Below are 68,638 nucleotides of genomic sequence, written 5' to 3' on the forward strand. Positions count from 1 at the left end.
TGCTGGATGATTGAACAGTTTCTAAGTCATATATTCATTAGTCCATCCAACATCCCCAGTAATGTTGCGCTTGATGAATGTAGGGCTCTCAGTCGCGTTGTCGACAATCTTTTTTAAGAGCTTTCTCGTCGTCTTTCTTTTTACAAAAGTTTCAGGTATTTTAGTAAGAGTCTAGCATTGACATGTTCCATACCCAAAACTTCTATCAATCTATGTTAAACCGATCCATATGAGATGTGGAGTTCCTCTGCTATCTCTCTGTTGCCAACAACACTAATTTCTGCACTGTTTCTTTGATTTTTTCGACCTTTGCTGACCGCTGTGTGCCACTCAAATACTTTTGTTCTTGATAAAGCAGACCCAGCAAGACACACTTCCAACATTTTAATTCTCGTAGCCATGATTTTGTTGGAAATACGAAATTTTAAGCGAACTTGTTCCTAAATTTTTTTCTTTTGTGAAAATCGTTTTTTGCTTCATAAAGAAATAGCTATCAAACACACACTAACTCACATATGGAGAAGAAATTTCAAACCAACATATACCACGAAAGGTAGTACCTATCTAGAGAAAAAGCACAAAATTTCACTAAAGACTTGTCAACAGCTTTTCGGTTTAAATTCCCAGCTCAGGGATTACCCCAGCACCTAACCTAGCCTAACCTCCAATGTATATGTACATATGTTTAATAATATTTGATTTACGCTATTTCATTACCAATTACACATATGTACGTAAATTGAATACAACAACAAAAACAATAAAATGTTCAACGAGCTAACGTAATACTTTTCCAAAAAGAGAGATTGATCCGCTTATCATATTCATTTGTGCTTATTGGTAATAATGCTCCAAAATCGGCTTAAAATTGAATCGATACGAAATAAAGGTAAACACATTCGGTATTCACCGCAAGGCACACGGGTTGAGCCCACACACTGCACACTAATAAGCCTCCCCCGGGCGGGAATGCGAGACATTCATTTTCGGCTTCTTGCTCATTCTGCGAACACATTAGCACGCGACGACTTAGCGACTTAACGACTTACACTTAGCCAGCCACTCGTTCACACTCTGCGCGGCCGCAAGTGCAGTACAACAAAAGCAAGCGCTCGGCGGACTAAAATTAAGTTGATATAAAACCAAAAACCACAAAAGCGCCAGCGCCAATCAGTTGTCGTATTAAACGCGAGCACATTGTCGTTGTTTACCGCAAGCAACGGACTAACGAAACAAAAATTAACCCAACGCTAATCAGACACAGAGTGTGCTAGTACCTCCCCCTCCCGAAAAGAGAAAGAAAAAAGGATTCATTAGCCATGGCTCGTGGTAATTGTGCGCACACCGCCACGCAGGTGGCAACGCTCGGTTTAGTGGTTGCCTGCCTGTTGCACGCTTCGTCGGCGCAATTGTCCTACCACACGGATGCCAATTCGAATTCATTCACCCTGAAGACACCGGCGCTGCAGCAGAGCTTCTCGCGCGTGTTTGGTGGCCAACAGCAGCAGCAACAACAACGTCAGCAGGCATCGCCTGTTGCCCAACAGCTACAGCAATTCGCCCAGCCATTGTCACAGCCACAGCTGCAACAACAGCAACAGTATGTGCAACCACAACAACAACAATTTGCGCAACCGCAACAACAGCAATACGCGCAGCCCCAGCAATATTCCCCAGCACAGGTGAGTGTTAGTGTGTTTGGTCTTTGTGCCGTCTAATCCGATTTGTAACGGTTGTTCACATCTCGCTTACGATGGCTAAAGTAATGGATTGGAAGTTTTGTAATCAGCAGCAAATAAGCTGTTTGTACAAGTGTTGTGATAATAACGGTGGTTTTGTGTGAAGTGGTGTTCTTTCAAAGTGGATTAGACTCCGACTTCGATTTAGATCTAGGCGATCTTTAGTATCTAGAAAAGCTTTCCGGACCACATTCACTGCATGAGTGCCATACTTGTTCCAAAATTCGTAACCTGTCAGTGAAGGGCTCTCGGTATCTGGAATTTCAATCCAAGCATGCATTACACCCCGATTTTGATCTAGGCCGTCCGCTCTTTAGTATTTAGTAAAGCTTCCCTGACCACAATCATTACATTAGTGCTATAGTCGTTTCAAAGCTCGCTGAAGGGCTCTTGGTATCTGAGTTTCAATCCAGAAATGTATTACACCCCATTTTTGGTAAGACTCGAAAGTATTTTGAACTCAAATACACTACATTCCAAAACATTTAAAAGATCTGAAAGGAGTTACTGGAACTGTTTTGTTTGACAATATTTCCTAACTGCTTACATTAAAATAATCAACAACAAAACATTCGCCGACAAAAACTACTAAAACAACTCTGCGTACCAGAAATAAAAACAATTGTCTCACAAAAAAAAAAAAAGATTTTATTGAAAAATTCGCGCTTAAGTTCATTTACTCTACCTTAACAACCTTTAACGGTCATCAGATTCACTCGACGAAGAGGAAGACGAGGACGATGAATCTGACGAAGAGTACGATGAACTACTCTGCGAAGAACTGCGTGGAGCAGGGGCTCGCTTCTTACGTTCCTCATTTTCGAGATATGCACCACCGTCCGGAAACACAAGTTCGAACGGTACACATTCAATGTATTCAGTGATGAGTGCATTATCCGCTTCATTGCCTAAGGAGTTATCTGCACCCTCTGCTTCTGGGTCGACTTCACGTTTGCGCCTACGTCCCGGCATTTTCAGCCCATCGCCAAAGCCGAGGGCCATGTCATTGCTCACCTTGGCGCCCATAAATTCGAATTCCTTTTGATCGTGCATGGCTGCGCCGTTATCCAGCACCTCCTTCATTTGACCGGCCAACAAGAGCGCGCCGGTTTGGAAGTCCTGAAAGGGGTGGAAGTAAAATAGTTATATAAATTTTTTTTGAGGTTAGTAGTGAGAAGTTAAGTGTAAACCACCTGTGGTTCCGCCAATGGCAAAGCATGCACGCAGCAAAATGCAACACTGTGCAGTAAAAATATGAGCTTTTGCATCCTCCGTCCGTCTGTTTTCATTTAGCAAAAGCGACTGTGTGGCATGTAATAATTTATATGCGCAGGTAAGCTCTCTTCGTGTGCAGTTGGCAGGCAATTCGTGTAATTGCTGATTAGTGATGATTTGTGGCTATTGAATGAATATTGATGATATCTCACATTTAATTGTTTGCGGTGGAAAACCCCTACATGCTGATAATTATTGTTTTAGGTTAGGTTTAGGACAGTTAGGAACGAAACAATGGAAAAGGAAGGGAATCAATTGTGTTTAGGGAATATAGAAAAGGATAGAGCAGGGGCCATATGTTGCAAGTACTTTTTAGAATTGACTATCTGAATAAGATTTTGAAAATGATGATTTTATGATTTCTGAAACGACTTTGTTTTACCCTCATAATTGAGCTGGACTCCAGAAAAAGTTTGATATGGTGTATGTAGTTTGGTGCATAATTTAGAATGAATGAAGCGATCGATTTGGAGAAACTTAAATTAAAACTGAAATCTCTTATGGAAAGTTTATTTATTCAGGCAGAATTTTGAAAATTTTTCTTTCTTTGGCTTTTTTTATATCGTTGATAATTATTTATAAACAAATATTTTGAAGAATAATTAGTTGTAATTAATTATAATAAATTAAAGCTTAAAATTAAAATATTATATAAATTTTTTTTCCAAAAAAATAGTGATAATTATTTAGAAAATATCGTTTTTGAAATTTCTGTTTCTTTTTTTTAATTAGTCATAAAAACTCAAGTTTTAAAAATTATTGATAATTAGTCATAAAAACTCAAGTTTTGAAAAAAAATTATTTTTAAATAATTTTCGAAATAATATGAATATTTTAAAGAAAAATGTTATTTGTGAAAATTTTTATTCGATTTCTTTAAATAATATTGATTTTGAAATTTTTGTTTCTGTTTTATTCGAAAAATTATTGAAAGTAAATTATAAAAAACTCAAGTTTTGAAACAAAACATTATTTTAATTTCTTTCCGAAAAAAGATTGATATTTTATGAAATATAATTATTTAAAAAGTATGGTTTTTGAAATTTTTTTTCTGTCATACTCGAAAAATTATTGATATTTATCAATATTTGAAATATATCGCTTTCGAAAATTTGTATATCCGTTTTTTTTTACTTATTGGCAATTAATTATAAAAAAATCAAGTTTTTAAAAGACAAATTATTTTCAATTTTTTCGAAAACCTTATAATTATTAAAAAAAAAAATTTTTAGAAAAAAAAATTAAGAAAAAAAAATTAAGAAAAAAAAATTTTAGCATAAATTTAGAAATTTTAGGAAAAATTTAGAAATTTTAGAATTTTTTTTTTAATTTTTAATAATAATAAAAATAAATTTAAAATTTTCATTATATTTTTCTTAATTTTTTTTTAATATTTTTGATAATTAGTTATAAAAATTGAATTTTTAAACGAAACAGTATTTTGATATTCTTTTTTTCAAAAATGTAATGAAAATTGCTTATTAAAAAATCAAGTTGAAACAATATATCCCAATTTTTTCGAAAAAATATTGATAAATATTTTGGAAAGAATTAAGCTTTGGATCAAAAAATTACCTTGAATTATAAAAAAATCAAGTTTTTAAAATACAAATGATTTTATTTTTTTTCGAAAGCCTTATAATTAATAAAAAAAAAATTTTAGAATTTTGAAATTTTAGAAATTTTTTTTTTTTTATTTTTAATAATAATAAAAATAAATTTAAAATTTTCATTATTAGTTTCTAAATTTTTTTTTTTTAATATTTTTGATAATTAGTTATAAAAAATTTAGTTTTTAAGCGAAACAGTATTGTGATATTTTATTTTTCGAAAAAGTAATGAAAATTGCTTATTAAAAAATCAAGTTGAAACAATATATCCCAATTTTTTTCGAAAAATTATTTGTACTCGTAAATATTTTGGAAAGAATTAAGTTTTGGATCAAAATATTACCTTGATTAATACGAAAAATATTGAAAATTGTCTACAAAAAATTCTTTTGAAAAAAATGTTTGCTTTTTTTTGACAAAAATATTAAAAAATTATTACAAAAAAATATCTTTTTTCAATTTTATTTTCATTTTATTTATTTCATTCTATTTTTTTAATTTTTGTGATTAAAATTTATTTATTTAAAAAACAAAAAGATTTTTAAATATTTACAAAAAATTTCTTCGATTTTTGTGCAAAATATTGATGAAAAAAATTCGTTTTGAAAAGGGTTTAATTTGATTTTTCAAAAAATTAAAAATTAATTAAAATAAAAGTTTAATGAAAAAAACATAATTAAAATAAAATAATTTAAACAAAAATAATACTTAATCAAAAAAAATGTTTATTTATTAATATTCAGATATATATTTCTTCCTTATATAAATTAAATACTTCACAACTCTCTGTATGAAAAAACAGTGAATAGAAAATTAAATTTTCATAGTTAAAATTAAATAATTATCCTTAATTTCAGAAATATAAATAGTTTTATAGATATATACTACTATACATAATTAATTTGCAATTTTAATACAAAAAAACTAATTAACATTTTTGCACTCCATTTAGTTAAATTAAGCAGTCAATTAAGCCTCTGCTCTGAGTTAACTTATTGCATTTGTAGTTTATTGTGGCAGTGTATTTAATTTGCGGATGCGATTAAAATTTTTATAAAAAAAAACGAAAATCAAATTTATATTTCAGCCATGCCCCAAGCGAAGCTGCTAGTATAGGGTGATTTTTTAAGAGCTTGATAACTTTTTTTAAAAAAAAAAACGCATAAATTTGCAAAATCTCATCGGTTCTTTATTTGAAACGTTAGATTGGTTCATGACATTTACTTTTTGAAGATAATTTCATTTAAATGTTGACCGCGGCTGCGTCTTAGGTGGGTCCATTCGGAAAGTCCAATTTTGGGCAACTTTTTTCGAGCATTTCGGGCCGGAATAGCCCGAATTTCTTCGGAAATGTTGTCTTCCAAAGCTGGAATAGTTGCTGGCTTATTTCTGTAGACTTTAGACTTGACGTAGCCCCACAAAAATAGTCTAAAGGCGTTAAATCGCATGATCTTGGTGGCCAACTTACGGGTCCATTTCTTGAGATGAATTGTTGTCCGAAGTTTTCCCTCAAAATGGCCATAGAATCGCGAGCTGTGTGGCATGTAGCGCCATCTTGTTGAAACCACATGTCAACCAAGTTCAGTTCTTCCATATATGGCAAAAAAAAGTTAGATAGCATCGAACGATAGCGATCGCCATTCACCGTAACGTTGAGTCCAACAGCATCTTTGAAAAATACGGTCCAATGATTCCACCAGCGTACAAACCACACCAAACAGTGCATTTTTCGGGATGCATGGGCAGTTCTTGAACGGCTTCTGGTTGCTCTTCACCCCAAATGCGGCAATTTTGCTTATTTACGTAGCCATTCAACCAGAAATGAGCCTCATCGCTGAACAAAATTTGTCGATAAAAAAGCGGATTTTCACATTTCGAATCGAACACTGATTTTGGTAATAAAATTCAATGATTTGCAAGCGTTGCTCGTTAGTAAGTCTATTCATGATGAAATGTCAAAGCATACTGAGCATCTTTCTCTTTGACACCATGTCTGAAATCCCACGTGATCTGTCAAATACTAATGCATGAAAATCCTAACCTCAAAAAAATCACCCGTTATAACGCAAACAAAACCAATCAGACATTATCTCTTTGTATTTAAATCGTATATAATAATAATCAATTTCATCAGAAGACCATAATCTAATTAAATGCTTATGGCTATTTAATTACTGGCATTGTTATTTCCGCTTCATTTTGATATTGCGTGTTCGATTATCGGCACTCTGGCCTTATGCAAATTTGAATAGAGCACGAAATGTATAGTATATATAGTACATACGTAGTTATGTGTACAAATGCTTCCGTTATTCATGCGGATATTTAATTTAGAGACTTTATAAAAATGATGTGTTGCCATTATTATATACTATATTTTATTTATTAATGCGAACTTTATGGTTTATTATTAAATATTCGCACATAGTTACGCAAAGCATATAATCAGTAAATCTAAGACTTCCGGGATCCCGAAACAGTAACTTTTAATTTCCAAATTATGTTTGCATGATATTCAAAAAATATTCAATAAAGTCTTGGTCGTAATATAAATGTCTCAAAATATTCGGTGTCTCAAAATTTTTTTTTTTTTAAATCCCGAAATTTCGGGATTAAAATTTTTTTATTTTAAAAATTACTTTCTGCTAAAATAACTTCTTTTTAACTAAAAACTAACTCAAACAAACAAACAAAGTATATATAATAATTTCGGGATCCAGAAATAGCAATTGACAAATGCCGATTAGGGTTTATTGGAGAGTTAAAGGGCGGTAATCAAAAATCTTCCAACATGTAATATATTTATGTATGTACATACATGTATGTCTGAAAACTCCGAAATGTTACTTTCAAAATCCCGAAATCTCGGGATTAAAATACTTTTTATATTTTAATATTTCAATATTAAATATTTTAAGCTTTACCTTTTGTTGAAAGCATTTAATGTTTTTGTTATTTAAAATTAATTCATTATAAGTAAGCCTAATTCGGGATCCCGTCACATCATTTGACAAACACTGATTTGGGTGTTTATAATATTTATAGAAAAGCGTTCAAAAATTTGTAAACAAGTCAAGAGAGTAATATATGTATAACCCTAAAATTTTTCGGGATCCCGAAACAAATATTTTCAAAATCCCGAAAATTAGAAGTTTAAATTTTTGTTTAATTTGCGAAATACTTCCCGCTAAAAGTGCTCATTTGTTTCTTATTTAAAAAAAGCACTAATTTCGGGATCCCGAACAGTAATTTTCATGCTTGGATTTAGATTGTTTGATATTTTGAGAAAAATACTTTCATTTCGGGATCCCGAAAAGTAAATTTCAAACTCCGATTTAGATTGGTTAGATATTTCGAGAAAAGTATTCTAAACTGTCGAGCACAAAATAGATAACTCTGAAAATTTTCGGGATCCCGAAACCAATAAATTCAAAATCCCGAAATTTCGGGATTCAATAATTTTTAAGTGGTGAAAAGTTCAATAACACCACTGTAAAATCCTGCAACTATCGCCAAATCAACCTTTCAAATAATGGAATTTTTTATGGACTTCGAATACACCAAATATAAAAGTTGAATGAAATTTACAATATTTTGCAAAATAATTAAACAAGTATTATTTAAATTTAAGTACCATCACGTTAAAGCACAAACATATTTGCAAATTAAATGAAATAGTCAATTATATGTCATCTTCCTTTCTTGCGAAACTCCTACTCGCACGTATGATCCGCTTACTACTTCTCCTCATCACCTGCTTTTGTTGCGAAAAGCTTCAGGAAAGCGTCAATGCTAGTCACCAAAAACTGAATTATCGCTTGAAATATATCGCCAAAACCCATGCCACCATCATCAGCTGCGCGCGCCAAACGCTTGCGGCTACCCGCTTTGCTAGCTGTCAGCGCCAAATGCCCGCCATGGCGTAGTGGTGAATCGGCCAACTGTCCAACCGAAGTTAATAAGGCGTTAAAAGGCTGCGAGCTTCGCGCGCCGTGTTGGTGACCACCCTGCGGTTGTTGTTGGCGCACATTACGCGCCATAAGCTGAAATGAAATACTCTTAGTTGAGTTCTTTCACTAATTTAAACTATTTAATGTATTTTTTTAGAGCGCAAGTCTCTATTTCGCCTTGGTAATGTACCACCCACCGGCTGCGGTTGCGTTTCTTGCCTCAGCTCCGCGCCACCGAGCGTTAAAGCCGTCGCGCTCGCTTTAAAGCACAGAAGGAAACCCAACACGACGAAGGAAATGCGTAGTGAATTTAATTGCCTGCGTCTCATTTTCGCTTCCAATAATTTTATTTTGCAAATATTTATATATTTGCTGGCTTGTTTCTATGTCGCAACGCCCACAACGGCGATACCGTCCTCGTTAAGAAGTTGCTATGTGCTCGTCTGCTCGTGCTAAATGACGCGCTGCCTGCTGTGCCGGCTCAATTTCAATTAAATATTCCACGGCATGGAATTCTAATGAAGGCATTTTAAAGCACACGATAAATACGCGGTTTGATTGTCGTTGCCGTTTAACACGAAGCGTTGTGTTGTTTTTTGAAGAATTTTAATTGGCGCAAATTAGTGTCGAACATATAAATTGAATGTAACAGATCCAAAGCGATAATGCGCATAACAATTGTAGTAATTAAGGTTAAATAGAGGAGAGTGACACATCCAGCGGTTTGATAGTCACGTCACATAGTTTCTGCCGAGTGCCACTTGACATGTGAATTAGTTGTTTCAGGATACGAGCGAGTTGGCAGGAAGTGGAACGACTTTAATTTGACGATGAGTTAGTTTACACTCATTTCATCGCGGAGAGTGAAAGTTTAGTTGCATGGTTTAGTAGCTGGGTGGACCTGAGTTCGCTCTTTAAGTATTTTCTTTTTTTTGCGGGTGTGGGGGTGGAAAATTACTTTCGCATCACAGCAACGGTATGTGCTACTTGCAGATAACTGTAAAACTCTCCCTTTAAGGAACCCTTGTTGTTGTTGTAGCGCCAGAATTCTGCCGAATTTACAGTCCTTAGCCGGAAAAAAATCCGGGTTCGTTCCGATAACGTAGACCCAACTGTCGTGGGAACAGTCTAAGAAACCGTCGTCCACCCTGATATTCCTCGTCTTAGCCATCATTATTTTGCTGTTCTTTCCGTTGCGATTTTTGCTATGGTGTACTCATTTTTATTCTAATGGGTCTCCGCTTCAACCCGCTATTTTCGCACGTTGTCACATTTGCCCTTTAAGAATCCCGTGCTTGTCTATGCAAGCAGGGAGCCCACTTGAGGGTTGACACAATTCCTTATGGGAGCTTATGTTCAGATCAAGGTTCGGCCACGCATCAGGAGCTCGTCTCAACTGAACCTACTTGAAGACCTTCCAGGGTTTTAACGAGACGGAGGAGAGAACAATATTAGCCTGCTGGCTATTTCGGTAAGATATCACTTTTACTTACTGAGGGGATAGATTACTGCCCTCAGCAGCCCATTGTCAAACTAATCCGTTTTGGGTTTCCAGTACTCCATAACCCAGGATTGCCCAGGCTTTTCGTCGACGGCTGTGCTCTTTACATATAAGACAACATGAAAGAATATACAATGCCTAAATAATTCTAAGTGGTCTTTGTACTCCGAGTTTACTATGGTAAAGAAATAAAAATCGGTCATGTCTGAAGAAATCCATACAAAAAATTAGATGCCTAAGCAAATTCGTCAAAATGTGGTTTAAGTTTAGTGTGGTAGAGTTATATACTTGATCTAAGCCGCTTATTTCTAAGATTTTTTATGATATACTATACACTTCCTAGTGTACCCCTACAAACCTTATTTGAATCATATATGCAATCTTGAAATGATCTGTAATCAATTTTTATCGACATAAGAATCTTTTACCTCGGAAACGACCCCTTAAAGGTACTTCCTAAACAAAATTTACTATATTGCAGACCCTACAAGGTCTTCTAATTAAAGCAGCTGCTTTGTTTCTGGTTCTCACTATGGAATCGTAGGAAAGCTCAAGAAGTAACCTTCATTGTTATTTCCTCTTTTAACAATATGCCCTCTTTTCCATTGCCAAACTTCTCTCAATAACATATGTAAACCTAATGGCACTTCCGCTAGAGATATAGACAAACCTCTCTTCCGGTTTGCCGAGTGTTTCTTTCGAAAAATTAACCCTCATTTCAATGTTTATAAGATCCTCTCTTAGCAAAAAAGTTTCATATAGTGATACATTGTTTAACTAAACAAAACGGCAGCCTATAGCATATTTAACATAGAACAATACTTTTCCAGATGTTTTGGTAAAAATTTAAGGTTATAAGCGGCTAGCATATACGAAATTTATTCCTTAAACTTGCTCAGAATTCCAACTCCATGAGTTAGGAACTAAGAAATCATTTTAAAAAACCAAAATTAACATACATTTCTCACTCTTAGATTCACATAATCGGCCATTAAGCTCACTAAAACTAAAAATTTGGCGGAATATCCTCAAAGTAAAGGAAGTTTGGATAGAAATAGAAAAAAAGTGTTTTAAAGACATTCTCCACGGCTACATTAGAACAATAAACTTTATACATACATTTATTTATATAATATTTGAATAATTTTCTAAAAACAGAACAGCTTAAACCCACCGACAACCAAAACAGTATTTCCACTAAAACAACTTAAGATCATTTATTACCTTCAGCATAGAAGTTTTCCTCCATACGCTTCATCATTTCCATCACTGACGCAGCAATATGCTCATACGCATGATTCATCTTCTCGGCGAATTGCTGCATGTGCGCACGAAATTCCGCCTGAAGTGCCGCTTGCTCACTCTCACCCAAACCTTCGAGATCGGCAGCTTCCACCTGTCGCCGGCGTCGTCCACTTTTCTTCTTCGATTTGCTGGTAGTGCTCTTCTTGCCACCGGCTGCTTTACGCGCCTTCATACGCGCGATACGCCGACGTGCCTCATCCACAATATCCTCGCCATCACCGCCATCTCCAGCGCCACCCGTACCACCGCCCGTGCCGCCACCAATGCAGGGCGCATTGATATTACGCATGAGTTTGGTGAATGTTGTGTGTGGACCTTTTCCCGCTCCACCGTCGGGCAGTTCGTCGCTGGTGAGCGAACGTTTGCGCCGCTCATCCGAATCCTCTTCGCTGCTATCGCTGCGTTGTATCATAGCTTCGCCCATACCGACTGCGGTCTTCGAATGCATGCTCATACCGGGCAGTTGAAAGCCAAATTCTTTCCGTGCGGCGCCGCCATTCTGCAAGATCTCGCCCATTTTCATGGCCATGTCCATTGCGCCCGCGGCTGCCTGCTCTAAGTAGTTCTAAACGGTTGGGAAAAAAGATTTTTTCAGTTGTTTGAGTAGTGATATAAGGTGCTTACCTGTGGCGCTGCTACCACAATCATTAGTTGGGACACGCAGCAGCACATCGCGAGCGCTGCGAGGCTTCTAGTTAGACAGGGCGATCGCTTGATCTTCATTTTGTGATATTTCCTATGTTAGCGGTCCGTTTCCAGATCACTTCCTTGTGCACGCTTCGGCTGACTCAACCCGCATGAGATTTTGAAATATTTATTTATGGGTTTTTGAATTCTGAAATTTTGCAAAATTATTTTCCATTATGTTTTTCATCTGATTTTTTGTGCGCTTATAGCGGTATGCGCAGTACCGTTATCGCTCCATCGCTTTGACAGCATTTAATTGCTATCGGGAAGCCTTTGTCTGCCAGCGCAAGTGTCATGCAACAGTTCGGCTTGTATACCGAAGTGCAGGCGTCCTAAGCACATTTGCACAGTGTAAACTACACGCACACATACAAACACATTTGTATGCATGCATGTGCCTGCCTCGGAGATAAGCAATTTGTTAATGTTGTTTGCTGTTTTTGCTGTTCATTCGCAAATGTAAACATTCCCGTTTATCTTTGATCTCAATTCAATTGCCATGAAATTGTTTAATTTTAGTGAGAATTAATTTTATTCATTTATATAACATCGAGGCGTTGTGCGCATCAGTATTCATTGCATAATCGGCTTGCTTTGACAAGGAATTATGCAATACTTTGTTGGAAATGTGTTAATATGCAAGAGCTTGACAGATTGTCGTTATAAATGTTGGCATGTTTAATTAAATTTAAATAATTGAAAAATAGAAAAATTAAAAAATTAAAAAATAAGCAATAATAGGAAAATTATTTTTGTTTGTTTGTTATAAATTGTACAAAAAGTATTTTTAATTAAAAAATTTGTTAAATTATAAAAAATTAAATTTTTTAGTTAGTTTTTAATTAGATTTCAATTTTTTAAATTATATTTAATTAAATTTTTAAAAATTTTTTATAATAAATTTAATTTTTTATTATTTTTTAAAAAATTTAATTAAATTTTTAATTTTTTTTAAATTAATTAATTTTAAATTTTTAAAATTCTATTTTTTAAAAATATAATTAAATTTTTATTTTTTTATTTAATTAATTTAATTTAACTAATTAATTTTAAAATATTAAAAATTTAATTATAAATTTAAATTATTAATTAAATTTTAAATAATAATAAATTTAATTTTTTATTATTTTTTAAAAAATATATTAAATTTCTAATTTTTTTTTTAATTTTGAACAATTAAAAATTCATAATTAAAAAATTAAAATTAAAAAAATTAAACATTTAATATATTTTTTAAAAAATAATAGAAAATTAAATTTATTATTATTTATTAAATTAATTTATTATTATTAAAATCTAATTAAAAAATGTAAATATTTAAATTAAATTTTCAACTTCAAAAAATTGCCACAGAATGTTGTTGTAAATAAAAAAAAAATTAAATATTTAATTATATTTTTTAAAAAATAATAATCCTGAAACAACATTCTGTGGCAATTTTTTGAAGTTGGCCGCGGCTATGACTCAGATGGTCGATCCGTTGAAATGAATGGTCCATCGAATGGCCCATCCATCTTTTGAAAATTAAAATCAAATCAAATACTGGAGTGCAGTTTTCTTGGCTTCACAAAGAATAGTAGTCCAATTGGTACCTCTCGATTTCATCCTAACCTATATTATCTGAACCCATACAATTTTTCAAAGATTTATTAAACCACTCATGCCGCGTTCTTTGAAGTGAATATTTCGGTTTCGATGTATAAGAAAAGACAAATTTTTTATAGTCTCATGACCATATTGACGATTCAATGAATACCTTCTTATACTCCAATATATGTATCATAACATCGCGTTGTAGAAATAATTAATCCTTCACAATAACTTTGAAATCTCCCTCAAACTGTATTCAATTGTCCACAATGTTATCAACGAATGCAAAAAAAAAAGTATCGAGTCCACTTTAATTGAATCTTTCCGTCATCGTAGTATTTTCAAAGATTTATACACCACTACGTTAACAGAATTTAGGACTCTCTTGATGGAATGACAGTGAAAATACTTGACCACATTTTTTTCGTTTTCTATTGCGAATTGTGTTCACCACTTCCATCGGAGTTTTATATGCCGCCTTCAATCAGAATATTGGAAATGTCTACAAGCTCCTTCTCACGGTGGCAGCCATAGATCCAATATTCCTATGGATCTGACGAATCTCTTTACTTATGGAATGTTGGAAGATTATAGATCAATATTTTGTATTAACCGAATTTTTAGCTTGAACAGCACACATTAAATTTGCCACGAAATTTGTAAATCCCAGAAGGAAACGTTAGACATCCTAAAAAATAAATTAGTTTCTCAGTTTTTTAGATATCGATCTGATTGCAACCCCAGATATAGAACCACTATATGACATAACTGTCATACAAAATTATCGATCAAATTCAAATTCTTGTATGAAAAACTTTATAATTTTACCAATTATCTTCATTAAATTTGGCCACCATTGAAATAAAACTAAAATGAAATTCATCGGAGCCTCCGATATTCTAAAGAAGGGTTTCTTCTTCCCAGTTCAAACGTTTCTTGGCATGAAATAAAATGAACTTTCTAACATTTTTAAAGTTAAGGAACAAGTATTAAGCAATAATTTTTGTAAAATTTTCGCTAAATTAAGATACAAAGCCAAAATAAGAAATCTCCTTTCTCTGTCGAGCGTTTTAAATTATTATTTTTAGTGTGGGTATGTGCTTTCTCTAATATCGTCCCGTCGAAGATCGGTTTTTATAGGCGAAGGCATTTGAAACTTCAAACAAGCTTCTTACCTTGAAAGGATTGTCTCTTTAGATTGAGTATATGGAGCAGGCTCTCTCTTTTATAGATATAACTTTTTCTCATTGTCCAGAGAGAGCCAAACACTTGGTAAACTACAATAGTGGAATCCGAGTTCGAGTGGACGGAGGAAAAGACAGAAATGGTCACACACTGAGAAATACTATGAAAGTATTCTAAGTTGATTAATGATAGATTTGAGTAGTAAACATAGATCTTCAATTTCTCTACGAGATTTTTAAATTTTACTAAACGAAAGTAATACCTGGAGCAACTTGAATCATTAACAGACATGTACCAAGATTCCTTGGCACTACACTTGCAATACGTTAAAATATCTGCACAAAACTAGCAAAGATACTAAAATTTAAAAACTAAGCAGACAATGATTCGACAACCTTGAGGCAAAATAAAAGTAATGATAATAATCTGATAAGAGATCACCAAGCTCAAACTCGATCCAAAGAAGACAAAATTTAGCTCAAGTCGGTACTTTAGTAACACAATAATAATCAAATATCCAGGTTCCTCTTTGTCTTATTAAATTATCAACTAACTAACACCCTTAAACTAGCGAACGGTTGATAAACACTGTCAAAACTGCAGAACTGAACTGAAAAACCTGAGAAAAATTTAAATGTCACAGCGATAAAAGTGAAAACTTAACTTTGCTTTTTCATTCTATATCTGTTTTGTTCAATAAATGTTAAATAAAAATAAAAGTCCCTTAAAAAAATCTGTGTAAAAAATCTTACGTTTCCAAGAAAATAGTAAAAACGCTCCGCAGTCCTAATAATTCAGTGTCTCCAATACCAAACCCAGAGATGCATACATCTGAAGTGGACAATTACGTAACAACAAATCTCGCACGCGTAAATAAATTTGCTCCCTCAAACTAATTGTTCGCCATCACTCTCTCTTTTCAGTACTCCCAGGCGGCTGAGGCCCAATCGCCCTACCAACAACAAGCGCTGCAATATGCCCAGCAATCCTATCCCTACGCTCAGCAGTACGCCACACAGGCCACGCCCACCTACGCCGGTCAACAGGTCGCACAGAATCATTACGCCCAGACGCTGCAACAAATCCAACAGCAACAACAACTGCAAGAGCAACTGTTGCAGGCACAGCAATATTCGACGGCGTCGCCAAAGACCGCGCAGCCGCAGCAAGTCGATCAGTTGCAGGCTGCCTATCTTGCCTACCAACAACAACAGCAGCAGCAGCAATTGCAGCAGCAACAACAATTACAACAGCAGCAGCAAGAACAGCAACAGCAGTATGTGAGCCAACAGGATTACCAACAGCAGCTGCTGCGTCAGCTCTACAATGAACACCGGCCCACCGCAGCCGCCTTCAGAGCGGGCGCCAGCCATCAAACCAGCCCGATCTACACGAGCACCGACTATGCCAACTACATGCAGCGCCAACAGCAATTGGCTGAACGTCAATACGCCACCGCGCCCACCGCCGCCACTTATGCCGCCAATAACGGGCTGAGCACCTCGCCCATTCCACCGACTGTGGGTAGCGGCAGCGTTACCAGCACCACCGAGAAGCTCTTGGGCGTGCAGTACTCGCCATCGGACAAAGTGTCGCACGTCAAGTTCTCCAGCGGTAATCTGCAGTACAACTTCTAAGTGCGCCTGCGCCTCGTGGTCTGAGTTGTAAAGATAGCTAGATGAGATGAGATGAAATGGCGGCTTTTCGGCAAATATGTTCCTCGAAATTTTTGGTTTTTAGTGGAAAATTAAATCTCAGCAAGCGCACGAAGGCTACAGTGTAGTTCAAGTGCTCTTGGTACACTTGCGAGCTAAGAAATATATGAAATTGAGTGCCTTTTCGAATCAAATAATTTGTATTTATAGCAACAGTCATCTAAATTTAAGTTCTCTTCTTTATTTAATTTATGCAGGTAGTGAAATTTCTTTCAAATTGTTCGATTAGATACACACTGACTGTTGTACAAAATCCTCTAATAAAAAAAACATATGAATATGTACTTGAAATCGTTTTTATCCTTCTTTGGAAATCAGGTAAGGAATGGGTTTACTGGAAAATATTTAAAAGAAGACCTTAAACACAAGGAAAAAATAAATTATTAACACAATTAATCTAGCAGTGGAACTTCCATGACTATCTCAAACAGTACCTATACTTTTCACTTAAGATTCTTATGAGAGTTCTTCAGTTTCACTATTTTATCTTTATATTTTATGTACAGACAATAGTTTGCCAAATATTCGATGTTTTCTGAAACCATAGAACTAGATTTCAAAGATTTGTGTTTTTTTCACATATTAGTATTTGGTGCGACTAGCTAAGACTATTGCTTCGTCAAACTTTCTGAAATAAACTTTAACTTCCGAACCATCAATAAAATGTCAAGAGCATACACGATGACAGAGCACTCTTTCTATAATATTCTCAACTTTTTTGAAGCATACGTCTTGATATTAATCCACATTTCATTGATGAAGATCTTTTGATGGAAAAAATGTTCAGGCAAAAAAAATAATTTTTCTGCTCTCTGACTCTTTCTCCGGTCGAGTTGACAACAGTGATAACCTATCTTAACATAAAAAATCAATGGATAAGTATATAGACAATATGTTTGCTCTGAGAGAAAGCAGTATTCCACACAAAAAAAACATAAAACCGCCGAGCTGTGTTCCAAAAAAAAATATTTACTTTTGATTCATCGGATTTTTAAATATACTCTTAAATATTATTCACCGGATCTAATCTTTCTATGCTCCACAATACTAGATCAGTAAGAAAACCTCCTATTTTTTTAATGCATAAGAATTATGTATCTCCAATATATTATAATTTTTTTTCATAGTTATATATACTAACGTGTTTCACATTATCAAAAAGCTCCACATCCCTTAATACCCAGAGCAAAGCTAGGCTTGTCAGCTGTTTTCAAAAAGTATACACCTTTTGCATGCAACGGTACTGGATCTCCCATAAGTATCCGCTCACCATTGCAATTTTTTGCTTTCACGTCTTCGTAGGAATTACAGGCACTGGCATGGAACCCCTTTTCACTATTAATAGATTCGGCGAAGTATTCATGAGAACGACCGTGGCTGCAGCCAGCTGGAAAGAGAAGTTGAGAAAAAAAGAAATTTTAGCACAATTTCAACATTAAATCTAATATTTTTGAAACAGAACCAGACCATTCCGAATCCTCTGATAGAAATCATATAATATCAGGTATTTAAGACAAATATAATAATCTCTTAAAGTAGCGTCTTTCAGATATTTCGGTGTAAAACTAAATCTTCACTCAAAATCACGAGAGATTGTCAATTTTTGTGAAACCAAGGACATCCTAACCAAAAAAAAATAATTTCGCCAAAATCTTTTGTCTGCAGGGGACTCCGCTATATCCAACGAAGATGTTTCCTTGAAATTTTTGAAATTGTTGGTGAGAAGTTTCGTTAACGTGTCTAATATGCTCTCAGAACCTCTGAGTACACCGGATATAGAGGTGATAGCGCATGGACGGTAAGACTACTTTGAAGGACACTGGAGTCTAAAATAGGATCAATTTCCCTGTTTTCCCATGAATACCTTTTGATATGTGCTAGAAATCAAAAGAGAGGAGTTTTTAGATTTCAAGAAAAAGCTTTCACGATAGGAATGCGGTCGAAGATTTGTCATTGCCTGCAAAAGGGAAGACTTTGGTGGATGGAATAAGATAATATTGATATTGCTTGGAACCAAGATTGCACCTAGCTAGAACCTACGACCTTGCTCATTCGGAGAGTCTGCCTAATTTGTAGTTTTTATCACTCCTGGAAGTTCGTTCGACAAACGAATTATAACTTGAATACATTTTCAAGTCTGGTTCCTAATGTTCAAATATCCTTCACGGCACTTACTAAAAATCTTTGCCAACTCACTGCAACCCGGTTGTGGTGCACGTCCGCCATTCGGATAGAAATCAACAGAACCAATTGGTTTCTGGAAACCCAAAACACCAGCACAGCTATGAATTACATCAACGAACTCCGCATCGGTGGCATCCAAATGATTCTCAGGACCAATACAGTTCTCAAAAGCGGGGCGTGCCGGATCAAGTCCTGCAATATGAACACATTTTTATAAAAGAACCGCGAATACAACATATTCAAAACTCACCCGTAATACGTCCGACACGATGTCGGGCAAACGAACCGGCATAGCCCATAATGTGCGCGCCCAAGCTGTGTCCAATCAAATGTATGCGCTGCGGATCGGCATGGCGCTCCTCCACCAGCGAATCAATCAGACGCGACACAGCGCGTCCTACATGTATGGCATAACGCGCCGGCTTCAAATAATAAATGCTATCCGCCTGATCGCGCCAATTTATGGCAAACACATTGAGCTTACCGCGCTTCGAGTAGGCCTCGCGTATCGACTGTATCGAACGGCTCTGTGTGCTCGACTTCCAACCATGCACCAACATTTTTGTATCCAACTCGGGCTTAAACTCGGCCAACAGCTCGCCCCACTCATCGATTTCGTGACGTACTTCCGCTTCGTCGTAGTGTTCGATGGAGATATTGCTGATGAAAGGAGTTGGGTGGCTATGCGTGTGTGGTGGAGGGAATAATTTTCGATTTTAAACACAAAATTGCGCGCTTACCTGTCATAGTATTCGAATTGTATGAACATCGGCATATTGCGCTCGACCTCTGGCGGCGGTTCGAGTAGATAAGCCAATTCCGCATCGCCATCGCCATTCGCCATGTACATCCACGTGGTATTGTAGTCCTCATCCCGTAACGGTATGTGCGTGCGTATGCCAACTGTCGGAGTTGAATTAATTAATAAAACGCCTATAACTGTAAACGCGCTTACGTACATAGTGCCCAGACGGGGCGTACCACCTTAACAATCGCTGCGATGCCCGTCACAAGCCATTGGAGCAGCACGAAAGTGCCGGAAATTTCATTGCGACACGGATGTATGATGTTGCAGATGCAAGCCACCGCATTGGCCATCACTCGTTATTGACTTTTCGAAAAAAAATTGGTGAAACCTTTGAGCCCTGTGTGCGGCTTTACAGTAGCAATCAAGGAAATGCGTGCGCCTGTGGCAGCGCCTCGACTGAAGTTTCTGAACTGATTTCAAGTCTTTGCGAATATGAGAGGTGATTGAGTAGTTGCCCTCAGCATTTAGTGATCATGTCTCATATATATTTGGGCTATAAAGTGCATATGTAACAATTTGCAAGTAAATGGTCTTTAGGGCCCTATATACGAGGGCGGTATGTTAAGGAAGTGAGTTTTTGAATTTTTTACACTGACAACCTGTTTTTTAAGTGCTGTGGGAAAACATTGAATATTGATGGTCACTGTTACAATCATTCATCTGTCTTACTCTTTTTGACACACTCTTTCTCTCTCTTCGAAGATACGAAGAATATGTTCTGCCCGTTACTTACAGAATTGTCCGTATATAACTTTTTTATTACTCTATTACTCTCTTCTCTTCCTCTATTTCTCACTCTAAGACACTTTCATTCGCTCTCTAATGGATACTTGAAAAGTTGTCCTTCATTTTGTATTGTGCCGAAACTTACTAGTTTATAACCAACTCTGATCATTTAGTAATATTTTTCGAGAAGTTATTACACATTAATACTCCTGGAACTTCAGTATCAGAAAAAAATGTTTGTTATTGATCAAAAAAAGCATCGTACTGGAGTATTAGTACAATCAGGAAATCAGGACACGAATGCCAGAAATCATACGACCAAAAATTGCTCAGAATCCAACATTCGAAGGACGCTTGTGACCGATTATTTGATCAAAAATCGCATTTTAATCATTAACCACTCCCCGTATTCATCTCATATGGCACCGTGCGACTTCTTCCTTTTCGGACAAATGCATTTGCCCATGAAAGGAAAGCGTTATGCAGACGTTGAGGCCATTCAGAAAGCTTGCACCGGCATACTGGCGCCCACACCAGTCAACGAGCTAAAACACTCATTCGACATGATTTTGGACCGTGTAAAAAGCTGAATTGAAGCAGAAGAAGAATTTCCTATATTTATTTATTTTATATTTATTTTGAATAAAATAAATTGATTTTGCCGAAAAAAGTCACCTTGTATACCATACTAATCATGAAAGCATATATGAAGTAGACGGCATTTAAAGGGGGATCCACTTTGGGGTTCCGAGGTTGAGGTTTTCAATGATTCGTTCGGGCAATTCGACTTTTAACTGGCGAATGAGAGGCGCGATATTTTGCTCCAAGGCCGAAGCGGGATTATCTGAAAAGACTTAAGACTTTATACATTCCCATAGGAAAAAGTCTATCTACTCACCGAAGTGTTCTCTCAGTAAATACATTGATTGAAATGATCTATGGGAAGTGGCGCTATCTTGTTGAAACCAAATGTCGTCAAGATCACCAGCTTTTCAGGCATCAAATAGTCGTCTATTATGGTGCAAGAACGGTCGCCATTGACGGTTATGACATGACAACTTGAATTGACGATTCACGCGTGATCTGTAAAGAAAAGGCTATTGGAAAGCTCCTCTACTTGGTTCACCTGTTATATATCACACTACAAAGTTATGACTTAAATTATTAAAGATCCTCAGTTTTTTCGAGAATTTTAAAAATCAGGCCAAGTTAAGCCCTGGAGAATTGGATAGATCCCACAGAAATTTGGTGCGAATATACCAAATGCTTTTCCAATATATGGTAAAGATCCACAGTTTGAAGCCACTTTTCCTCAAAAGCTGAGCCTCTCGTCAGAGATTTAAGCCTTTGATGAATATTTCATGACTATCGGCATTCTTCCAAAATCTTGAACCCTAAGTGAACTACACTTTAACTCTCTAACTAATCGATTCACCCTCGTATTTCAGTTTGTTTACACACATATTTGGTGGGTGTGTTCCTGTTTGTCAACATGTCGAACAACGTCAATGTCATTGCTTTTCGTTGTAAGCAAGAGCACTTATCAGTTTGTGAGTAACATGCGTATCTCTACTTACATAAGAGATAAAGTCATGGGTATTGAAATATGGTTAATGTTTTAACTAAGGCAAAAAGGTTTTAATATGACGGATTTTTCTTACATAATCATCGATGTAAACTATATTCGATCAAGTTTAATACACTTTATATGCCTCAAGAGATTTTAAAAAAGTTGAAAGGTTCTCCACTTACGGTATGGTCTAAGCACTAAGATCGGATACACAATGCAAAAATGTGAAATTCGAAAGTGTTTTTTCCAGGAATATTTTGAGAGTAAAATTGAAACTTGTGATGGTGTTTCAAATACTTTGTGGAACCTTGAAAATGAATAAAATAGCATACACTTAATTCTGATTGGCTTAAAAAAAACTGGGAACAGGATCGCGATGTTTTCTGGCGCTACTGTATCTTGTGATTTTTCTGACGGAAGTGTATTATACTTATTGGTACGATTATATCTCTCTGTAAGCCCAAAGACTGTTCAATATTCAGCTCATGCAGCTCATGTAATAATATAAACTTTAAACATACTGATCTCATTTCAATGCACAACAGCTGTATGTGCGAATCTAGAAGCGCATCTTTACACGTGTTTTTATCGGCGAAACTGCAAAGTTTTCAGTTCTGCGGTCTTTTTGTCTCCAAAAATACTTCCTTGTTGTCGTGTGACTAAGAAGATCTTCAATTCAAGCTGCGAGTTGTGAATCGAAACAGGTTTGCCTCATCTTCAATTCTTATAAAAAATATGGTCATGCTTTTGCGCGCTTTCATGTGGACTATATAAGGGCATGATGTAATTGACGCGAATCTGCAATTAAAATGCGTTTAGTCATAAAAGGAAATCGACGCAAAGCCGCAAAAAAACTAAGAGCTTAAACTGATTTTGATTAAAGTCAGAAGCGAAACAACGACCAGTTTAAAGAACAACTTTAATTTTTAAGTGAACATTTAAAAATATTACAAACCTACAGGAAGGAACATATTAGTCATATATGTATGTATATACAGGGTTTTCCAATCAGAGGTCATTTAATGCCACAAATTTCTTGAAATAATCGAATCTCCAAACTTTTCTCGCAATAATTCTGTCGCTGCAAGTGTTGTGCGCCTCTCAGCCCTGACTTATTGCAAGAAGATGTTCTCCAGTTCGACTTTTTCTTCAAAAGAAGTACGCACCGATGATTTCACCAGATCAAAGATCACACCAAACTGTCAATTTAGGCGAATGTAAAGGTTGTTTATGAATAATTTGAGGATATTCTTTGCACCAGAATCGACAGTTTTATTTCTTTACCGCACCACACTGATGAATGTGAGCTTCATCAGAGAAGTTGATTTTATTGAAAAAAATCGCTATCGTTTTCAAGTTGTTCCAAAGCAGAACCAGCAAATTCACGACGTCGACGGCGATCCAATGGCTTCAGTTCTTCAGTGCGAATAATTTTATATGGATGCAAGCCCAAATACTTTCTCTCAATATCCCGCAGGTTGTGGTTTGAGACAGCCTCAATTGCCCCAAAAAATTCAGATCATGACATTTCAAATCATTCATCCCTCTTGGAAATCCCTTATAACGGGTGATTTTTTTGAGGTGATATTTCATGCATTAGTATTTGACAGATCACGTGGGATTTCAGACATGGTGTCAAAGAGAAAGATGCTCAGTATGCTTTGACATTTCATCATGAATAGACTTACTAACGAGCAACGCTTGCAAATCATTGAATTTTATTACCAAAATCAGTGTTCGGTTCGAAATGTGTTTCGCGCTTTACGTCCGATGAGCGATGAGGCTCATTTCTGGTATAATGGCTACGTAAATAAGCAAAATTGCCGCATTTGGGGTGAAGAGCAACCAGAAGCCGTTCAAGAACTGCCCATGCATCCCGAAAAATGCACTGTTTGGTGTGGTTTGTACGCTGGTGGAATCATTGGACCGTATTTTTTCAAAGATGCTGTTGGACGCAACGTTACGGTGAATGGCGATCGCTATCGTTCGATGCTAACAAACTTTTTGTTGCCAAAAATGGAAGAACTGAACTTGGTTGACATGTGGTTTCAACAAGATGGCGCTACATGCCACACAGCTCGCGATTCTATGGCCATTTTGAGGAAAACTTCGGACAACAATTCATCTCAAGAAATGGACCCGTAAGTTGGCCACCAAGATCATGCGATTTAACGCCTTTAGACTATTTTTTGTGGTGCTACGTCAAGTCTAAAGTCTACAGAAATAAGCCAACTATTCCAGCTTTGGAAGACAACATTTCCGAAGAAATTCGGGCTATTCGACCCGTCGAAATGCTCGAAAAAGTTGCCCAAAATTGGACTTTCCGATGATAATGGACCACCTAAGACGCAGCCGCGGTCAACATTTAAATGAAATTATCTTCAAAAAGTAAATGTCATGAACCAATCTAACGTTTCACAATAAAGAACCGATGAGATTTTGCAAATTTTTATGCGTTTTTTTTTTTTAAAAAAGTTATCAAGCTCTTAAAAATCACCCTTTATTATACATACATATATAAACTGTCTTAAATTTTCGGTGAGTAAATGAAACAGAAGCAGTTTTCTTTTCGAAATTTTTCTTTAAAGATTTATACAGGGTCCACCAACAAGAACGACGTGATGGTAAAATGAAACAAAACAATCAAATTTGGTCGAAATGGTTTCTGGTTTTTTGTTATACAGATAATTATAGGCCATTAATGATTTGAAGAAAATGTGCCACCACGGCTCAGATGGTATATCTACACCCTAACCCCGTAAGCAAACATAGCCGACACGAGCTGTCAAAATTATGGGAGAAAATCATTGGTAGACGCTCTATATGTCTGTATGTAGTTATAGGCCCAACTTTATTCGTACGGTTTGCCAAAAGATGATAAAACTGGATTGTTATTCCAATGTTCAAATATTCGGAACAATTGATGGTGGAAAGCACGTGAAAAGAAGATCGTCACACATAACCTCTTCGTCCATTTCAAAGCTGTAATGCAGCACGAAAAGGCTGCCTTCATCATTAATATCTCCAAAAAAATAATACGGCTATGTAAACTGACGTTGACCAATACCAAAGGCTTGGTCAAGATCGGAAAGAACCTCTCCGAGCTGTTCGATACCGAACGAGGTTTAAGACGACGACTCCGTATCACAATGTATTGCTATTAAAAATATCAAAACATCTTAATTCTGCTGTTTCTTTTGTTGAGCGCATCGCCTCAACTTTCCAAACTCCCCCACGATACAAGCAGAGTTAATAAGAAAATTATGTATTTCAGTAATTCTCAAAATTTTTCCCAAGGCTATTTTACAAATCGCACAACTAGACACCTGCCAAGCTTTCATATCGCAACTTGTAAAATCTCTATGAACAAATACGAACAGGAAGCAAAGCAAAACCAAAGAGGAACGCCGAAGCAGCTGTTCACTTGCTGACAACCGAGAACTAATAACGATGAGCTGACAGTAATAAGTTGAAATAGGAAAATGGTGCAGATAAATGTGTGCGTTTGTGGGTGGATTGCTGGTGCGAAGCGAGGAGTGCGACGTTGCAGCGGATATCGCTTTGGTAGTATAAATAGTGAACGGCTTGGCTGACGAGGAATTGCCTGCATCATTGCTGGCATCGGTTACGGCTCCAACATAATCAACAGCGTTGTCATCTATCATGCTTAGTGCGTTGCAGAGTACCGTTAGTGCATAGCTTCATAATGTCGGCTGGATTAATAACCACACACACACACACACCTCTAAGGAAGCGCATGCATGGATGTTGAAGAAAAATGTGCGTGTGCTCACAAATAACTGTTATGTAGCTGAGGAAGTATGTTTGTATGCGTGAACTGATGAAGCGCAGGCATCTTGATTAAACCGCTCACAATGTCTTGCACTAAAAATAAACACAATGACTGCAATAACTCACACAATGCACTTTAAAGGTCTTAAGGCAAACTCACTCACACTTCACCGAAAGCCTTGTGATTGCAAATTTGTTGTTGTAGTGTTGTTGTATAATTATGTGTGGGGAAAATATTTATAGAATTACTTGTAAACTACTCATATCGGACACAAAAGCATATTAAAGTGCCGGTGGATAACTGGCGTGTACTTGGCAGCTGATTGGCAGCGTAAAGGATACGACAAGTTCCTCAAGAGCAGCACACCTGATAAATTCGCTTTGTTGCCTTAGCGTGCAGTGCCGGAATTGAAGTGCAAAATATTCGATTTATATGCAGCAATGTGTCTTGGCAAGGCGTTCGTTTGCTGCATAACAAATAAATACGGCGAAATAAATAGTTTATGCTGTAGTGCTTTGCTGTGGAGAGAAGCGAACTTTTGACTGCTGTACAAGGAACTAGTTGGAAACTAGTGAATTTTAAAGTGGATTTCCTACTAGGCACAACCAGTCAGTCAGTCGATGGCTTCCCTTCTTTAGAAGCTTTAAGTAATTATTATATGGCAACATTAACTGAAATATAACAGTTACATACATTACATACCAGTTTCATACCGGTTAAAAATTTTCAAAATTCAGCTGCAGCCAAAATTTCAAGAAAAATAAGAAAAACCGTTAACTTTGACTGCACCGAAGCTACAATAACCCACACAGCTGCATTTCTTACAGCACAAAAGCGTATGAAAAGTACTTTATCTTGATTATTAACGTTTAGTTTGTATGGCAACTATATGTTATAGTGGTCCGATCTCATAAATTTCTTCAGATATTATATTATTTTCTTGAATAATAATCTGTGCCAAATTTCGTCTTAATATCTTGTCAAATAAAAAAGTTTTCCATACAAAAGCTTGATTTTGATCTGTTAGTTTATATGGCAGCTATATGCTATAGTTATTCGATCTGAACAATTTCTTCGGAGATTGTAGTGTTGCCTTGGAAAATAATAGGTGCCAAATTTCATGAAGATATGTTGTCAAATAAAACAGTTTTCCATACAAGAACTTTTTTCCAATCGTTCAGTTTGTATGACAGCTATATGCTATAGTTGTCCGATCTGAACAATTGTTTCGGAGACCATTTCGTTGGTTAGAAGAATAATTTATACCAAATATCGTGAAGAAATCTCGTCAAATAAAAAAGTTTTTTGTGCAAAAACAGGAGTTTGATCGTTCAGTTTGTATGACAGCTATATGCTATAGTTGTTCGATCTGAACAATTTCTTCGCAGATTGTAGCGCTATTTTGAAGAATACTTGGTGCCAACTTTCGTGAAGATATCTCATCAAATGTAAAAGTTTTCCTTACAAGGCCTTGAGCTTCCTAGATCGCTTTGTAAGTCAGCTATTTGGAATAGTAGTTGAATAGTAGTCCGATAACTGCGGTTCTGACAAAGTAAAAGCAAGTTTTATATATTTTGTTGAAAATTGAATGCTCTCAGCCACAATTATTGTAAAATAAAGCAGTTTTTCTAGACTTTCCACACTAACTATACCTTCTCAACTCTTGCCAATAGCTCGATCTCATACCCAAGCTTTATGCCAAGCCACATACAAAGTAAATAAAATAGCATAATATCAATTGGAAGCTAATAATATTGCAAACTACAAGTCAATAAACACGTTCCAAGAAATATATAGAAGTTTATTGGCATATTAAGATATTTAAAAGGCCTTGAACAAACACTTATTCAACAATCAGAAATATATTTGCGGCCTTCAAGCCCATAAGCACGAGTCATGTGTACTTAAACAAACAAATAAGACAATGAAGATACACACATATACATATATACGAGTATATGAACATACAATCAAATAGAAAATTGTTAATAGAATTAAAGGCCGCACCAGCAAAGCTGCTTGTAAAGTCATGAGCTTTTCAGAGTTCAACTGAAAATTGCGAAAATGTAAAAGTCCCAAAGGCACGTGTAGACAACGGGATGCCAATAAATACATGCATTGCTACACAAATACATACATATTGTACATATATACATACTTACAATTATTTATATGTTTATATATATAAACATATGTATATGCAAATACATGTATATATATTCATCTTCTTCTGTGCTAACAATCTAAGATGATATCCATATAAATGCAAGAATATTTGCTGCTAGAATTCTACGAAATACAAAAATACGAATATGTTGTTGTACAGACATTTTCAAAAGACTTAAGATATATATATATGTATATGCATCTATCTGTCAACGCTGGACAATTGGATTATACTGATTGTGTTTGAACTGGCATATTTACATGTTTCGGTTAACACACAAACCTATGTATGGATGTATGTATGTGTATGCAATATTTGTACAACAAAAACGAAACAACGTTAACTTTGGTACACCGACGTTATAATACCCTTCATAGTTGCATTTATTAAAACATTAAAGGGTATAAAAGTATATTTATCTAAATCTTTGGTTGGTCAGTTTGTATGGCAGCTATATGCTATAGTGATTTGATCTGAACGATATGTTCGGAGATTGTAGTGTTGCTTTGGAAAATAATATATGCCAAATTTCGTGAAGATATCTGTTCAAATAAAAAAGTTGTCTTTACAAAAACTTGCTTTTGGTTGCTTAGTTTGTATGGCAGCTATATGCTATAGTTGTCCGATCTAAACAATTTCTTCAAAGGTTATTTTGTTGCCTTGGGGAATAAGCCATGTCAAATTTTGGGAAGATATCTCTTCTAATAAAAAAGTTTTCCATACAAGCACTTTATTCCGATCGGTCAGTTTGTATGGCAGCTATATGCTATAGTCATCCAATATCGGCGATTCCGAGAAGTGAGCAGCTTCTTGGTGAGAAAACGACGTGTGCAAAATTCTAGTTCGATAGCTCAAAAACTAAGGTCGTAGGATATATAAATATATACAAGCTAACAGAAGCACAGTCACAGCTAAATCGACTCATCGCGTCGTTACGCTGATGATTTATATATTTACATATCTTATAGCACCTCTGAAGCTTCATTCTTAGTATCAAAATCTCGGTGCCAAACTTAATAAACCCCACTCAGGGTATAAAAAATGTAACACACATTGCTTGTAAACTAAATCCCCCAGCATGTTGCTAACAAAGAAATTGAATCAACACTAAAGCAAGAGATAGAAAATGTATAGCAATACATATGTATACAGACAATTTGAGAGGAAAATTCAGTAAGACAAAAGAAATTCAACAGTAAGGCTGTGAATCGCAATAACGTTTGGAGAAACCCCCTGTGGTGAAATATTAGCTTTGAGCATTGATCTCTACAGACACAGACAATAGAATTTTAGCTTATTTGTAATAATTTAGATGCATATCGATAAAGTAATAGTAATAAGATAGTAAACTCAACAGTTTCCTTAGATAGGGCGAACTTCGACTCCTCTGTGCCTCCCATAACCTTGTCTCTCTCTCCATAAAATCTTTTGTGTACCAAATATTAATTTTAAATTACTTTAACTTCAACTTCTGGCCGATGTGTCGCTATCGCAAAAGGATTGTACTCGTACTATCGTCTAGTATATTCTCGTAATTGTTGACTGTCAAAATTTAAGCCAAATGATGGTTTTCATTCTGAAGTTGAAAAAAAAACGCCATTCGGAAATTTGTGTACAATGAAGAGCTCATCGGTGCTATCGAGGTTTACTTTGTTGATTTTAGAGCGCTGGGTTCTACAACTAAAACTTGATGACTTGGTGTTTAGTGATGTTAAAGCGTAATAAACTCGATCATGGAGTCGCCAAACCTGGACTCTGGCGACTCCTTCTCTACCCACATACCGGCGAAGAAGTTGTAGGTGGGAAGAAATCGTTGGAAGAAATGTGCAGTGAGCTTTTCCACCGATGGGTCAAAGCTTGTAGGAGGGTTGACGGAGAGGTCTACTGTCAAGAGCTCTCTATCAACTAGCATCGAGTGTCTTTGTGATAAGACTGGTATGGATGCCAGGCCACACCGGAATAGCAGGAAACTGTAAAGCTGATGAGCTAGCAAGGAAAGGCATCCTAGAACCGCTATCGGTAAAATGGGGGTGGATCGAAATGGGAAAAGACCATCAACTGCGACTATTACATAGGGTCCATGGACCTTTTGAAGAACGAAATCGCCGAAAAACGTCGGTATTTGTATTGCAATGCACAGTGACACAAGTCTGTGAAAATGATGGCCGTAATCCATGAACTGGGCTCCGGATTACTTCCGCATTCACCGTATACCCCAGAATTGACCCCATTCTGTTCTCAGATCTCAAAAGAATACTCGCTGTGAAGAAATTTTCGTCGAATGAAGTGGTGATAGCCGGAACTGAGGCCTATTTCTAAGCAAAGGACAAATCGTACAGCAAAACAGGTATCCAAAAGTTAGAGGGTTGCTATAATCAACGTAGCACCTTTGAAAGGAAGAAGCTAGAAGAAAAAAAAACGAATTTTTGTCTTCCATCTTTTTTGACTCTAGTCTCTTACGTAGCTGAGATTCATTCATCAAACACATCATTATTTGGTGACAAGGATTGGACTTATAAATATGACGTCGAAACAATCTAGCGAATGGAATTAGTCTCCGCCAAAAAACCAAAGTGCGCTGAAGATATTGAAGACCTTCTCAGCCGAGACATATAACACACGTATGGAACGTTGAGTTAGGCATTGACATGGCTCGGGCGTCTATTTTGAAGTCGACACAGAAATTTTCTAATTATGTAATTTGTCAGTCTGAATCAAATATGATCATACGATATACCTGTTACATCTTAATAAATAAACCAAGCGCTGTTTTTTCAATTTTTCCAACCTCATTTTCCATCAATAATGGCTAAAAACCCGCCTTTACCCACCTTTATTCACCTTTTTGTTAATAAAATTCCCAGCCGAAAACCTTGAAAAGTGAAACCCCATAAATCTTGACTTATTCCACAGTATTAACATTCCTTTATTTAAGCATTTCATGAAAATTCGTACAATATAGGGAAATAATATACAAAAAGAAATCGCAAACAAAGGTGAAATGCGCATTGTGTAGAGAAAGTGAATTATGTATTTATGTATTATTATTATTTGACAAACATAAAATCGACAAATGAAAATAAAAAAAATTTAACCGCGATAAAAACAACTTACACAAATCGAGTATAAACATAAATGGAGAGACAATGAATGAATTGGCGAATTGGCGTGATGTTCGGAGGCTTTGGCGCAACACACACCACACACACACACATACGAATATTGATATGCACGAGTGCATTGGCGAACAGTGAGGCGTTGTTGCACAAAATGACATTGTTGCCGGGAATTTCCTGCGAAAAAAATGCGCCCACAAAATAAATGCAAATCACGGCGGAAGGCAATCGAACAGTGAAAATCGGCATACCAGGCGAAGCGAGGGGGAGGCGGCAGCGGTATGCGACAACTAGTGAATGCAATGCGCACACATGCATGCCTTTATGTATGTGCAACGGCGGTATGCGGTCGGCTTTTGTAATTTTCCACTCGCGTTGTAAATTGTGTTGCATACTTTTAGGCGTTGTGGCGTAAATTGTTGTTCAGCGCCTATACTGACAACGCGGATGTGTGCACTGCTTGCGGTTGTGTTGTAGGTGCATACTGTTGTTTGTTGCAACATTATTTTTTGTTGTTGTGGCAACACTATTTTCTGTTTTCGTTGTTGCATTGTTGCCACATTTTTACACGCAAAATATAACGAAAGTTATTTACAAATTATGCATGCGCTTTCTCGCCTCAATTTTTTGCGCTTTACCTCACCCCCGCTTGTTGTTGGCAGCGCTTCCGCTTCCATTGACGCTTTTTTCGCCACTTTTGTTGTTTTTGCTTGTTCGCCATTTATGCGTGTTTTATTGTTGTTGTGTGTTGCTTTAATTGTTATTCATTGTTGTGGTGTTTGTTGCTGCTGCTGTTGTTGTTGCTGACATCATTGTTGCACGTGGCTGTGGTTGAGCAATGCTTTTTTGTGTTTGTGTTCTTGTTGTAATTTCCTGCTGTTATCCTACATATTTGTGTAATATTCTGTTTTCTTCTTTTCTTATTTGCTGCTTTGCTTTATTTTTTATTTTTATTTTTATTTTTAGTTTTTATTTTAATTTTTTATTTTTGTTTTTTGTTTTGTTATTTAGTGTCACGACGTTGGCGTGCTGTGGCTTCGCGTTCAGCGCTTCCGTCTCCACTCATTACGGCTGCTCTCTCACTCACTCCTACTCTCCGTCGCTCCCAACGCTCCGGTTCGCTTAACTGTGTCTGCTTAGTAACCGTAATGCACGCCATGCCCAGCGACGGCGGTATGCACTAAAGCGGGTGCGGCGAGGGTCCTGCGTGGCAAATGAGAGAGATTTTTTTTTATTAAGCAGTGTGTGAGATAAAATTGCGTTGCAAATAAATGTTGAATTAGTAGCTCACAGCGTGGCTTTTCGCCAGTAAACACTGCTTGGTAAGCATTTTGTAATATAATTTGCAACTATTTAAGTTTATTTGCCGGTCTCCTCAGTGGAAGAGAGGCTTTGTTTGTGGATCATATACTTACTTAACAGCAAGTGGCGCCAAGGCTGGGGCAGCGAGTGGTAAACCATGTCCAAGAACTGCAGGTGCAACTGTTGTTAAGAAATCACGCAAGAAATGTGGAAGAAAAGAGAAACGAAAAGATATTTATGATAAATATGCGTTAAGATAAAGCAGCTATTTATGAAATTACAACAAAGTGACGTTGTGATAAACACAAATTTAATGGAAGAAAATCAAATTTAAATCACATGTGCAATAATGTAAGCTTTTAGGCGCAATAAGCTTACAAAAATATTAAATAAATTCACGTGTTAAACCACTGATCTCATATCAACAAGAGTAACTAGTTAGTTATAGTAAAATAAAAAATATATCTATAGTGAGCTAACTTTATAAAAGTCTTGAGAAAGTGCTCACAGCACATAGACATTTTTATAAAACTGCGCCCAAATGTATACTTCGAATTCTTATAGTATATTAAGCCAAATTAGCAGATTAAAAATAATTTTTAACCAAGAATTATAAGTAACTAGTGAGTAACCATCCTCAAAAGCCTGGTAAATAATAAACATTGTCAGTAATTGATTGCAATCTCATAAATACTCGATATATAATTTTTGTACTCAAAATGGAATAATTAAATATAATATTATGTAATGACCAAAGTGTGAAATAGAAAAAGTATATAATCCACACGCAGAAGGTAGTTTCAAACTAAATGACTACAATTTAGTCTTTCAGGCTGAAATTGTGGATATAAAAGAAGGCCTTTAATGAGCTTTTATTGTAACTAGTAAGATCAGAACATTCTTTTTCACAGTCAAGCGACAATTAATCGAATACTACATGGGTTATTCCAACAAGTATTAACTGGTCTTTCGGTAAGTAACTCGATTAATAACATCTGAGTACCCGATCATATACAAATCTTCATCCTTATTGCTGTAGACACCATTTACGCGATTATAGCCGAGCGAGTCATATAGAAATAGAAGGAAATAAAAAGGTCGACGAGCTGACCAACTCGAGAGCAGCTGGAGATATAGTTCCTTTATGCTTTCTCATGCCGTTCAGTTTCTACAAGGAGTTTTTTGAAGCAATGTACACTAGATGAACAACTCAGCTCTTGGAAGACAAGCAACACAGCGCATACCACAAAGTTATTGTGGGGTGATGTTGGTGGTGGACAAGTGCCAGGCATTTTCAGTACCAATTAGTAGTGTGGAATGAACATACTAACCACCTTGGAAGGGTTTGAGACCCATCAAAAACCTCTGCCGTACCTTAGTTCCGACACCCGGTTGCAATGCAACTCCACATTCAACTGACAAGGTGTCGGTTCTTACCGCACACTCGGGTTTTAACCACAGCCACCACCATGCCAGTCCGCATGAGCAGGTTGGAGCGAACTTCAAAGGCTCCTACTCCTCGTGGTAAAAGAAATAAGTCTCCGGTCAGAATTCGTTGACAAAACTACTACCAGTTGAGCTTCCATACTACTCTGAAGTGGAAACTAAGGGTTGGACCTCATACTCACATTACACGCATACACCATTCACACAAGAATCTAACCCTAAACGCCTTCGGTAGCTATACAATTCACTCACAAACCACCTTAATTATTCGGCATTTCGACTAGTGAAAATCACACCAATATCTAAACGTCCATCAGTTCAGCTAATACCCATACCATTCAGATCCCTAATGCACATTCTCCATTCTGCAATTACATGATCCCGACCTATCAGATAGATCATCACAGGGCATCTACCCTTAAGATTCCACTTTCCGCATGCGCCGAGGATGATGAGACGCCGGAACAGTATCTATGCGAATTCTCTGCCTTTAGTCGGATGAGACCGGACAAATTCCACGGTTTTAAATGCTCCAAAACCAGTTTGAGATAATATACTTAAGTAGAAAAGTCGCCGACAAACTCCACTTTCGGAGTTTCTTCTGCAGATCGGTTCCGATCATTTATGGAATTAAAATGATAGTTAATAACAATTATATTTCGTGACTATCACAGATTTCCAGACAATATTAAACTCCCTTGGTTTACCTTTCCAAAATCGATATCAGCACTTTGTTTTTGGCTACCCAAAGGATACTTTGTCTAAGACCGGAAGTCGGAAGCTGCTTGAGCCATGTATAAAAGAATCGTTTCTGGCCAATCCCAAGTGGATGGCGGTCAGAGAACTTTCCTTAATCAAAATCTTTTCACTGTTGGCGAAGTTAAAAGGCTATTCCGACCATATTGGGTAGGAAGTCTTCGAAATGTGGCGCTCCATTTTTATTGTTTATTTTTAGGGATGTCAACACTTTAATACAAAACTGGCGACAAATTTAAATCTTGGTTTAATTTTGAAACACCCTGTATTTCCATCCAATCTTACACTCATTTTGGGACACTCTTTATATACATTTACTTTCCTTCGCACGAAAAAAGTGGCGAGTGACAATTCGCGGCAACTTCGAACCTGTCTAAATCTTCTATTAAGCCCTTAAATAACCGTCTAAAATTACACGTTTAACAGTGATTTTCATCCAGAACTATTCCTCTTCATTCTTTCCTCCTTCAGCTTTCCTCCTCAAAATTCCCCAGAATTCGTAGCTTCCTTCCCACGTTCATAATTTCTAATTAAAAGCTCATTAACGAACTTTCGAGCTAATGATTAACTGAAATTGTTATTCTTCCGTGCACAAGTTGCTGCACACTGAATTACGTGCAACTTTGAAAGTAAAAACACGCGAGTGCGAGCGTAAAGCTTCACAGTCACACCAACACATAACCAAATACACGGCGGCTTATTTATCTGCAAGTACGCGGTAGTTTATAGCGCCGCCACTCACAAATTGTTAATTAAACACAAATGTTTCCACGAAACAGTAAATATTTTGACAACAACAACATAATAACATCCCCCGACCACAAAGCTTTTAAGCTCCGAGCGCCGCCAACATATGTACAACATGCAGCCACTGCTTTATTAACACGGCGATAATGGCTTTTTGTCATAATTAAAGTCGACATACTTGCGCCCCATCTTCGCTTAGCCGCCAGCACGCATCTCCACCTCGTGGCATTTGTCGGTAAGTGCGCCGTCTTACCTGATAGCCGCCAAATTGTCATATGTTGTTCGGCTAATGGCTCATTTTCGCCACTGAGGCATCGTAAACCGTTTAAATTGTAAGCATATGCGGTGTTGTTGTTGTGATGGTTGTTGGTTTGGTACTTAAGTCACTTCAAATTTTCAGTCGCATTTTCAGGTTTTACGAATTTAGTTAAATTGGCGCTCATTTCTTATTGTTTAGTTCCTGTTACCGTTAGAATATAATTCGACAAGCAATTGGAAAGGTCCTTCCTCGAATCTGACGGAGTTTTTGGTATTGCTCAACGTCTGTTTATATAGCCGTATTAGTTTTGCAGTAATACCACGGCCCCCGTAGAAAATGTCGTTTCCGACCTTGTCCCATGAATCGCATTTTTTGGACGGCAGTGATGTCAACCTTCATTCTAACGGGGACATCAACCAGCTGAGCAGCGGCACCTTCCCAGCTAAGGGACCAGACATTGTAGGTGCATGTTCTTTAATCGTAATCTTTAAAGCGTTTGCGTGGTCGTCATCAAAAGAGGGGTCTCAGATCTGAGGTTGTGTCCATTAGTAGTGTGGTTTACGTGGCGAGTCTCAAACACAGCGCACAACCATGGGGAAGGATGTTTTGCCTTCTGTCTTAATCTTGCCTTCAAACGGCTGCTTTTGCTACTCAGAGGACACTTGGACTAGGATTGGAAGCCCTGAGCTGCTTGAGCCATATGTAACTAACGCTCAGAGAACTTTCCTCACCTTCATGAACTTCTACACATGGCTCCATCCTCATCACATATTAGCTTCCGTATAAATCTGAACCCTGCAACGGAACCGACTATCCCACTTCAGCAGTTGAAACACCAAGGCATGTCTAGGAGAGCCCATTTTATTATATACCATCTCAAATATGTATATAGTCCCTTCACACATCTCTTTTTAGGGGAAATATTTCATTGTCCCCTTATATATTCTTATTGGAGAGACAAACCTCTTGCAAATAGTTTCGTAGCTAAGACAGCATTTTTAAGATTTTTTAGGTTACTGCAATGGACGCTCAAAGCTCGATGAACGCTTTCGCCGAAATCTACTTAAAAACCGCAGAATTATAGTAAGGTAAATGGATATATCAATCAGATAAGTGTTAAGCCCTATTCTAGATGAAAGGCTACCGGCGATCAGCTGTTCATCTTCGGAAAAAAATTTGGCTCAACTGATCTAAGCGGCTTCTTTAGTAGCATGCGGTCAACTACCATAAAAGTAACCTTTTCGCAAATGAAAAATTTTCAGTATTGAATACGATGTTAATAAGAAAAAATGAAATATTTACACAAAACTTTCCAAAGACGCAAAAATTGTAATCCAATGGTTGAACTTGGTCACCATCCAGTTGCTGTAATGGTTAGGTGGTAAGTCTGTTATAAAGACGTTACGTCACTTCACTTATGAAAAGGCAAAATTTAACAAATAAGGTGTTTTATAAGGGGTAATAAAGTATCTATCACTCTCTCTCTCGCTCCCGTACTCCCTTCGATGGAGAGAATGGTATATTCCATTCTCCTTCAGCACACAAGGTAAAAAGCCACTTCTGGGTGGTTGGCATGAGAGCAATATCAGGAATATTTCTTAGCTGCAGATAATTAGCCATCCAGTCCAGATTTGAATTCATCGAACTACAGTTTGTCATTAGAGTTGGAGAATATTGCCTGTCAAACACCCTACAGAAAGCAATCTTTGTTTCGAGCAGCATCGTTAATACATATAAAGTTAAGGCCACTGGCTCCAAATTTCGGTAGTAAATTTTAATAATTTCGACTCGTTGTTGGATTGCTTATATTTTCAAGATAAAATGCCAAACTTTACTGAAGAGAAACATCAAAAGAGCGGAAAAAATATGGCGTCATTTGTTGTCCCTATCGGTCTACTTTTGTAGTGCCTTATTGAAAAATCCTATAGAAACTCTTTGTGTGATCAATGGCCGAATCGTTTGAGGACTTCTGTGAAAATAAAAGAGAACCATTTCGTACGAGTATGTATATCACTCACTTAACATATTCACTTTTAAACAAGACTAACCTTTTAAAAAAATATATAATAGTTTCATTTTTACAGCGGCCTGAACTTGTAACAGAACTTATGGCAGAATTAATTTAAGTCAAGTATAGTATTTGCCAGGTAACTTTCGTAGAATTAGGGTTTTTGAAAATAGTTTCGATTGCTTGAGCTACTCTAAAGTGAAAGAGCGGATACGGAATCAAGGAAAAACACAATTTTTCAAAATCATTGATTTTTCGATCTCATCGATTATTAGAGTATGGAGAATTCTGCAAATGGAGAATGGAGCCATGTGTAGAAGTTCACAGAAGTGCGGAAAGTTCTCTGAGCGCCATTCACTTCGGAGTGGCCAGAAAAGATTCTTTTGCATATGTTTCAAGCAGCTCATGACTTCCGCTCTTACACCAAGTAACCGCTGCGTAGACCAAAAACATCCGTTGGAAGGTTCCTCAGGTGTTTGAGGTACGGACTCTGGTAAAATACTATAAAGGATAATATGTATAAAGTCATTTCAAAAGCTGAAAACATAGCATCTAAGCCCACTGTTGCCTTACTGTGTCACTATTTGTACTTTGTACTGTAGAAATCACTTTAGGCACTGCTGATAATAGATGGGGAGTGAGACCGCCTCTCAATTTGAAAGAACTGTTAAGCTCGAAATCCCATACATTTTGCAACTCTCGAGTCAAAGTGCGCGATAAACAAATAGAAAAATATTATACCTACAGCAGCTCAGCAAGCTTAGCCTTTTGTAAAACATTAATTGACTTATAAAATTGTTTTTGTTATCTTCCGAATATAAGATTATCAACAATAAAGACTCATTGCTTTGCGCCTAATTGCAGCTAAACCGCGCGCATTAAGTCAAAAGTTCGTGTTGTAACGGGAAATTTCCACGCACAGAGTTGCCAAGTAATTTGAAATTCCAACAGGCAGAGCAGGAGTCTTCGCACGCAGAAACTTTCGTGCCACGTGTGCGCCACCACCACCACCACATCAACACATAAAATGCATTTCTTCACGCATTGTAAGAAAGCAACGGCACATACGATGTCGGTGTCTACATGCCGCGCAACACTTAGCACGAAGACGGTGGAATAGAATTTACAGCATTCGCCAAATGTGTAACCCGATGCATAGATTCACACTCGTAAACAGACAAAGATGTCAGGCGAGTCAAGTGCGAGTGCTAAAGACTGTGAGTAAACACACACACATGAGCTTAAAGGATTTCAGCCGCCACTCGGGAAAATGGAATTTCTTAGTACTGCTGGCACCTGCTTGGGCTTACCGCGAAGAAATTAAATGAGTAAGGCCATGAAGAGAGCGGAGCGGGTGAAGAAAGCAGAAAAATGCAAGCGATAATGCAGATCAAATTTCACTTGAATTCACTTACAAGTTGCTGCATTTACTTATATATGTGTATGTATATGTGTGTGAGTGCGTCCTGTTGTTTTTATGCGCACAAAAGGCATAACGGCACATTGTGTGCATAGTGAGAAAGCCATAAATCAATGCGGTGCTACGGCAAGTGGCGAATACTCGTCGCAGTTGAATTTATGACAGCTTGCAATCACAACTACAAGCAAACTCAGAAACACAAACACACACTCAGATATATGTATGTATGTCTATATAGCAGTGTATTTGCGCTCCTGCATTCCTTTGTAAGCGCTTGATTGTGGTTCGTTCTCTGAATGCATGAAAAATTTATGTCATAAATTATGTAATAATGCTGTTTCGATGTGAGTCCGTGACAATGCTCATATACTTATGCATGGATGTGTGAGAGATTTTCTTGTGGCTTAAAGACTCTTCAGCTCTTTTAGCTTTTTGGAATTTATTATTTGTAAGAAATTAATGATGTGCTCAAAATGTTGACTGAGAATTTGTCTTGACTTTGATCCATAAATTTAAAGAGCTGAAGCTCGTTGACTTGTGGGTGGCTTTGCCATCAAGAAATTGCAGACTTTTTGAGGCATTGTCAATTGGCTTTACATGAGGTAGAAATATATGCCTGGAAATTCATCCTGCAATCGACTTCTTTCTGTGAGTGGTCAACGGAGTTATGAAATAAGTGAGAAATATAGCATTCTCTACAGTAAGAAGCTCTATAAACCTAATAAAGCTTCATGAGATTCGATCGATTTAATATCTAGATTACGATTTCTTTGACGTTTAAGATAGTTCAAGGGACTAGATGAAGTATTAAAATTCAATAGCAAAACTCTCTTAAACTTCGCAAAAAGCGATCACGTCTTGAACGACGAATTCATAATTAATTCATCTGAAACTCCATTTGGTATTATTAAGGACGATGATGTGTCACGTCGGGCAGTATAACCTAACCTACCTTGAATAATAGAGTCATGTGTAGAAGTTCACGCAAATTAGGAAAGTTCTCTGAGTGCCTTTTACTTAGAAGTGGCCAGAAATTATTCTTTGGCTCAAGCAGCTCAAGACTTCCGGTCTTTGACCAAGTATCCTCTGGGTAGCCGAAATACATCCAAGGCGAGCTAAAGTGAGGAGGCCAAACATCCCCTCCGCAGGATTGTGCGCTGAATTTGGGACCCGTCTCGTAGAAAACACCCTCCATGAAAATGAAACAACAGCCTCGAGAGCCCCCTTTTTAATGAGGACCACTGCAAACGTAATAAGGATTACTATTTAAGGGCATGCACCTGGAATGCCCAGTCCCTTAATTGGAAAGGTGCCGCTGCTCAACTGGTTTATGCCCTCGTAAGAACAAAACGTGCTGCCATCACCGCCGTCCAAGAAGTGCGATGGACGCGACACTGACTGAGATGAGTAGGTGTGACATTTACTATAGTGGTAATATTAAGGAATGAAATTCGGTGTGGGATCCGTGGTGGAAGAGAGACCTAGTCCTACCAGGAAGTGAGAGGCTTTTGCACACAGAAAAAGAAATACGTGAGTACGAAGAGCTTAACAAGCTGGCCAACAATGGTAATGCTCGAAAATTCTACGAAAAGATGCGGCGATTAACAGAAGGTTTCAAGACCGGAGCGTACTCATGTTGATCCCGCAGAGGTGATCTAGTGACTGATGCCCAGAGTATACTGAAATTAGAAAGGGAACACTTATCCAACCTGCTGAATGGCAGTGAAAGTACAACACCAGAAGAAGGCGAATCCAATTCCCCATTCGATGACGATGGAGCGGACGTTCCATTGTCCGACTGAGAAGAAGTTCGAATAGCAATAAAGATATTTGTCAAAAATGTATACATAAAAGGTAAATTTTCCATGATGGGGCTGCTTTGCCGCCTTAAGGATCACATCTTGCCTGTTCTGGCTAGAATATGTTCTATTCAAAGCAGAATTTCCTCACTGGAATATGCCTGACATCAAAACAGAGTATCAAAAAGTGGCTGGATTCATTCTTGGTCGCCAAGCTGGCGAAGTTCTTTTTTGAAGGAATCCACTTATTGCCAGAAAGATTCAGAAGAGCAGTACTTTAAATAGTACTATTGAACACATTTTTATTAATAAACTTTCAAAATTGAAAAAATAAAACCTCACAAACATAGTTAAAGACCCATTTATGCTTCTGATAATCAAATATTACCGTCTACAACTTTTAGCATCTGTTTTTGAAACCAGAAGCTCTAAATTAGTATTTGGCTTTACAATATGTTCATTATCCAGCTCACTCTTTTATTCTTTCATTGTCAAAATATCTTGTGAAATTTAAATTTTTTAAAGCACAGTTTTAGGCTGAATACATAAACCGGACATATTTGACGTTCGTAAACAAGTTATAAACCGCGAAAATATATCATTTCAATATTCAAAAGGACATAAGTGAAAAATTTAATTTACCTACAAACAAATTGTCTTCTGGTCCTTCTTAAGCCTTCGTAAACACTATTTCCACAATTTAAAAAAATACTATATTTATGTCGACTTTAAAAGTCGGACGCAAACATTTGTTGCCTGCATTGTTGTAGCACAACTTTGGGCACAACAACTTGCAAATTATGCGCCAGAGAGACATTAGCCTTCCCTAGAAATTTGTAAGGTTGTGACGGCCAACAAAAATATATACAATATAAGTAAATAGAGAATTTAAAAAAAATAAAGAAATAAATAATACAAAATAAACAACGGAAGCCGCGAGTAAAAAGCAGGAAGCTGAAAGTTTCCTATAAAACGCGAAACAAACAAGCAACAATAACAACGCGAAAAACAAGTTAGCGTACAAGAGAACAACAAGCGACCAACAGCGAAGCAAAATCCCCCAGAGTCCCCACAAAAACTGCGAAAAAAAATTCTCAACAAATAGCGCACCCCTCTATTATGTATGTATGTGTGTATAAATGTGCGGTGTTGCCGGTGACTGCAACGATAGCCACTCGGTTGGACAGGCAGAAGACTGACAGCTTAACGAAATTTGCTAACAAAACTGCCAGCGGCAGGCGCGGCGCGCCGGAAGCGACATCAATCAGTCGTCTGCCGTGGACTTGGTTGCGGCGCATGAGAGCGCGACAGCAAACAGCGAACGCCATACACACAGTGTTATATGCATTGGCAACATAACGGCAGTAGCGCGACAGTTGCCGAAAACGCCAACAGCGGCGGGAAGACAAAAAATTAATAATGATTGATTAGTTTTGTTGCTGCAAGCCACACATTTTACTGTCGTCACACCCCATGCTCACGCGAATGTTGCTTGCCCAGCGTTGTTGGGCGCTATGTTGTATGTAACGGTACTATTTCACAGCTGTCCAATATGTGTCCGAAACTGTGCGACGAATAAATGAATTGACTTGACAAACGTCCAGTACGTCAATCGCGCGTTTACAGCGCTCAAAGCGATAGGAAAGATAGGAACGAGAGAGAGTAAGGGCGACTAGGCGCAGTCTAGTGTAATAGAGCAGAAATGTTGCGCAAGGCAATGGGCAGATTGTAACGGCATCTTTTTGAAAATAAATCGCATTTCAAGTTCTTTAAAAGTTTTTGTGAGTGTGTGTGTTGCCACTCTCTCCCTCCCCCTGCTCTAGCATCTAGGAAGTGCACGGAAATTATATAGCGGCACACCACTCTAGACATATCTGTACGTATGTAGAAATGGTACTTTATGCAGCTAGTTCCTGCTGTGGCAAAAGTAAATTAAAAACTGACTTATTGAGCACGTGACTGATTGGTCTGCTTTTGATTGGAACGGCAGAAGAAAATATGCTGCCAGTTTGAGAATTTCAAAGAAATTATTTTGACAGTATATTTACTGCGAAAAGAGAAGATGGGAGAGGGTGTAAAGCATTCTTACTGTGAAATTTTAGTTCAGAAATTACTTTGGTGAATTTAGAGTTCTCTTTGAAACCCTTTGTAAGAAATGCATAGGTTATTTACAGTATAAGTCTGACTTGGCATGGAATGACTTCTTTTTATTTCCGATCGTAAGAAAGCATATAAAAATGTATAGATGTATATGAGGATATTTTGAAAAACAATAAATTTCTCTAATCGCGAAATATGAAAGGTAACCCTCCTATATAGGTGGCTCAAAAAGGAAAAGAGGCCTTCGAAATTTGATTTTTTTTTAAAGTTCCTCTGGGAAAAGTTAACTTTAGGTGAACTTCAGAACCTTTGCGTTACCTTTGTAGGGTAGACCTTAAATATTTTACTAATAACAAAATTTCCTCTTGAAAAGACAAGTTTTGTTGCATACCGGTGATCAAGTAGACTACAGCTAAACTTTAAGTGAAGCTTATCTTTATGGGACGACTTTCTCCATAAAATCAGTAGCATACAGAATACTCTATAGTAATATTGAAACATTATAGAATAAGTTAGCTCTTTGAAGAAAAAAATAAAAGCTTTCGATGCATACAGTGGATTAATTAAGAGCTTTTGGAGACTTATTGCTCATATAGAATATTATAAAATTATATATTCAAGCCATTAGTTATCATACGCAAGTTTATGAGCTTTTCCTTTAAAAACTTCTGTGAATGCTTTTTTTACTGCAGATTAAATGAGGGCTTTTGGATATTCTTTGCTCAAAAGCTCAGAGAGAATATTATAAAATTACATTTTCAACACATCAGTTATTATCCGCAAGTTTATGAGCTATTCCTGTAACAACTTCTGTGAAAGCTTATTTTTTGATGTACGAAAATGAAAGATCGAATTCCAATTAAGCAAAAATTAAGCTTTCATAGCAAAGTGAAAGTTATAACAATTAAGATTTTGAGCTTTCATAACAAAGTGAAAGTTTTACGATTTAAGCGTTTGAGCTTTCATAGCAAAATGAAAGTTTACCATTGAAGCTTTTGAGCTTTCATAGCAAAGTGAAAGTTTTAAGAATTAAGCTTTTGAGCTTTCATAACAAAGTGAAAGTTTTACGATTTAAGCTTTTGAACTTTCATAGCAAAGTGAAAGCTTTATCATTGAAGCTTTTGAGTTTTCATAGCAAAATGAAAGTTTTACCAATGAAGCTTTTGAGCTTTCATAGCAAAATGAAAGTTTCACTATTGAAGCTTTTGAGCTTTCATAGCAAATTGAAAGTTTTATCGTTTGTTATGTTATCTAAATTTTGATTAAAATGATGGTTTAAATAGAATAACTCATATCAAATATGTATACATATGTATATAGTATTTAATACAAGAAAAAGTGATAACTTCGGTTAAACTCTTCAAAAATAAAAAAGAGGTCCCCACATGAATTTGATTTGATCGGTTAGTTTGTGTGGTAGCAATACCAAAGTAGTCCGAACAGAACAATTAATTTGAAGAATATAGCGTCGTTTTGGACCATATTTTATGCTTAATTTCGAGAAGTTAGCTTGTCAACTAAAAAAGCTTTCTGTAGAAGGACATGATTTTGACCAATCAGTTTGTATGACATCTAAGGGCTCAACAGACCTTAGGTCGCGGTGCAATCCTCATTTATTTATCTAATCTTCATTTGTATGACAGCTATTTGTTATAATGCCGATATCGGCGGTTCCAACAAATGAGCAACTTCTTGGGGAGTAAAGAACGTGTGCGAAGATTCGGAATAATATTTCAAAAACTGAGGGTCTAGCCCGCGTTAATACAGACGCACAGGCAGATAGACGAATATGCTCAAATCTATTCAGCTCGTCACGCTTTTAATATATACTTTTTACACAAAGTCTCCCACGTTTCCTACTCTACGTTTCAAGCTTCGTTTAAAACTTACCATACCATCTTCCAGGTATAAAAATTTGTCTTTTCTTTGGTTAACATAAAATATGATAAATTTCTGTCTGAACGTGACACAATTTCTCATATGAGTCACTGTCTCACAAACAAAAGCTCATTCCATAAACAACATATGTATGTACCTTTTCTACAGTATTTACCTCAACAAACATCTTCAGCGCCTAAATGTATGCTTGTATTTTTTAATGCTCTTCTTCGCTGTGCTATCTATACGCCTTCTATAGTCGTTAATATATTTTAAAGTGTTACGTTTTTGTTCACGCTTCATTACAAAGTTCAACAGCACATCACCTGACTGCATAAAGCTTTTAAGCAGATTAAATGTGGCAGTCAATATGTAACTTGGTGATACCGCAAAAGAATGCTAAGCCATAAAGGTGTATTTGTATGGGTGGTGGCTAACAAAAACAAAAAAGTATGTGTGTGTGATCTGTTGATTTTATATCTATGTATATAGAAAATGTCATAAGAAGTTAATGCGGCTAGCAGCTGCTATGGCTACGCCGTTGGGGTTAACCGCCAGCCTACAAAGCGTCTTTTAAAATCAAGTGTAGATATGTCAGCCAAACAAAGAGTAAATCTGTTGACAAAGCTCTTTGTATCATCGAAAGCATATCATCTTAATAATCGTGTAATCTTTTTATAATTTTTTTTTTAATAATAACTTGTTGATCATGTGATGGTGGAGTGAGTTATTAACTGGTGTGAAGATATGGAACTAAAAATTTAGAATAAAGTATTTTTTGTATATATGTATATAATCTATACACATATATTAAGGTGAGACAAAAAACAAATTTCGAGCCTAAGTATGTACAGAGAAAAATATAAAAAAATCTATTTTCATTGAAAATACCATAACAATTAAACTGGTTATGTCGCATATTCTAGTACGAGTATAGCATAAAAGTTCCTAAAAAATCTCCCTCAAAGGATTTTTTTTTCTTTTTCAATACGAAAATTCGTTTAATGATTTATAATTTAAGCTCAAAATTTTGCCTTCCAAAAATATTTTTTTACTATTTATAGATTTTTTTTAAATCACACCTTTTCGGCTCACCGTAGTATATATAGATACATGACTATTGTTATAAAAATATTTGTTCTTGCTTATTAATAAGTAATATTTACATTTAAAAATAGTTTTACGAAGAAGCGTACTCATTTCCATAAATATTCAGAATATTTTCTTTCATTCCCACACATCCATACAATTACACATACACAATTATTTAATATGTTTGTACATACATATGTATAAACACAAACAATTATAAAGTTAATTTCAAAAGTAAAGTCTTTGCAGTGCAAAAGTTGGCAGCATATAAAGTTAAATTGCTCATTAGTACAAACAAAAGCTATTTATACACCCACTTGCATAAATATAAGTACATACAAATGCATTGCTATAAAATATGGTAGACCATATGTAAATATTTGTCTAATATATAAGATACATATGTATATGTAAGTATGTAGCATATAGTGATCAGTAAAGACACTTTGCAAAATTAAGTGGATGCAAAAAATATGCAAAGAAAAGATTCTCCAATCTTTGAAAAACATTTTTCGAACAGGTGGCAACACTACTCGATTTTTTCAACATTCTTAAGCATTCCAAAAAATTACTTTCACGAACTTAAACAAAATTATTTGTCGAACAGGTGGCAACCCTGTTAATTTTTTTTTTTTTCAACTTTAAACTTTCTTGAGCAGCCTTTTTATTTATTTGGCTTAACTCGAAATTATTTAATTTTTTGCAAGGGTGGCAACGCTGTTCTATTATTGTTATCAATTCAAATAGCATTTTCTATTCTTGTTCTTTATTTAAAATTTACGAATTAAAAATTAAAAAAAAAAAAATATTTTTCGAACTGGTGGTCAACTGGTCGATTTTTTCAACTTGAAACATATTTATCCAGCCTTTTTATTATTTTTAATACTTATTTATTTTATCTAGAAATTATTTAATTTTTTAAACAGGTGGCCACTTTCCTCAATATGTTTTTTTTTAATTTTAATTGCATTTTCTAAGCTTGACTTTTGTAGTTTTTCTATTATCAAACTACCTTTGTTTTAATTTTGACTCTCAAAACAACGCAAATTTAAAAAAAAATACGAATTTAAAAAATAAAAAAATTTATTTTTCAAACAGGTGGCAACGCTGTTATATTTTTCTCAACTTGAAACTTATTTACCAGTCTTTTCATTTTTTAATACTTATGTATATTACCTTGAAATGAGTTAATTTTTTAAGCAGGTGGCAACCTTCTTCAATATATATTTTTTTCAATTTTCATTTTCTAAGCTTAAAATTCGTAGTGTTTCATTTCCAATAATTTTTTTTAATATTTTGAAATAGGTGGCAACCCATAAACTCTCAAAACAACGAGAATTAAAAAAAAATCAGAAAACTAAAAAACACATTTTTCGATGAAGTGCTTATTTATAATATTTTTAAACTAATAATTTTGTTAAATAAGGTGGCAACTCACGTCTACTTTTATTTTATTTTATTTTTTTTCAAAATATTTTTTTTTCAAATTGACTTTTGTAGGGTTTCAATACCGAATAACTCTTTTATGTTTGAAATTTAAAAAAAAAAGTGGCAACGCTCATGTTCCAAAAACTTTATACAGTACACGAATTAATCAAAAAAGAGGTTCAACTCGTTTTAGACTTTTCTACAGGCTGTACATATTAGGAATGTGACGGAATTTTGTTGCATAACACATTTTTGTTGCAATTAGTGGAATTTTGAAAGAGTCACAGTTTTCTTCTGAGAGGTTTAAAATTTACCGCTGGAATACAGAGTTCACAAGAAAGTACAAAAATTTAGGTAAATTTCTTAAGGCCGGCGATCCCGAATCAATATTTTAAGGGTATTTTAATCCAAAGCTTTAACCAGAAAATTTCTCTTCCAAAGTGGATTCTGGAGACATAAAGTTTCTTATTTTGAAGAATATTTTGATAGAAGCCTTAACTTTAAAACTTTCTGGCTTCTAGAGATATAAAGCGGACCAATTTGACCAATGTTGATTGGTTGTTCAAGGATTTAACTGGAAACTATTTTCGACTGAGTTATTGTATAATATAGATCACTGAAAATATTTGATGTAGACATTTATGTCTCGAAGAGGCTTCTTTCTTTATTATGAGACTATAAGTATATTGGTATGGTATGTATGTATGTCCCAAAACCAGGTGGAAAAATAAAGGTGAACTTAACCGAACTTAATTTTCTCTATATCTCAATATTATATTTTTAGTCATCTGACACACCCTGTTAAATGAAAAATATATGTATACAAATAATGTCATAACATCTACTTCAATGCAATTAGTAGCATTTTCTTTAGACTGCACGCAAAGCGTAGGTGCGTTTCTACATACCATAAGCGGGTGCCGAAGCGTATTTCAATGTGGCGGCGGGCGCGGCGGCGACATAGCTATGCGAAAGAGCAGCAGGGGCGGCGGCGTAATGTCCATAGGCGGCGGGCGCAGTGGCAGCGGCATACTGTATAGCTGGCGCCTGGTAGCTATACGATGGAGCTGCGTAGCTGTAAGCGGGAGCGTGGTAGCTCGCGCTGTAAGCTGGAGCATGATAGCTCGCAGCCGGCGCAGCGTAGGTGATGCCATGCGAGAGAGCGGGCGCGGAGTGCGCCAACGCTAGAGCGGGTGCCGCATAGCCATGACTGATGGTGGCTGCCGGTGCGGTGTACGCATGCGCGGCGTAGGCGGTCGGCGCGGCATAAGCATGAGCGATGGGCGCGGCGGCGGCGATGATATGACCTTATTGTTTATTGTTTGCAATAGCGTTTTTTAGCGTTTTTTATGTAAGCAGATTTTTTTTTAGCATAGCGAAAGCGAGTGTTTAAAAGTGCAAGAGTGCGGAAGAAGCATACGAGAGTGCAAAAGAGTGTGAAAGTGCGAAATGTGTTGTAAATACGGTTAAAGTGGTGTGAATTGGTGCGAAACAAAACATTTTCATATTAAAGACAATACTTAAATACGCGCGTTTTTTATTTTTTTATTGAGCGCTCCGACCCACAATCCACTAACACTTACCACCAACATGTGGCGCGAGGGCGGCGTCATTGCTGATGCTCGAGCGTTGCACGTGCGATTGCGAATGCGCGGTCTGCACGGCGCTGGAGTACTCCGACTGCGAGGATTGTCCATAGTGACCCTTGACGGTGTGCTCCTGCGAGCTGCCCACGGAGGCGTGGTCTACGCTGGGCGCGGAGATGGAGTAGGCCGCTGGGCCGCCGGGTCTGGCATGCGCGCAGGCAACCAAAGCGGCAAGAACGAAAATAACCTGCAACAGATAACAGAAAAAACAACTGATAAAAGCACAATAAAAAACAAAAATTAGGACAAATTAATTGGCGAGGCATATTTTGAGACGCACGGTAAGTAATACACTGCGCGCAGCAAGCAATTAAAGCGCACATTTGGCGTAATTAATTGTTGCCACAATACGTGTTTTACGGCCGTGCGCTCAGTTACAGTTACGAGCAGTGGCGCAGCACATAAACTACACACACGCGCTTCAGCTGCGCAGCCGAGCGCGCGGTTCAACTTTCTGGCGCGTCGTAATACGCTAACTTTTTCACTGCCGCGGCGCTGCCGCACACACATTTTCACTAGTTGGCATACCAAATACCAACACACGCCTGCGCAAGTGTGTAATGTTTAAAGTTTTAATTAACATTTCGGCAAATCGGAAACCCGATAGCGTTGCGCTGCCAACAGGTACGGCCTTGCAACCCCAGCGGCTTCATTACCATTAGCGTTTTCATGAAAATAACAGTTAATTGTTGAATTCTAAACGTGTGTAGTTCGCCATGTGCGCAGCTAGATTTTCAGCGGTATATGAAAATGTAATCATTAACTGCAGAAGAATTCGGCGCTTTCGTTATTAGTTGCATGCCATTTCCAGGAAATTGCCAGATTCCATTGCTGATACTCGCCAGCTACCGAATTTGTGTACAAAAAAGTTTTCACTTGAGTTTCGGGTTGCGCCAAAGTTGCTACTCGTATGGAAAATCATTGAGCGAAAGTGCGAAAAGGTTATCACAAGCGATGTGCTGATATGAAATTCATTTTATATGCCGAAAATACAGTCAGAATTCATTTAATGTTACTCATACGCCCTGCCTGGCAAAGTAGCTTCGTAGCTTCTTAATTGCAAATTTCATTCATTGTAGTGCTTCCTAGGTCGTTTTGTACGAAAAAAGATTTAATATGCTAAATTAATTTTTAAATAAAAACAATTAATATTTGTTTAAGGAACCTGTTTAATTACTGATATATCATGCATAGTGCTGGGCAGTTTTAGAAAACTTTTAGTTCGACCTCAAACCGAATGAGTGCATACATTTGGAAAAAAAATTTGGAATTTCCAATATACAACGGTTTAAGCTCCTCAATTTTCCTCAAACCTCAATAAAATCGCAATTTCGAACTAGTGTTTACGAGCGATTTAAAGAAATTCACCCACTACTATACAGATTAGATATACGTACATTTCGTACATATATCGTACATTTTGTCAGTCACCTAAAATGCAAAACAACGTTTGAACAAAAAAATCAAATCGTTTTTTATTGCTTACGATTCACTACATCATATTACATATACATATGCAACAAAAATTTTCAGCTTGCGCAGTCACATATAACCAATATGTAACCAGTATATAAACCGGTTTGTAACCCGTATATAACCGGTTTGTAACCAAAACGAAATTTCAGCTTACGCAGTCAGATATAACCAATATATAACCATTACATAACCAATATATAACGAATATATAACCGATATGTAACCATTACATAACCAATATGTAACCAGTATTTAACCAATATATAACCAATAAATAACCATTTTATAACCAAAACGAAAATTTTGTTTAAATATGAGTGGTTGCCATTATATAATTGTTTCTTCGCCTGTAAACTTAAAAAAAGTGATGTTATGTACATTGTTTTGTATTTTAGGTGATGATTTTTATGTAGAATACCAGTTGAACTTCATACTTCTAATAATTTTTACAATGACAGTACTCGCTGCCTGGAAATCAATGCTCCTGCGATAACTTTTAATTTAAGGAAATTTTAGATTTTATTTCTAGTTTGAAAAATATGTCTCCCTGGAAGTTCTTTTTTTCCTGGCAAAGAATTTTTTTTTTTCTAACAAAGAATATTTTTGGCAACAACAATAATGAACAAAAATATGCCATATGATTAACGTAGAATATATTTCTGAAAATGAAAAAGTGAATGCATTCTCAGATTGCAGCTGGATTGATGCAGATTTTACAGCGATGGCAACACTGTGTCATTTTAAGCAGAAAATAATGTTCCAGAATCGATTTGTATAAAATTTGTTTTTTAAATATCTAAAAATTATTAAAATTTATTATTTAAAATATATATTAAAATTATTTATTTAAAAAAATATTTAAAAAAATATATATATTATAATAAAATTTGTTATATAAAAAAATATAATAAAAAGTATTTTAAAATTTACTATAAAAAATTATTGCAGAAAAAACATCAGCTAAACAACACAAAATTATTTTATGCATAATAGAATGCTCAACCAACAAGTCATACTAAAAAAAAAATCAAAAAATATGAATAAAAGATTCATCGCAGTCACCAAGACACAATTTATTCATAACCGAAATCTGAATTTTTCTTAGAGAATAAATATTGTTGAAAATTGTGCACAATTTTGCATAAGCAAAACTCACAACAAAATTATATATGCCAACCGAAAACGAGTGAAATTTGTCAAGTGAAGCAATGCAAGGACTAGACTGAGCAAATGCAAAATATACAGACATAACTGAACTACCATGAATTGAGGGGTTATACGCATCAAACTTAGTATGTAACAGTGTGTGTATTTGCATTCGAGTGTCAACAGCTTGCACACATAAGCACGAACATATTTTGCTAAAATTTTTCTTGCAAAGTGACAATAAAGGTAAGTCACTACTAGTGTATAATATATGTAAGCGTAAATATGTATATATGTATATATAGGTATGTGTATTGTTGGTTGTATACATTAAAATATTTGTTACTTGGTTATTTGTAAGAGTAAATTTTATAGCTGAGTGGATTGAATATAAAATGTCTTCCGTTTACTACCAGTTGAATTTAACTTCATTAAATTTTAAAATTTGCTGAATAATTATCTGCTTTTAAAACCAGATTTCATATACGAACAACTACATTATTATCTTCAGTATTCACTTCAGGCTCAATCAAGTGGCCACTGGCCACCTTCTCGAACTAGAAGTGACCAGAAGCGGACGGCATCCTCCCAGAACTTTTACAACAAGGTGTACAAGATATCCTGTCACGTCTATAAATAGCTTTGCGATGGAGATTAGCATGGGTAATCTTCCTCCTCAAGGTAGGAATACAGGACTACACACTGGTGCTAGTCTCACTTCTTTCATGGAAAAGATTGTAGATAACTACATCGGATCGAAGGCACTGAAAATCGCACCCCTATACGCCATTCAGCACTCGGATCCACTAACACTTCTCTGTACCAACTCACGTTTGAACTCCAGAATTCTATGGATAAAGGCGAGATTGCGATATGAGCCTTTCTTGACATGGAAGGTGCTTTTGATAATGCGTCCCACGCAAGTGTAATCCCACTATGGGGGAGAGAAAGATTCGTCTTGCTACTACAAAGGGATGCCTACAGGTTGTAGTTCTATCACCCCTTCAATGGAGCCTAGTAGTAGATGAGTTCCTTGAGTTGCTCACAAAAAATGGGATTTGGAGTCAGGAGCACGCCGATGATATTGTCATAATGACACATTATGGTAAATTTGAGAATACCTATTCTCTGCGACATAGTTCAAAGGAGCTTAAGTCCAGGTAACGAATGGTGGAATACGGTAAAGTTAAACATCAATCCGTCAAAAACATTCGTCGTCCCTTTCAAAAAAAACGAAGATCTCTTCCGAGTTTGAGACCTCTAACAGGAAGTTGGAGGTGTCTAAAGAGGTCAAATTCCTAGACATCACATTATACGCAACCTTACAGTGTAATAGACATGTGACATTGTCCATAGCTACCAAAGCACTCATAACATGCAGACGCCTAGCCGGTAGATCCTGTGGCTGCAAGCTCGGTATCATCCGGTGACTGTATATCAGGCCTATTGTCACTTATGGAGCGGTTGCTTGAGCATCGAAGACAACGCAAACTCGCTTCCGCTTCATGGAAAAATTCCGTCTCCTTGTCGTGCTCAATATTGGGAACTACGGGCTCAACAAGCACTTGTACAACATGGGCACAGCTCCTTGTGCAAGCTGCCGGTTTCGCGACATGGAACGGGAAACTCCAGAATACCTGATTCTGTTTTGACCAAGAACTTGGAGAAGTAAGCTCAAGATCTTGGAACCATCTACGTGGACAGGAATCACATCACCTCCATCGTTCCCAACAAACTCCTGGAATTGAGATCGCCTTTTTGACCACATGTGATATAAAAGAGGGCACAATAGACCAAAGATCACCGTGCAAAACCTCAATTAATTTTGTATTTGTCTTTCTCCCTTGACGAATGAGTAAGCACATTGCAATTAGACCCACTTTCATGATTTTAAAATAAAAAATAACAATTAAATAGGTGGCAACTCTGCCGAATTATTTGAACTAAGCCCAATTTTTTTAATCGCTTTAGCTTTAAACCTCGCTTTTCACACATAATTTACTCGTATTTTGTTTTTATTTTTTAATACATGGCAACGTTTCAGAAAAAAGTATAAAACAGGTGGCAGCGCTGTGCAAATATATTTTCATCTTTTTCTTAAAATGCTATATTTTGATTTTCATAATGTACCTCATAATCTGTTTTTCTCATCTAATTTATTAATTATTCCAATTTTTAAATAGATGGCAACACTTTAACAAAAAAACTGTAGTATAATTTTTAAACCGTTTTAAATTAATTCACATTTATGATATGATAAAATTTATATTTAAATTAAATTAAAAAAATTAAAAGGTGGCAACCCTGCAAAAAAAATATTGCTAGGAAAAAATTTTTTCTTAAATCGTTTTAGTTTATTATTTATGTTTTATTTTGCATAATTTGCTTTTCCCATTTGATTTATTGATTATTACTATTTTAAAATAGATGGCAACACTTCAAAAATATTTATGTTACAGAATCTTTCGTAAAGCTACTTGGTTATGTATACGTTCATATATTGCAATTAGAAATATTTAAAAAAAATAAAAAAATAACAGTTGGCAACCCTGCGCAAGTATTTTTTAAGTTTCAAAATTACGTAATTCGTTTTAGTTTTATACCTATATTATGTATTATATTTTAATCGTTCAGGTTTCAATTATGTATTTAATTAGCTTCTTTTACCTAATTCTTGATTTTTGTTATTTTTAAATAGCTGGCAACGCTTCAAGGGAATATTGGTGGTCTAAGTTTTCTTAAAAATTTTTTAGTAACCTCTCGTTTACATATTTCATTTAAGTCAATATTCCAATTAAATAAAAAAAAAAATAATCAGGTGGCAACCTTACAGAAAAATTTTATAAATTATGAAAATAAAAAAAACCAATTTCATTAAAAAAAATCATTAACCTCTTTGGTTTAATGCCCATATTTTGCTTTAAATGCTTATATTGTAGTGATTTTTTAATATAACCAGTAAAATATATTAAACAGGTGGCAACACTACTCTAAAAGTATTTTTCACTATAAGTTTTCTAAAACCTTATAAACTTGATAACCATATTCTAAAGATTCTTCACATTTTCATTTCTTAACCTACAATTTCAAAAAGTGAAACGCTTCTAACCTTTCATCATAAACCATACGGGACTTCTACCATTTAATTTAAAACTGCGACTTCAACAGCACTGAAAAATGACACTACAAGCTGCAACAAAGTTTTTAAAGAAGTTGCACTACTAAACTCACCCCCCCACCAAAGCGTCTCCAAGTGACAGCAGTAAGATTCTTTAATTAGAAAATCACTCACGAGCGCAGCTGCTGCGTTGCAGCTAAAAATATTCAACATGCGATTAACTGGTACACGAATTGACTTAAGCCCGCAGCGCAGAAGAAGAAGAAGAGCTAACTGCGCTTGCACTGACTTAAAGCACTGCGAAGGTAAACACAGCGAGAACGAGAAAGCAGCAAGCAGAATTTGCGCTGGATGAAATACGGAAAGATGCCGCGATTACGACACAGAAAATGGCAGTACTCGCGAGTAAACAGCTCAAAATAAACTTTCGCCAAACAGCCGGCGAGTGAGTGAGCGGCGAATGAGTGGGAAAAAATGTGCGAAAACTTTTATGAAAACAACAACACGCAGCATTAAGAAAACAACTGCAGGGAAGCGCGTTCGCTGACTTCAGAAACTGTTAAAGGACTTACTTGTATAACGAAGCAAGGGCAACAAAATACTTGCATGTTTGTATGTGTGTGCGTTTGCATTTACAAAGTTTTTCGTTTGAAGTATACTTTTCTTGGCTTTTTGATTTAAAATCTTCAATGGAAAATGTTCAGCCTGCCGCATTGACTTTGTATGAAGAATTATACATGATTTTGGAAAGTTTTTTTTTATACAGACTTGTGAAGGGAAGCAATATTTAAAGAAAATACAACTCTGTGCTTGAGTAAAGCACTATTGGGAATTTTTGCTAGAAGTAGAAGAGTGACCACAAAAATATTTATTTCAAAATAAAAAAATTTTTAGCAGGAATTTTAATTTGCAATTTTATAAACAATAATTTATTTAAACTATTTTTTAATAAAATTTAAATTATTTTTTAATAAATTTGTTTAGTAAATAATTTTATAAAAAAAATTATTTAAATTTTATTTAAAAAAAATAAATTTTTTTATTATAAAAATTATTAATTCTTTTTAATAATTTTTTTTACCATATATTTCATAATTATATAATTTATTTAAAATTCAATTTTATAAATTTTTTTTTAAATATATATAATTTTTTAAATAAAATTTACTTCTTTTTAAGTTTTACTACATAATTTTTAAACAATAATTTATTCTCAATAATATTAATTTTTTTACTATATATTTTATATTTGTATAATTTATTTAGAGTTCAATTTCATTCAAAAGAAAATAGAGAAATTATTTTTTTTTAATTTAAATTTAAATAACTTGTTAATAAAATGTATTTTTTAGTAAATTTTTTACTACATAATTTTTTAAGCAATAATTGATTTACATTTATTAAAATTTTATTAAAATTTATTTTTAATAATTATTTTGTAAAATTTTTTGTTTGTTTTTAAATATATATAATTTTTTAATATTATTTATTTCATAGTTTATAATTTCACTATATAATTTTTAAACAATAATTTATTTAAATTTAAATTTTATTAAAAAAAGACTTTTTTTATTTATTAATAATAATTTTTTTTACTATATATTTTATAATTATATAATTTTGTAATTTATTTAAAGTTTAATTTTATTAACAATTTTATTTTATAATTTATTTTTTTTTATTTTTTCATAATTATTTTTTTTTAAGCAATAATTGATTTATATTAAAATTTTATTAAAATCTTTTTTTTTAATAATTATTTACTGAAAATTTTTGTTTGTTTTTAAATATATGTATGTACATAATTTTTTAATAAAATTTATTTTTTAGTTTACAATTTCACTACATACATAATTTTTTAAGCAATAGTTATTTTAATTTAAATTTTATTAAAAAACGATTTTATTTTTATTTTTTAATAACAATTTTTTTTAATAATTTTTTTAATATATATTTTTATAATTAATTTATTTTTTTTTCAATAATTATAATCTTTGTTTTTACTTTATTTTCTTAGATTTTATTCCAATTAATAATATTTTAATGCCATTTAACGTTTTCATACATAAATGCATCTTAAACAACAATTTTAGTGATTTACTATAATTTTTATAGCAACTTTGCTTCGATGCAATAGGTGCCCAGCCTTAGCTATGGCTTGAAAAAGTTATGAAAATCACATTTATACTTCCCGAAAACTTTACCGAAGTCATGTTTACGCTTGAAGCAGCAATTGAAAACCCGTGAACAGTATTTTATATCGTACATATCCATAAACACATATGACGGCATTTATACATATGTATTTATAGAAATATATACCTAGAGTTACGTTGCAGTGTATTTTTAACCCGGTGGAAAACTTCTCCTTTACTTATTATTATTCTGCTTGTATCCTCATTTCCACACAAGCATACTTTTTCTGAAAATTGCATTTTATAGCATAAGGAGTGCATGAGAATTAAAGCATTCAAAATATTCCACGTGTTTGAACAGAGAGCGGAAAAAAGAAGAGATGGGAGCAAAATTCAGCGAAAAGTAGGAAATAAATATTGAAGTAAGTATTTTTTCATGTGAAGGCAGGCATTACTTGTTTATAAACTATATATGGAATAATGCAATAACGTATTTTAATGTCGATGAGGTATTATTCAGGGATAAAAATATTATATTAAATACAAAAATTTATGTTTTTTGTTGGCGTTAAATTAATGTTTAAGGTCTCTAAACAAGAAAATGAAACATAAAATGTTTAAAGTTAATGCACACTCAAGCAGAACAGTGAACTGTGAAAACTGTCTTGCAATTTGTTCCTACCCAAAATACCACAAGTTTTTGAAATGCTTCAGAATCACATCTAAATTCGGTGTCCAATAATGCCTTCCCTGCCAGAGAATTGTGGGATAGGAGTGCGGTGGACAGACAGCCATAAATATTTCTACAAATACATATGTCCAAAGTAGATAATAGGGTGTACGTAGGTGCTGTTTGTTCAGCAAAATTAGACGCCAAACTCGCTTTCCGACTACCAGACCACTGCAGTGGCTTCTAAACGGAGTTCACAGCAATTCAATAAAGCGTTCTTGTGCTGACAAAGTGTGTACTCACAAGAAGAAATAGATTTATACATATATACAGATAGCCAAGCGGCTTTGAAATCACTAAAGTATCTTAAGACTTCATAAAAGATAGTGAAAAAATGCCATGATCTATGACCTATTGATAAAACCTACCTATTTCATAAAACTGCAATGAGTTCCGGGAGATAGTGATATTTCTTGAGCGGGTACCACACTGCAATTATACTCCGAAAAAGAGGAATACATATGTATATGTATATGCCTTTGACTACTTGTACATAGATATTTAATCAACAAACAAGTAATAGATATAGCTAGATCTCGGTGGTGTCAATCCCTAGTTTGCTCAACAAGCAGACAAAAGTGGAATGAATGGAATGGGTGCCGCACATTCATTATATATAACATATTATTAACAGGTCACAGTCTAACTGGCAGACTGGAAATTCTATACAACGCCTATTGAATATTGAAGAAGTACTCAAGAGATACCTGTACAAAAACTAGAAATACTATAGAACAACTTCTATGGAAACGTAATGCTTTGCATAGAAAAAAAATCACTACTATTGTTAGAAGGTTTCTTGCCGAAGGATCATATACAACTTTTTGTATTGAAGATACATACATCATAAGAGAGTCAGGTGATTTCACAATGGCCTCCTAAACCCACTATACATGCCTTTCTACCATGTGGTTCAATTGAATAACGAGAAGTACTAAGGACTTCAATGAGAGAAAAATATATGATGTGAGAAATTTCTCAAAAGCACGAACTTATGCATGTTTTTAAAATAATCATATTAAAATGGGCAGATATTGGAACATAAGTTCGACTGTATATTTTTTCTACATAAATCTAGAGGAGCCTATTTGATGAGTTCGAACACGTTAGTTCTTCTTCTTTATGTCTTCACAAAGGACTAGATATAGCAGTTCTCGTTCGATCTCTCTAGATAAGCCGTCTAACCTAACCTAACCTTAGTGAACCTGATTTCTGTAGTTATTACTGCATTAAAATAATCACCTTACATTGGGTGATGGATAGGCCATGATATGGTACGAAAATCGACAATGGGAAGCCAAGATTAGATTTATATATTTTATTCATTTTACTTGAACGAAAATGAACATGAAAAATGATGTTAGAATATTCTATGAAATAATCAGATTCTATCAGAAACTATTTTAGAATTTTCAAAAATAGACAAGTTTGAAAAATTGCAAAGTGTCACAGGTCATTTAACATTAAAAATAGCGAATTCCAAAACTGTTTCAAAAATTAGAAGATATTTTTAGCTGAGAGTTTTGATATCTATACCTGATCAGAATCAGGCAAATATTCACAATTGGTCACCTAAGCAGCCCAACAAGCTTATAGAAAATACTAGAATACTTTCTGGAACAGATATAAGCCCCGGGCCGCGACAATTACTTACACGCTACAATCAAAGGAAAGCAATAACTACCACCCGAACTTCACTGTGTACTCAAATTGTTCTATTCATACGAGATGCCCCCAAAGAAGCTGCTAATATTTAGGTCTTTGAAAATTTAGCTACTTATTCAACCCTTTTTCGGTAACTTTTTTTCAAAGGTGCCTAAGATAGGATAGAATATAAGGAGGGTTCCAAAGTAAACAGGACTTTTTGAATCTGGCGCTCCTTCGTGGCGCTATCTATATGTTGACTGATGCGCTAGAATCTGCTATCTTTATCGATTGTCCAGTGAGAATTTCATGACATTTCATCGATTGGAAGTGAAGTTAAGTTGTATATAATGAACTGATGAAATGAAGTTGAACAGAGTAGGTCCGATGGAAAAAGAAATACCAAACTTTGACTTGACTTTGAGTAGGTATAGTATAAAGAGTTCTTTCTCGCAATAGACTGTTCAAGTTAAAGAAAAATGGGTTGGGAAAGGATATTTGATGAAAAAAATGTATGAAGTTCTAGGTTAAAATGCCTCAGGTCTCATACTTTTACACTTCCAGGTGAAATATGGGAATAGAAAAAAAAAGTATCTTAGCAAAGCTGCGAAAGGTTCAAGGCACTTTAACGAAAGTTAATAACCAACTACAACATTTTTTAACCGACTACACCAAGGACTGTATTAGCGGTCAAAGTGTGATCCCCATTAGCCAGCTAACCTAACCTAACATTACAAGGAACAAAATAAAGCATTTACTTTCAATATTCTGACCTTTCAAGTAGGTAGTATTCCGGATTTTAAATATAGTAATAGATTCATCACATCGCTAGAATCATAAAGAATTGGTTCACAAAAAAGTAAATATGAGTTTCGGACAGAGCTTTGAGCAGGATACAGTCGCAAAATCCATGAAATTATAAAAAATCAAAACTTTTATTAAAAACTAATATTAAATTTTGAGCACATTCACAACGAAAAAGCACCAAAACTGATCTTTCAACCCACCAAAGAACTTTTTAGGCACTTATCAGCAACAAAAATAATAAAATACAACGAAAACATTCTTTTTCTTCAATCTTTGACAAACTCATATCTGCCAAAACACTTTCAAACCTTCGCGTATCCTTTTCAGACACAACTTCAATATATACAAAAAACAATTTTTTATTGCTTTTGAAGTCCTCTTAAAAAGTCCTTTCATAATAAAAATAATAAGCAAAAACAAAGCAACAACACTTTCGCTTGCATACCTTGAAAGCCATTTTATATATTTTGTTTTCGAAACTGCTTGTGCTGCTTTACGAGCGTGTAATTAAATTACAAAAAAGATTTCACTGGCAACTTTTGACGGGCGGGCGAGTTGGGACTAAACTTTCGCTTGTTGGCAACACTTGGGCACTTCGGCGAACGATTTGCGGTGATCAAACGTTTTCAAAAACGCACTAAAAACTGTTTCAATTTCGTATTCTTTGCGTTTATTTATACGCTTGGGCCATAAAGTTGTGGAAGCATCAGCCACCAGCAGCTGGCGTCGCCTCAGCTGCGCAACAACAACAGCAAACATATAGCATAACAACAACTAAAAGTATTGGAAACTGTATCTGTGGCAGCCAAACGGGTTTTCATTGTTTTCAGTTATTTTTCTTTTAGTTTTCCGGTGCAAAAACCAAAGCAAGGCGCGTAAGCTGCGTCGCTCTACAAATCAGCAACAACAGGCAGCAACAATAGCTAGCAACATTTGCCGCGCCAAAGTTAATAAGTGCAACAAAGTCGAAAATATCGCTGGCAACAACAACAACAATGGTTTATATTTGTACACAATGCAAAAGCCAGCTTAACGGCTGCCGCCATCGCTGCACGATTTTTCAACAAACGCTTTTCCACTGGCAAGTTGGGGTGGCGGCTTGGACTTAAGCGTAACTTAAACGCTTATGAGTGGACTTTAAAGTTTGCCTTATGCTTTTTATTTGTTTCGCTTTATATTTCATTTTTTTTTAATGTTTTTTTTTTTTAATTAACTTATGTTTTACTCTTAAATGCCTTGGATAACAAGGCATTTTTTTGCCTCGCAGAAGCTGAGAGATTCTGAGTGCCACAACTCAACAAAGTAAAGCATATGCAAAATAATTCCCACGGTACTTCTGCAGGCTCGAAGCACTATATGTGGTTGCTTCTAATATCTAAAAATGTTCTGATCCGTGATCCAAGTAGAGGTACTTTTTTCAATAGCCTTTCACTGAAAGATCACGCGTGAATCTTGTCAAGGTGTCATGTTATTTTTGTTCAGTATTGTTTGTTATTTTATCATGGAAAGACTTACGCAAAAACACCGTCTACAAATCATTCAACTTTATTACGAAAATTCACGTTCTGTAAAGAATGTGCCTCGCGCACTTCGCTCAACTTATGGTCAACATAATTGGCCTACTGAGCGTACTATTCGAATACCATCACCCATCTTGAGACCCAGCATTCATTAGTGGATAATATTCGGCTCAATAGATCACGTCCAGAACGCCGTGAAGAAAATATAGCAGCCGTAGCTGAATGTGTACACAAAGACCGTGGATAGTCGATTCGGCGCTGTTCACAGTAACTCGGACTGACGTATGGAAGGACTTGGAGCATTTTACGTCAAGACAAAAGACAGCTTGTGCAAGAACTGAAGACGCCCCACCTTACCAAGCGACATCGCTTCGCTCTAAGGACTCTTGAAAAGTTCCAAGAGGATCCAACATTTTGGAGCCAAATTTTGTCCAGCGATGATTATGGCAAAATTGTCACATTTGTGTCTAAGAGCAACCCGAAGGGATTCAAGAGCTGCCATTTCATCTAGAAAAACAACGATTTGGTGTGGTTTTTTAACCGATGGAATCATCTGTCCATATTTCTTCAAAAATTACGCCACTGAAAACATAACCGTCAATTTTGATGTTGTCGCGGTATAATAACCTATGATTTGATGTGAAGATCGTGTGATATCATACCGTTAGGCTTTTTCCTGTGGGAGTATGTAAAGTCCAAAGTCTATGCTGATAATCCCGCTTCGATTCAGACCAGCCTTTGGAGCAAAACATGCTGGAACGAGTAATCGAAAATTGGACTCAACGAATGGACCATCTGAGACCTAGCCGCGCCCAACATTTGAAAGAGATAATCCTTAAAAAATTAATGCCAAAGAATGTTCTTTCGAATGATAATAAACATTCTCCATTAAATCTGAAGTTTTAAGTTTTTTCTTTAAAAACCTCGAAATGATTCACCCTTTATATACGAGGTGTCTCAATCGGAGTGGAAAAAGTGCTTCGAAAATTGGTTTGAGCGCATGCAAAAGTGTATAAATCTTGATGGAGAATATTTTGAAATCAATAAAACTATTTTCGTTGATAAATACATATTCCTATTTTCATTATTAGGCCAGAAATATATATAGCAGCCCTCGTATATAAATGAACAGATGATGAGACGAGTCTATATGCCCCCCTGTACATCTATACAAGCAATAATTTCAGTAAAATTCAGATTTCATAATGAAACTTGTGAGACGTGTTCCCCAAAATATGAGCACGTTTTGAAAAAAAGGCGTCACTCCGCCCTCTAATTGATTTTTTCAACCCTGTCCTCCAGACTGTTGTGTTTTTACACGCTTTGAGACGGGTTCATTGTGTACAGTCCGCTCGAATGACTCTCGGTTGGACTTGGGAGTGAGAGGTTGGAACTGTGTTTCATCCGTTGTCCATTGAACATCTCCAAACAAAAGAGAGCTCCCACTTTGCTCAGAGCTTTCTCACATTCAAAATTTTCGGAAATCATATGACGTATACGCTCAGTTGATATCTTTGGAATGCCTTCTAACTCTATCAGCTTCACTTTAGGGTCATACGAAATTATTTTGTGCACTGTTTTGATTTTTTCGTCGTTAACAACCTCTTTTGGGCGTACACTGTGTTCACCATGTGGATGATTTCTACGTGGTAGTATCCGAAAACTTGTCGTCAAGCCAAATTATTGCTTCAGTTGTACTTTTCCCTTCAAAAAGCAATATTTTATCAACAGCAGCCATGTAGGTATTTGTCAGGCCAGGTACTTGTGAATTGACCTGTTATGCTCTTCATCGAAAAAAGGGTTGAAATTTACTTCAAAACCACTTAAAGTCAAACCAAATCATATAGCAGCTACAAATAACAAAAGCTTAATCGCCACTTTTTCCCCTTGCTATAGTATCCAACCACTTACCTACCCAATATACCTAACCAATTTGTGCAAAATTTCCATTCTCGAAGCTTACAATGGCACCACTTGAGTGTGTAGATCCTGCTGAAGTACACCAATTACAAATATAATATATGTAATGTATGTGTGTGTGTGTAATTGTATTTTCATCAAATATCCAATTTGCAGTTTGACACTTATTGGTGCATTGCATTCAGCAGCGCTGCGGTTCACCGCTCAGCCGTTCGCCCATGCGCCTGCCGCGCACCGTTTCGACGACAAACTTTTGCGAAATTGTCACAGAAAAACACGCACACACACGTACATACACATGCAATGGCATGCATAAATACATAAATTCTTGTCTGCGTGTTTACCTGCACGCCGCCGTGTGGCTCGTGGCCCCACCTAAAAAAGTTTGAAGTTTCAAAATATAATAAATTTTATATTGGGCCGCTCCAAAGCAGCAACGGCACTCAACGTACCCGGCGTCTAACAACAAACAAAGTCAAACACGGCGACAAACCGACGATGCCAAGTGCGACCAACGTTTTGGAAGTGCGACCGCCGCTGTGTGGGCCCAACAGCGCAGCGAGTCGTGGGGCGCTTGTGAGGCTCGTCCAAATTTTAGGCCTACACGCAAAGTGTGTGCGTGGTTTTTGCCAGATTTTGCATACAATGCGCTTGTTTGTGTGTGTGTGTGTGTGAAATTGTAGCAAAAAGACGCGAACAAGTTGGACAGCGAGCAGCTGCCAGCAAAGTTTAGAAGTTAAAGCGTGCAAAAAGGCGGCATAAGGCAGCTGCTGAAAGGCGCGGATTTGATGGAGGTTGTGCGAATTTGCAATGCACTTTGCCTACCACTGTTGTTGTTGTTGTAATTGCAATTTCTTTTTTGATTTTGTTCTCCGCTGCTGCCTGCTGCAAAAAAACTCGTGTGTCACAATTTGATATGAAAAAGTTTACTTATTTTAACGAGCATATTTGGGCGGTGGAAAAATGTTGAAATCGGCTGCATTACATACATATTAGCATACAGATGTGCATTGGATATTTTGTGTAGATTATTAAAGTGGTTAAGCTGGTTAAATGGTGCTTAATTCGCTCTATATAGGGAGAGTGGCTGAGGAATTTGAAATATGAATACATTATCACTTCATTGAGGCAATTGGTGAATTTTCAAATATCGATGTATGAGAATCGAGCAAATTCAAATTGAGAAATCCGTCAGCTTCTTAGAGGCTGATTAAAGCTTGCAGACGCTTTCTTGTAGTGTACCAAAAACAAATTGTATACCGAAGACAAAGAAAAATGAAGCTAAACATCAAGAAGATAACTCGAATGATTTTTTCTCTATTTTAATATTACTTTTCTAGTTCTCTAGCAGAGAAAAATTCGATATATTTGGTACCCCTTAAGATTAAAGATGAAATTTAATGGGGAATGCTTATTATCAATCGAAAGAACATTATTTGATATTCATCTTTTAAGGATTATCACTTTCAACCGTTAGTACGACGGTATAATGAAGATTTAGTGACGTTTTTCGTACCCACGATCTTAAACGCTCACTAACTTTTTTTGCTCACGATTCCCTTTGGGTCAAGTTTCGAACGCACAGTCAAAGCCAGTTAGTCCCTCGGCTATCAGAGCCAGTGAACACCTCCCTGAACGCGGCTGCACTTCGGAGCAGTATATTTTACACTAACTTTAGGGCAGCCAACCCAGAAATTCAGAGTTGATGGAGATAGCCTGGGAGACGTTTCTACCTCCTACCCGTCCCTCTTCGATCCATACGCGAAGAAGCTCAGATATTATGGTCATGAGATAGTATGACACTAGAGTTGATGCAGAGCTCCCGACAAACGATTCTACCTCCTACCCTCCCTCTTAACTTCGATCCATAAGTGAAAAACTCAATGCATCTCTTCTCCAACGCCTTCGCCCCACCTACAAATCCAACGCCACTGTCTGAGCAGAAAAACAGCCGTCACGTGAAAGGTTCGCGGTCTAGATTGTAAGGAACGGAATCGAAGTAGTGTAGAATTTCAATGTCTCCCTGTTCGGAGCCCCTTATAAAGAGTGATCCAATTCAAGGTTCCCCACTTTTTCAAAGAAAAAAACACAGAAACTTCAAATTTAAAAGCTAATGTTTATTATCATTCGAAAGAACATTCTTTGGCATTTATTTTTTGAAGATAATCTCGTTCAAATGTTGGCCGCGGCTACGTCTTAGATGGTCCATCCATTGAGTCCAATTTTCGATTACTCGTTCGAGCATTTCGACTGGTAACTGACGAATGACACGCGTGATGTTTTGCTCCAAGGCCTGAATCGAAGCGGGATTGTCCGTATAGACTTTAGACTTTACATATCCCCACAGAAAACAGTCTAACGGTATAATATCACACGATCTTGGTGGCCAATCGACCGGCCCATAACGTGAAATTATCTGCTCACCGAAGTGTTCTCTCAATAAATCCTTTAATGCGATGTGCCATCTTGTTGAAACCAAATGTCACCGAGTTCACGAGCTTCAATTTTAGGCATCAAGTAGTGGGTTATCAAGGCGCGAAAACGGTCACATTGTCGGTTACGTCCTTACCGGCACAATTCTTAAAAAAATTGGCCGATGACTGCATAAGACAGTCTGAGTTGGTGTGAACGCCGCCGAATTGACTGTCCACGTCCGACTTTCCACGTTTCTTCGTGTACACTCTCTGCTACGTCTGCTATATTTTCTTCTCTACGTACTGGACGTCTTCTCTTCGGTCGAATATTATCCAATAATTAATGCTGGGTCTCAAGATGGGTATTGGTGTTAGCAGCAGGTCAATTATGTAGGCCCAACACTAACTTTAATTCTCAGCTGTAGCTAAATACGTCTGTGCGAAACATGCGAGTAAATAATGAAAAAATGCTTGAGTTACGAAAAAAACTTCAGAGAATTGCAATAAATAAGCAATATAATATATAAATAATATAAATATGTACAAAATTAAATGTAGGGTTTACTTGACGCTTGACTAAAAGCCCCAAAAATATTTGAATAAACTTTACTTTACAAATTTGGGTTTACTACAATCGCAATAGCGGTTTCAAGGTAACTTTTGGTGAAGGAAAATGCCAAAAATGATTTCAGGTAATTACATTTCTTTGTGCTTTTCCTTAATTTTTCGTTACCTTGATGGTACCTTTCTGTAAGTAATTGACCTTGCTATTACGCATTTAATATACGGAAGCAAAACGTTGCCTACAATTAGGCGCATTGCTACATATTTAGCAAAGTCACGCACCCAACACTATGAAAATAGAGCAGCGCAGTTCAAATAGGCTTTAAATACCGTAGTTGATCTACGTAATAAACTTCGATTGCAAATATACCGTTGTGTACAGCAATTCACAGTAGAAATCCGACATTAAAAACACTTTAAGCTGTACTACTCGAAGACTTGCTCTGGCGCAACAGCAATTTACTACCATTTAAACATGCAGCTTCAGTTTTTATTGTTGAATACGGCAGCAACTTTAAGTGTTGCACGTTTCCGAGCAACATAAAAGCATTTTCTCATCGTTTATACGCTGGAGAGTGACAATGATGCCACGCTGAAGGAAGTGAGTCATAAAATTGTGCAAAGTTTCCATGCGAGTATTTGTATATATATTACATTTACCTCTCTATACACTTAACGCTCTAAAAAATTCTCGCTGCGTGAGGTGGTGACTAGCCATTAAACAAATCAAGGATATGGAAAAATGCTTCTTCGTCAACTATTTGCCAAAGGTTAAGAAGGAAGGAAGCAGCGACAATAAAAAGCCAAACGCATCTAAAAATTTAGCACTCCCCATAAACCCATGCGCCAGATACTCATCACCCTCACACCATCTAATCATCAGCTTGTAGCCATTGCCAGCAATTCCCATCTCCTCACTTCAACGCATCGCGCGTCCTTGGGCAATTGCGCTTCAATGGTTGGCAAGTTAATCATCCTTATTGCTCTATTCTGCGCTCGGATGACGCTCCAATGGCGCGCTGACTAACACCGACCCATATTTCCCGATAGCACTCAGTGGCATTGTTTCGCTGATTCGCTTATTTACATTTCACTCTTTTCCTTCCTTTTCAACTCCTTGGATCCCTCGCGTCGTGGCTGGCTGCTGCCGGGAGCATCCTCGCGCTGTTTGTGCATTCATTTCAGTTGCTATAAAAAGGGAAATTTTAAAGTTTTCATTAAATTATTCAAAAATAAGAACAACAAAGCGGAAAAAGGGACACGAAAACGCTCGTAATCACGAGCAATGGCATGCCGCGCTGGCAAGGACATTAGCGCTGAAAGAAAGTTGCTGGCTGTAGTACGAGTATGGGTGCGGTCGGGTTTGGTTGTCGACGGGTCATTGGGTAGCGAAGCTGTAAAAGGACACTCTTGCTAAAATGGCAAACGCAATCGAGGATGAGTTCACCTTAAGTCCAAGTGCTTGTTAGCCGAAGTTGGAAAAGCTTTGAATTGCAACAGTAATTACTCATAAATTATTAGTTGAGTGCAGCAATTGCTGTGGTTGGAGAGTTGGAGAGTTGTAGAGCAGCAGACAATGACAGCAACTTTTTGCTCAAATTAGCGAATAAAATAAATCTTCTCGACTATTTCCCCATGACAAGTTCTTAATTTTTGGCAAATTACTTACTCATTAGCGTAAATATTTTCTTGGCATACCGCGCGACAAACGTGAAGAATATGGTTTAGTGTGTGAGGCAGAAATTTATTGTTAATACTTTTGAGAAAGAGTCGCTTTCGCCGTCAGCTAAATATAAAAAATATTCGATTTAAGGAGCAGTGGCGAATATTTGCAGCCTGACTAAAAACTGAGGTTCAGAAACCAAAAACGACAGGTAGGTTATACAAAGTTTCGTTCCCCTGACAGTCTAGTCTACGTAACCGGGACGGAACCGGATTTTTATCCGACCAAACACTGTCAACTTCGCAGAACTCTGTCGCTACTACAACAACAAGTAAGATAAGTTAGGTAAATATGCTAATTTCTCATGAGGCCACCCATAATACCACTTGGACAGTTAGAGATGCTTGTCCGTTATGATACCTAGAGCTCCCCGGTAGTGATCAGCAAAGATCGTCTGATATCGACTACATGACTAGAGTCCGCCACAAACTTATTGAGGCGGCTAATATCAATTCCAGTCAATTCGACGGATTCGTAAAATTTATGGCAATCCAGATGCTTCAACCTTAGTCCGACGAAAGCTGCACAGTGGAGGGGAAATTGCTTAGATCCTTCCACCTCATTTTCCTCATTGGAACTTTGACAAGTTGCAGCGTCCAAAAACTTTAGCCCCACAGCGTAAGTGTCATTGAGACAGTG

At 36.2% G+C, this 68,638-nt stretch overlaps 6 protein-coding genes across 6 annotated transcripts; 1 reads left to right on the plus strand and 5 right to left on the minus strand.

Annotated features, from left to right (window-relative positions):
• The first annotated feature begins 1,026 nt into the window (after nt 1–1,026).
• Nucleotides 1,027–16,840, plus strand: LOC105226978 (adenylate cyclase, terminal-differentiation specific). The gene is made up of 2 exons (XM_011206122.4): nt 1,027–1,682; nt 15,766–16,840. Exons 1-2 carry the CDS (start codon nt 1,320–1,322, stop codon nt 16,477–16,479), a joined length of 1,077 nt encoding a protein of 358 aa, XP_011204424.2. The 5' UTR covers nt 1,027–1,319; the 3' UTR covers nt 16,480–16,840.
• LOC105226977 (uncharacterized) lies at nt 2,374–3,067 on the minus strand. The gene is made up of 2 exons (XM_011206121.4): nt 2,933–3,067; nt 2,374–2,858 (listed from the first exon to the last, which is right to left on the minus strand). Exons 1-2 carry the CDS (start codon nt 3,026–3,028, stop codon nt 2,436–2,438), a joined length of 519 nt encoding a protein of 172 aa, XP_011204423.2. The 5' UTR covers nt 3,029–3,067; the 3' UTR covers nt 2,374–2,435.
• Nucleotides 8,283–9,080, minus strand: LOC105226976 (uncharacterized). Its single transcript, XM_011206119.3, has 2 exons — nt 8,772–9,080; nt 8,283–8,667 (listed from the first exon to the last, which is right to left on the minus strand). Exons 1-2 carry the CDS (start codon nt 8,901–8,903, stop codon nt 8,362–8,364), a joined length of 438 nt encoding a protein of 145 aa, XP_011204421.2. The 5' UTR covers nt 8,904–9,080; the 3' UTR covers nt 8,283–8,361.
• LOC105226975 (uncharacterized) lies at nt 11,182–12,189 on the minus strand. The gene is made up of 2 exons (XM_011206118.4): nt 12,005–12,189; nt 11,182–11,945 (listed from the first exon to the last, which is right to left on the minus strand). Exons 1-2 carry the CDS (start codon nt 12,101–12,103, stop codon nt 11,289–11,291), a joined length of 756 nt encoding a protein of 251 aa, XP_011204420.2. The 5' UTR covers nt 12,104–12,189; the 3' UTR covers nt 11,182–11,288.
• Nucleotides 16,841–17,631: 791 nt separating the features above from the next.
• On the minus strand, nt 17,632–20,009 carry LOC105226979 (pancreatic triacylglycerol lipase). The gene is made up of 5 exons (XM_011206123.3): nt 19,701–20,009; nt 19,482–19,644; nt 18,992–19,422; nt 18,733–18,933; nt 17,632–17,944 (listed from the first exon to the last, which is right to left on the minus strand). The coding sequence occupies exons 1-5, from the start codon at nt 19,837–19,839 to the stop codon at nt 17,712–17,714; spliced, it is 1,167 nt and encodes a 388-aa protein (XP_011204425.2). The 5' UTR covers nt 19,840–20,009; the 3' UTR covers nt 17,632–17,711.
• An 11,607-nt stretch (nt 20,010–31,616) lies between these two features.
• LOC105226980 (cuticle protein 16.5) lies at nt 31,617–60,500 on the minus strand. The gene is made up of 5 exons (XM_029550497.2): nt 60,304–60,500; nt 48,740–48,989; nt 48,065–48,463; nt 32,337–32,403; nt 31,617–32,124 (listed from the first exon to the last, which is right to left on the minus strand). The coding sequence occupies exons 1-5, from the start codon at nt 60,313–60,315 to the stop codon at nt 32,058–32,060; spliced, it is 795 nt and encodes a 264-aa protein (XP_029406357.1). The 5' UTR covers nt 60,316–60,500; the 3' UTR covers nt 31,617–32,057.
• Nucleotides 60,501–68,638: the final 8,138 nt, after the last annotated feature.

The sequence above is a fragment of the Bactrocera dorsalis genome, chromosome 4 (assembly GCF_023373825.1).
Source record: "Bactrocera dorsalis isolate Fly_Bdor chromosome 4, ASM2337382v1, whole genome shotgun sequence".
Taxonomy (NCBI): domain Eukaryota; kingdom Metazoa; phylum Arthropoda; class Insecta; order Diptera; family Tephritidae; genus Bactrocera; species Bactrocera dorsalis.

Bases quoted from the DNA above. Each gene is read 5' to 3' on its own strand.
- LOC105226978 (XM_011206122.4), top strand. From the start codon at position 1,320: ATGGCTCGTGGTAATTGTGCGCACACCGCCACGCAGGTGGCAACGCTC. The intron at 1,683-15,765 runs GTGAGTGTTAGT...CTCTCTTTTCAG, and splicing joins AGCAATATTCCCCAGCACAG to TACTCCCAGGCGGCTGAGGC.
- LOC105226977 (XM_011206121.4), bottom strand. From the start codon at position 3,028: ATGAAAACAGACGGACGGAGGATGCAAAAGCTCATATTTTTACTGCAC. The intron at 2,859-2,932 runs GTGGTTTACACT...CACCCCTTTCAG, and splicing joins TGCCATTGGCGGAACCACAG to GACTTCCAAACCGGCGCGCT.
- LOC105226976 (XM_011206119.3), bottom strand. From the start codon at position 8,903: ATGAGACGCAGGCAATTAAATTCACTACGCATTTCCTTCGTCGTGTTG. The intron at 8,668-8,771 runs GTGGGTGGTACA...ATTTCATTTCAG, and splicing joins AAGAAACGCAACCGCAGCCG to CTTATGGCGCGTAATGTGCG.
- LOC105226975 (XM_011206118.4), bottom strand. From the start codon at position 12,103: ATGAAGATCAAGCGATCGCCCTGTCTAACTAGAAGCCTCGCAGCGCTC. The intron at 11,946-12,004 runs GTAAGCACCTTA...CCAACCGTTTAG, and splicing joins TTGTGGTAGCAGCGCCACAG to AACTACTTAGAGCAGGCAGC.
- LOC105226979 (XM_011206123.3), bottom strand. From the start codon at position 19,839: ATGGCCAATGCGGTGGCTTGCATCTGCAACATCATACATCCGTGTCGC. The intron at 19,423-19,481 runs GTAAGCGCGCAA...ACACACGCATAG, and splicing joins CAATTCGAATACTATGACAG to CCACCCAACTCCTTTCATCA. The intron at 18,934-18,991 runs GTGAGTTTTGAA...TTCATATTGCAG, and splicing joins TCGTGTCGGACGTATTACGG to GACTTGATCCGGCACGCCCC.
- LOC105226980 (XM_029550497.2), bottom strand. The intron at 48,464-48,739 runs GTAAGTGTTAGT...ATAAACAATAAG, and splicing joins CCTCGCGCCACATGTTGGTG to GTCATATCATCGCCGCCGCC. The intron at 32,125-32,336 runs GTAAGTATATGA...TTTGCCACGCAG, and splicing joins TTGGCGCCACTTGCTGTTAA to GACCCTCGCCGCACCCGCTT.